This window comes from Coenobita brevimanus, chromosome 93, assembly GCF_032717465.1.
Source record: "Coenobita brevimanus isolate Jiangsu-jjx chromosome 93, ASM3271746v2, whole genome shotgun sequence".
Taxonomy (NCBI): Eukaryota; Metazoa; Arthropoda; class Malacostraca; order Decapoda; family Coenobitidae; genus Coenobita; species Coenobita brevimanus.
The window spans coordinates 50,272,991-50,345,079 of NC_137046.1; positions in this window are offsets into that span (position 1 = coordinate 50,272,991).

Sequence of the window (72,089 nt, forward strand, 5' to 3'; positions counted from 1 at the left end):
CACACACACACACACACACACACACACACACCACCTCTTTACCAGGCTTCACATGCCGGGGTTAGGAAGACATCATTCAAAGCTACTGTTAACCCTTTAGCTAGTGAGGATTTCCCACGGCTGAAGGAAATCATCTGGTGGTAGTTAGGATAAATACCTGGTCGTGTCCATATCAGTGAAAAAACTAATTAGTGTGACTAATTAGAGTGAATGAGCCTGGCAGCGTAAGATTAATTCCTTCAGTCGTGTGACGTCTTACTGAGCTCATTCTTGTTACCTCCAGGCGATTTTGTTAAGCTTTGAAGAGATCATTCGTAATGAAGAGATTAAAAACACTCTTCTTTTAGCTCATTCGGAACCTAACATCCCTCCTTTATATTTAAGAAAATCGTCTGGTAAATGCTAAAAAAAAAAAAAAAAAAGAGAATAAACACAGGACAGAAGGAGTTAAAGAGTTTCAAAATACGAGTATCTCATAAGGCTGGAAAGGATATTAAAATAAAGAGGATCTGTGGAGTTATCCTCTTCGGTATGATTTTATTTCTGCTGCCACCACACGATTTCATTCAGCGTAAGATGGAAATGTCGTAGTTAATGGGTTAACCACTGAGTTTTTTGTAATACGGTGAAAAGGTTACCAGCTGTATATCTCATTAACCTTTAATGCCATAAAACCGCAAAGCTGAATTATAATTGTCTTGATTCCACAGTGCCATGAATTGCTCAGGTAGAAGGATTACAAGTATAACACTTACTGAACATAATTTCAGTACTGCATTTTGTTTTAATTTACAGTGCCATGAACTGTTCAGGTGTAAGAATTATGCCCACATACTGGACACGATTTCAGGATGTGAGTATTATTACGGGTTGAGTATGTCGATCTTCAGAGTGTGAGTTCATTGCCGGCTTCTGCACACACCTGTGGAGGATAAGGTAACCTCTGATTATCTGCACACTTGTTGCTTCTGTCACTGATATGGGTTCAGATATTCCAAGGGCGGTATTCATGTGGAATCATACCCACATACAGTTCACAGCTTCAGTATGTGGCTATTAATCTTCCAGCTAAATTATATTGACCATAAAGTTGTGAGATTTATGTCAGCAGCAGCACACATGATATACCAAGGCAACCACTGATAATCTGAACACCTGTTGACTGTCTCAATGAACACATCCTTGGGTATTTTTTTCCAACCTACAAACTGTAGATGATTTGATTCAGCTGTTCAAGTGGAATTATAACCACATGTTGTGGTGGATTAATTTCAGTATGTTTTAATTCTGCAACTAATGAATATACTGAACGTAAGTTTGACTGATCCATGTCAGCATACCTGCAGCGCAAGATAACTCATTATTTGGGTAGCTGTTGCCTCTCTTGCTAATGTGGACGCCCTTGTGTACTTCGACCGATTAACATCAGATGATTTTGTTTGCAAGAGAGAACTCCAGGCTGTCAGAGGGTAAATAATGAGCGCGATGAACCCTTTGGCTCTTCAGTATCATACTTCAACTTTCCTACAAAATTTCCCTTCAGGCATTTCAGTCCTGCAAGGCACTGTTTCCCACTATTTTCCTGTACTACGTATTGCCAGTGGGTCGGAAGGTAGGGAGAGAGCCTTTAGTTGTGCTGTGTTTCTGCGGTTAGTGTATAATTCTTTCTTTTGGCATTAAAGCTTGGTCACATCATTATCTGTTTAAGTCTAAGTAACCAGCACCTTTTTCTTTCTCTTTTCTCTTTACATTATCATTATGCCTAGTCATCCTTCCCTTCTCGGTTTCTCTTCCCAGGATGCTTCCCTCCTCCCCTCTCCCCGGCTTCCTCCGCTGCTTACACCACCTCTCTCCTTTCTCACACCTCTTTCTCGCACGCTTCATCATGGTCCATTTAACTCTTTCTTTTTTGCTGCTGCCTTTCCCTTCTCCACTCCTCTTCCTCCTTCCCTGCACGCATTCCCAGTTTCTCTCACCATCATCATTCCTCTTCTTCACTTTCAGCTTTACTCTTTCGATCTTACTTTCATCTTTTTTTTCTCTCTCTCTTTTCGTCCCCCCTCCCCTTTCTTGCTTTCTCTTTCTTCACTCAGCATCCTACCTGTATGTACGAGTACTAGCCACCTCCACTGCCCTTCATCTTCACTTCTTTTCACTTTCATCTTTGTTCATCTACTTCGTTCCTTTTTTTCTGCTTCTCCCTTCATTCACCTACCGCTAGTTTCCTTCGCCTTCACCAATTCTCTCCTTCACTTTCATCTTTAGTCTGTTTTGTTATCTTTCTCCATTCCATTGTTTATTTTACCGTTGCCCCTTTCTTCTCCATTCCCTCCCTCCTTCCCTGGACGCACAAACCACCTCCAGTTTCCAGTATCTTTTTGCCCTCATGTTTTTTTTTTCTTCTTCTTATTTTCCATTTTTCTCGTCTCATCATTTTTGCTCCTCTCTTCATCTTTTTTCTCGTTCACCCGAAATTTATTCTCATTCACCCCTATTCTCTTCTTTCCATCGTCGCTTTCGTTCTCTTCTTTTGCCTTTCATTTCATCTACTCCTCCTCTCTTCGCTTTCTCGCGCTTACTCCCATATTTTATCTTGCTTTCACTTTTCTCTTTTCAGCTTTTCATCCTCTTCATCCGTTCACTTCTGTTCATTTTCTTATAGTCTTTTCACCACCTCTTACAGTCCCATTCCCTTTTTCCATCTTTTCCATCTCATTCTTCATCGTCTTTTTTTTCTCTTGTTTACTCAACTTTTTTTTTTTCATTTCTTATACTTTCACCTTTTCCTTCTCTCATTATCTTTCTTTTCATTTATTCTTTATCATCCTGTCCCACTCCTTTATTTTTATCTTTTATATTTTCTATCTCTTTTCTCTCTCACCTCACTCCTATCAGATTTCTTCTTGTCTTTCTGATACTGTCTACACTTATTGGCGGGCCAAAAGATTTTTGTACCAACTGGTGTTGCGTTTACGAACTGTCTTTCGAATCCTACTAGTAATTGCATTTTATTTCATAATCTATTTATCCTTTTTTAATTTATCTATTTTACATATAATTGCCACGGTACGTAGACTGCTTTGCCTGTAACTGAAAGTCTATAAGTCAGACCTTTTCCTCCTTAAATGATCTGGAATAAGGTAGCTTTGCCTCCAGCCCACCTATGCCCCTCTCTAAAACTGCTCGGTGTAATCAAAGTGTAGCCTTACTAAAGCTAAATTCTTACTGTAAATTGAGGGAACTAGCAAATCAGCTTTATAGGTAGCAGTGGAACTTTCATTGGCATTTTTTAAATCGTTGACTTCATAATTACGTAAAGAAATTAACGTCAAGAAAGGCGACTAAGCTCCTTCAAGTAGCAGGGAAAAAAATTACAAAAGACGTGACAGTAATGAAGAGGCTAAAACGATGACTTACACAGTACCCGGGGTGACCTTGGCTGTAGTGTACGACATTATCCTGAATCACGTCCTAATTATCCAGTTCGCCTCCTTTCTCCCATTTAGCTGGTGTAGGCCTATGTGTGCACCTCGCTCCTGCCCTTCTTCCCCTTATCTTACTTCCTTCACCCAACTCCTGCCTCCTGCTCCCTTCCCCCCCTCCCAATCCCTCCCTCTTGTCCACCCCCTCCTTATCCTACCCCAGCCCCTTCCCCCTCCCAGCCCCTCCCCCATGCCCACTCCACACCTTATCTTACCCCCAGACCTACCCCTTACCCAGCCCACCCTCCTGCCCACTCTTCTTTTATCATACCCCGGCCCCTCCCTCCTGCCCATTCCCCACCTTATCTTACCCATCCCCAGCCCATCCCCTACCCAACCCCTCTCTGCTGTCCACTCTCCACCTTATCTTACCCACCCCCAGTCCATCCCCTACCCAACCCCTCGCTCCCGCCCCCTCCCTCCGTTTTTTACATCCTACCCAACCCCTCTCCTTTTATCTATTTCCCCATACCGACCCCTCCTTCCTTTCCCCTTCCCCCATATAACCCCCAGCCGCTTCCCGCCCATCCATATTTCTTGGAGAATTGATCAGACTCCATTTTTTATCATTCGTTCTAGTTTCTTTTGAGGTATTCTTTTATCGTTTCTCTAAAGTTTTCTCTCTTGTTTTCTTTTCTCTTTCTTCTGTTTCTTTCCACTCTCACTTTCCCCGAAGAATGAGTTACGTCTTCATTTTATATTTATTTCGTTCTTATTTCTCTTTTCGTTACTTTTATATTGTTTCTCTGATGTCTTTTCTGCCTTTTCCTCTCTTCTCCTTTTCTTTGTACACTTGTTCTTCATCCATCTTTCTTCCAAACTTTTTTTTCTCTCGTTCCTTTTTTCCTTCCTCACGATTGATTTTTCTTAACTTACCCCTTTACCTACGTTCTCTCTCTCTCTCTCTCTCTCTCTCTCTCTCTCTCTCTCTCTCTCTCTCTCTCTCTCTCTCTCTCTCTCTCTCTCAATCATTCACCCTATCATGCATCATCTACCATCCTTTTCCACCCATCCTTGCTTTTTATCCATCATCAATCTGCCTTTCTCTTTCCCCATCTACATTTCCTCCCCTTCTGTCTCTCCTTTTCCTTCCCGCCCCTCCCCACTCCCCACAGCCACCCCTTCCTCCCTAACTAACAAAAGGACAATGACGAGGCTCATATCATGCTCTCTCCTGTACTCTTTGCCAAGCCTGTCGTTGCTTCTTATTTCATCCCATGTATTTTCTTACTAATTTTTTCCCTATTTATTATATCATTTTGTATTCTTTCTTGTATTTCTTGTCCTGTATTTTCCATCTCATATTAAAGTATTGGCTTCGATCTGTATATACTCCCATATTCTTAGGATATTTTATAACATCTCTTTCTCTGCGATTATTTTTGCCTGTGTCACTGTAATATCGTCTCATACCGTACTGTATGTTGTACACTGCAGTCCCATGTATTTGTATGTATGAGTCAAGTTCCAAAGCATGTTTGATGATAACCTGCATATTGATAATGGTGGTGATGATAATGAGGACGGGGGTAATAATAATAATACCAGAAATAATAATAATAATAATAATAATAATAATAATAATAATAGTAATAATAATAATAATTATAATAATAATAATAATAATAATAATAATAATAATAATAATTATTATTATTATTATTATTATTATTATTATAGTATGTGCTTAGGCTGATGAATACTGAATGAGTTAATGTTTTATGCAGGATGTCACATATGTTTAACGTATAGGCTGAATTAAATGTATGTTAATATTTTCACGCTTAGTGACGTACCACTGACATAATTAAGAACGATGCTTAAGTCGAATGTGCATTATAATACTGAGTATCGCACGAGACGAAATTTTATCGTAATGGTTATGAAATGTGACATGCGTGCGCTTCATTTGTTCACGTTATCCACTGAAATATATGGCTTATGAGAGTTGATACATCTTTATGTGGATGTCCTGCATTGTTATCATACCCTCCTCCTCCTCCTCCTTCTCCTCCTCCTCCTCCTTCTCCTTCTCCTCCTCCTCCTCCTCCTCCTCCTACTACTACTACTATTACTACTACTACTACTACTACTACTACTACTACTACTACTACTACTACTACTACTAATAATAATAATAATAATAATAATAATAACAACAACAACAATAATAATAATAATAATAATAATGACTGCCTTTTTTAACTACTGGTATGTAAATTCCTCGGTGTACGTCGTTCTATCAGTGTTTACTTATGTCAGGGAAAGACGGGTGAGTCTCCCTATTTACCAGTGAGTCTCCCTCTTGTTTGCTGCGACCCTGGGAGAAGAGGAGAAGAAGGGAGGGACGATAAGGACGCGGTCAATGGAAGAAGGGGAGGGAGGAAGGGAGAGAGAAGGAGAGAGTAAAAGGAGGTCAAGTAAGTGAGGAAGATTAACTCTTTAAGTGTCATGATGTCTTAGTATGATGATGTCTTTCACTTTATCCATGTTGCCTCGAGATCACTGTACTCAGCACGGGACATATTTTTATAGCTTGAGGATTTAGCTATACTTTACGCTTCCATAACCCATTCACTGCTTTGGTGATGTCCTAAACGGAATGAAATCGTTTGGTAGCGGAGAAAATATTTTAAAAATGAGTCTCCAGTACTTGGCTGAAGGAATTAATGATGAGAGAAAAGGGAGGATGGGAAAGAACAGGCGGAAATACAAGAGGATTGAGGAAGGGACAAGGTCGATTAATGATGAGAGAAAAGAAGGAAAGGAAAGAGATGGAGGAGGAAAGCGGAGGTGGTGTTGGAGATGAAGAATTATAGGGAAAGAGAGAGAGGGAGAGAGAGAGAGGGGGGGCAGGGGGAGTGAGAGGGGGGAGAAATAAATAGTTGGGTAAGTCCTTGAGAGGGTGAAGATCACTGTGCGAGTTAGGAGTGAAGAAGGGGATTAAGAGAAGGAGAGGAGTATAGAGAGGGAAGAAAGAGGTGGAAGACCGGGAGAAAGGAAAGGGAAGGAGGAGTGAGAAGAGAAAGAGAAAGGAGAGGGAAAGAGGAGGGGGAAGAGAGGGAGCAAGGAGAGAAATGGAGGAGGGGGATGGTGATGAGAAGGGAGGGACGAGCAGGGAAATTTTTAAGAGGAATGACTCGGAAAAATGAAAAGGGAAAATACTGATGAAAAGGAAGCATGAGGGGGTATTAATGAGAAAACTTGAGAGCATGACGCGGTATATAGTGCTTTTACCCTAACTTGGCCTAAAATTGCTGTCTGTCCATCTCCAAGTCTGAGATGTAACCAAAGATTAACAAAAGAGTATTATACTAGTCATGAAGAAGTGCTATGGAGAGGCTGGAGAGCCACAGCACTGTCATTTTCTCTTACTGAAATACGTGATACAAGCTGCAAAAAAATGAAAATTTTGGGCCAAGTTAAAGTAATGGGGGTATAATTGAGCTGTAGCCTTAGACAGGGGCTATTTTTTTAAAGACTTGGGCAGGATGTTGCAGTTATCCGCTTTTCCAGTGTTATTATGAGAGAGAGAGAGAGAGAGAGAGAGAGAGAGAGAGAGAGAGAGAGAGAGAGAGAGAGAGAGAGAGAGAGAGACTGGGATAATTAAACGGTTGGAAAGTAAGAACGAAAAGGACAAATTAAAAAAAAAAAAGAGTGAAAAGGGTGAAACAAGCAGCGAGAGGGAGCGGAGAGTGAGAAAGGCCAGGACGGCTGAAAGTGAATAAAAGAGACAGGAAGGGTGAAGGGTGATGAAAGTAAGTAAGAATGATGGGAGAAGGGAAGGGGTGAGAAGGAAACAGGAGGATTTTCAGGGATGAGAAGAGAAGGAGAGGAAGAGTGAAAGAGGAAGGGTAAGGTAAAGGAGAGGCACCAACGGTAAGAAAAAGGGAGGGGGAAGGTCAGGAAGGGATAAAATGTGATAGTCATCTCGGTGTGTTCTGCCCTCTTCCTGGTTCGGTGTGTGTGTGTGTGTGTGTGTGTGTGTGTGTGTGTGTGTGTGTGTGTTAGAGAGAGAGAGAGAGATTTAACCTTTTCAGTATGGGGGATATTTCCTGTTCTAAATAAAATAATTTGACAGTTTGCAAGAATAAAGTCTAAAAGAAAAAAATTATCATAGAGGAGGGGCTAATGGTGACTGTTTTAATCTCCGCAGCTCAGGATGACTTTCCAAAGCTGAATAAAAGCGCCTGGCGATAGCGAAAACAAACTAGCAAATTTATCAAAGTGGTAAAGGGGTTAACTGTGTGTGTGTGTGTGTGTGTGTGTGTGTGTGTGTGTGTGTCTCCTTCTCCTCCTCCTCATCATCATCATCATAATCGTCATCATCATCATCATTTTCTCATTAATCCATAATCGAAAAAGCAAACAAAATCGTTTGGGAAGTCAGAATAAAATGGAAGTCATGGGAGTAAAGTGGTTGGTGGAGAAAGTTCCCTTCCCCTTTAGCCGTGCAGATGTCTCTTAAGCTGAATAACATCAGATACAGTCTTTCATAATAGACGTCCCACCTAAGATGAATGCAGCGTAATATGCGGCGTCATGGAACGTAGCGCAAGCGTTGTTCTGCTTGTAAGAGGATGACTCTCTCTCTCTCTCTCTCTCTCTCTCTCATTTTTGCTACAATCAGATGTTTTTATTATGTTTACGAGAGACTTTTCGAACTTGAAAACATAAATCAAAAATATTTTTACGGTAACAAGAATATTATTATATTTACGATGTCATCGTCCGAAAAAGACTAAAGAAATATACATAAAGGACAAGGTTGCAGTATATACAGCTGAACTTCGGAGTGTATTTGATAACTTTTTATGGCTAAGTTAAGTTTGGGAGCATAATGATAGTATGGTTCAGATATCCAGACACTGTTGATTGTAATGAAGGTATAAAAGTGTGACGTAAGAGTATGTACACATTTTACTTTCAAACAGGGCAGGTAAGACCGGCGTACACCTGCTTTCATGTATTTTCTTAATCCTCACACCGCTAGAGGTTTCACAGGTTTGATTCAAATCGTCTGGCATTAGCCCGAAGCGTCAACAGAAGCTTAAGCGTTAATTGTTTTCGTAAAATTAGAAAAATTCAAGATATTTAGTTTCGAAATTTCACATTTTAACTTTAGCACAAATTTCATGATTAATCTCTTGCTCATGGTAAAGCTCTCACATTAGCTGGGATGTTGTAAACACTAGACCATTAGGCACCTATAGAGGAGAAAGAAACCCTTAAAGATAAAGTATATTGCAGCGACGTGAGAGACATAACAATGCGGGAAAGGAACCCACACGTATTCTGTGAGGTGAAGGGGTCGGCGCGGCTACACATTGAACAGGATGGCACGAGAAGAAGACCCTGATAACAGACGATCCCCCGACACACTTATCACTCCTCTTATCACCTCCAGTCACCCCCACATGACTGGAGCTGTTGTGACTTGATCTTGCATTTTTTTAGGTGGTGTTATCTACCCAGAGTCCGCTTGTTGCCATACAACCTTCACCCAAAGTTGCTAGATCGAAATTTACAAAACGATGCTATGTTTGCTCTCAAAAAGTGCCAAAACACAGTTAATGGCAAAACACCAAAAATAAAGCCTAAAATAAAGCCAAAACTTCTTCAAAATCTCTAAAATATTGCTTGATTTCGTGTCAATAGATGTTAGAAATTGTCACCGAGTGGAAAGGTAATATATAAGGGGTGTTTCGAATAACCGGGGAGCTGCAAGAACAATGGCCTCGTGGTTATTCTCACATTCTTGCTTTTTTTTTTTTCTTCATTCATTCAGCGTTTCCTTTCTTCCATCTGCCCCTCCTTCCTCCTTTCATATCTTCCTGCCGTCTCACCTTTTCTCCATCTGCTTCCCTCCGTTCTCCCTCTTTTCTTCACACATCTCTTATTACCTTCTCATCCTGCCTTTTCTCCTGCCTTTCTTCATTGCTTCCCTATTATATCCTTCTTATCCTCTTCCCTTCTTGTTTTTCCCTCCTCCCTCCTAACTTCCATTTTTACGCATTTTCGTCCTCTTCCCTTCTCCTTCTTTCCTTCCTTCCTTCCTTCCTTCTTCGCATCTTTACTTTTTCACTTATTCCTATCCTCTTCAATTTTTGCTTTCTTCTCTTCCCTCCCTTCCTTCTATTTTTTTCACTTTTATTTTTTTATTTTTTGTATTCTTTGCTATCTGAATGAAATCGCCTGACCATGACAAGAATATACTTAAAAATCATCGCTCTGAAGACTACTGTTTCTAACCTCTTCTTTAATACAAGATGTTTTTCTCAAGTTGGAAAAAAAAAAGTAGCTTTGCATCAGGATTATGGAATAAAAAACAATATAAGGAGCAGACAATACATACATACACACACACACACACACACACACACACACACACACATATATATATATATATATATATATATATATATATATATATATATATATATATATATATATATATATGAAAGAAGTATCTCTTGCCATACATTTCATGAAATTAGGCATGAGCGATGGATGGTCCTGTGTACGTTTTTGTTAAATATTAAGTCTAAATCTCTGAATGTACTCTAATACTGTATTATTATATTGCATTTGGTGAACTAATGGAAGGCAGAACCAAGTATATAGTTACTGAAATATGATATACAGTGCTGGTACATTACGGTATGCTGTTTAAAAATTTTTCACTGTTTTTCAGAAAGTAAGGCATGGCGACAATACGAAGAACAATACGTCTGTTGTTGATTGTGTAAACCCTTATCTGACTCATGACGGTTCTTAGTGTATTATTAGAACTTACCTAACAGACCTTCTTATGGTTGAAACAACTCCTATATTCTATTCCAGCTAACTCCAAAGATTGTGATAGGGACCAGAGATTGTTTATACAGGTATCAGCGTCCTTGTATACACCATGCCCTCAGGACAAAAGGAACCAGTAACACAAAAGTGTCACTGGTGATCCCTCACTTCAGACAGTCATGAAATAATGTTTTTAGACAGTTTCGAAATGGAGTGTCACCTTTGAAGCCATTAACAGTAAAAATCTGTGCTGGATGATATATCTTTCTGCGCTCAAGTAAGTCATCAACTGTATGCGCACGTACGTATATACCAGTAGAGATTGTTTTGGTGAAGAAACAAGCGCAACTCTAGTATCATTGTTTTTAGCCTAATTTTATACAATGCACTGGGTTGTTCTTGCTGTTACTGGTGACTGTATTTCTGAAGATTCCAATACTGTACAGTATATGTACTGCCATAACCTGTTTTGTCGACTCTGATAACTGTATTGCCAAAACTTGCATCAGCCGCATGGCGCTGTTAGATCAGTATATTAGACAACACGTTCCAAAAGTTACGAGGAAAAAATGATCATAGATAATACACATACTCAGAAAAGTGTCTATGCAGTGTTGTACTAGGAAGACAATCGTAGCAGTCTGAGCTTCAGGAATAGATAGAGGTATACACAGCTCACTTACCCGCGCGCGAGCGAGCAAGCGAGAGAGAGAGAGAGAGAGAGAGAGAGAGAGAGGGAGGGAGGGAGAGAGAGAGACTATTAGACGTAGAGGGAATGGGGAGAACATTGTTATACGTATAGTGGGAAATTAGTGAAATAAATTATTAATAACCGAAAAAATGTGATGGGCAGGAGTATGTAGGGGTAATGAAGAAAAGAAGTGTGGTGGAGATAGAGAAAATACAACGGAGAGGAGTGTGGTAGGGGTGAGGGAGGTGAGGAATTGTGGTGGTGGTGGTAGAGAAGATGCGATGAAGAAGTGTGGTGAAGAGCAAGGTGACGAAATGAAGTGGCGGAAAGATGGCAAGCAAGGTGGTGATGGTGATGGAACAAATGCAATGGAGAGATGATGAGGACTGTACCATGAGAAAGTGAAGAGTTGGTGTAATTGTTATGAAATGGAAGGGATTAATAATGATGGTGAAGACTGCGATGACCTGAAGCGTAGTGATGATCACTGAGAAGTGAAACTAAGATTTTGGTCATAATAAGGAAGGTGTGGTTGTGATGCTGGCTAGAGGAGTGTGATGATAATGTCAAGCGGTAGAGATGAGTGTAATGAAGCTGAACTGGTGAGAGAGTGTGGTGAATTATGAGTGTAAGGTGTTGAGTAGTGATTGAGATTTGTGATGGACAGATAGTGACAGCTGATGGGAAACCAAAATGATGGTGAAGGAATGGGAATGTAATGGAGTGATGATGTGGAAGGATTTAGATGTGAAGGTAAAATGTTGCTTGTTGATAGAGAAGCGTTGTGACGAAGGGAGTGATGGTGAGACGAAAGTAATGGGTGGCGGAAGTGGAAGTGGAGCAAATGAATGGTAGTGGCGAAGAGTTGTGACGTAGTGGAAAGCTGTTGATAAAAAGGAGAGAATGACTATGGCAGAGATGTGAAAGTGAGATGATTGTTGTTGATGAAGCAGGGATGTGACAGAGATGATATATATGAAACTGATGGGGCGTGGTAGACAATAAAGTGAAGGTATGTAGTGGTGGAGAACGGTGTGGTGAAGTGAAAAATGTGGTGAAAGTGAAAATGAGTGGAGAGAGAAGTGGAGACAGAGTAGACGAACTGTGATGAAGAAGGGTTGTGGTAAAGTGAAAATGTGGTGAAAGTGAGAGGGGCAGAGGTGAGAAAGGACAGATTACAGGATACTCCCTTGGGACATAAACACGTCTCACTTTGTGATCCCTTAACGAGGCCCGTGTGGCGAGACGTGAGAGGACATGAGAGAGAGAGAGAGAGAGAGAGAGAGAGAGAGAGAGAGAGAGAGAGAGAGAGAGAGAGAGAGACAGACAGACAGACAGACAGACAGAGACAGAGACAGACAGACAGACAGACAGAGCACAAAAAAAGACAAACATTACTTACAGGGCGGGGAGAGAAAAAAGGACAGGACAAAATCGGAAGACAGGAAAGAATCATTCCAGAGATTGTCAAGTTAACCCCTTTACTAAGATTTCGTGTTTTCTTTCTTTCTATCTATCTTTTCTTTCTTGCTTTTGTTGCATTCTTGTAGCGTCAGACTGTTTTATTCATAGTGGGAAGATCTCTCGTAGTGTGGGAGTTAGAATCTACATTAACTCCGCCAGCGCGTTTGTTTATTTCATTATTGCGAACACACGACGAGTTTACTCACCATAAGGGAGTGAACTTTCGTTGTGAAGGGCAAAAACTTAGATTAGCACCAAAATATTTTCGTTGTAGACGGAGTTAGCATTATACAGAATTTTCAAGCCCTCAAGGTGATTCTGAAGCTTAAGTAAGACGTATGGGAGGAGCAACATTAAAATGTAAGACACACACCATTGTGTTGGAGGAGTTGGAAGATGTCACTATAACTTCAAGGCATCTCTTTTAACCTGAATAAAATCGTCTGACGGTGGCAAGAGCAAATTAGAAGACATCGTACTGAAAAGGTTTAGATTATATATGTAGAAAGAAGGGCTCTGGTCGACTCCTGAAAGCGATGAAGAGTAGAAACCACGTGGCACCAGCAGTGAACAGTACCGAGGAGGAAAATTAACAACTTCACTATATCCACCTATTTTTTTAATTTATTTCATATATTTATGTCTAACTCCAGATAACTTTATTTATCCTTGGAAAGGCTTTTCGAATTAGAAGATTACTCTAGATATAATTTCATTAACTCTTTCACTACTAGAGGTTTGTCCTAAGTTGAATTAAATCGTCTGGTTATAGTAAAAATATAAAAATACTGCTTGAGACTGAAGGGACTAATCTTGGCCTTCTTGGCCCGTGTCGGCGCCGGTGTCTGTGAGGGGACTAAGATGGATTTACTGCGGTGTCTGGGGACCTTCTCTGTTCGATGGTGGCCATAATTTACTGACTTTACCCTGTACTTCACCCCAGTCGAGTGGAAAGGATCATTGCGAGCAGAAACTGTGATGAGAAGTTGTTTTAATTTGTATCATATTTCGTATATATGAACTGAACACCTCTCACTGTCCATCTCCCTTTTCCTGTAGTGTAGAAGTTTCATACGAATACACACTCGGCTGACAGGCGATTATATATGCAGAGGACTGAATAGACTGTAGTCGCGGAGCAGGACTCTGAGGTTGTCATTATCGTACCCTGGCAACCTACCATTCGAGTGTGCGTCCGATTTCGTATCATATTATACACGAATCATATTATATGCACGAATATATTATACACGAATATTATTATACACGAACATATTATACACGAATCATATTATTATGCACGAATATATTATACACGAATATTATTATACACGAACATATTATACACGAATCATATTATTGTGCACGAATATATTATACACGAATAATATGACACACGAATATAAGTATGCACGAATATATTAGACACGAATAATATTACACACGAACATAATATACACGAATCTTATTATTATGCACGGATATATTATCCACGAATATTATTATTCACGAACATATTATACACGAATATTATTATACACGAACATATTGTACACGAATCATATTGTTGTTCACGAATATATTATACACGAATAATATTCCACACGAACATATTATACACGAATCACATGCGTCTGATATTATACGCGAAATCACGCACTTTTGAATCGTAGGTTGCCAGGGCACGATAATAACAACCTCAGAGTCGCGCGCCGCGGCTATAGTAACCAAGGAGACACATTTTTAGAGCAGGAATAAAGCTGACTAAATTTCATGGAACCACAACATAATATTCAAGCTGTCAGTGGTCCACTTCCGTCAGATAAACACAAATTTACAGTAGAATTAGTGTTGTTTTTGTTAGCATTATAATGTTTAGTTTGCTTCATGTTTACGTCTGTCCGATAGCACAATAACTCTCTCTCTCTCTCTCTCTCTCTCTCTCTCTCTCTCTCTTACTTTTGTCTGCCTGTCTCGAACTTTTGTGGGAACGACCTTGCTTCTCGTTACGTTTCAGGCTAACTCCTTCTTTCCTTCCCTTTTTTCCTTAATTCCTTCCTTTCTTTGACGTCTCTTTTTTTCCCTATTTCCCCTTCCTCACTTTTTCCCATCCAGTTCCCTTTTCCCCCTCCTAATTCTTTTCACCATTTCCACTCCTTTTCCTTCCTTCTTCCTTTTCACATCCTTCCCTCTTCTCCCTCCCTGTTCTTTTCAGCATTTCCTCCCTTCCTGCCATTATCTCCTTCGCCACCTCCTTTTCTTCCCTCCTTGCCAGTCCTCGTACCCTCTCCCCCCCTCCTCTCCTCCCCCTACGACTCCCCCCTTCCTCTCCTCCCCCTACCCTTCCCCATCCTCTCTGCACAAGGGCCAATTTAAATCCCAACTCCAGTACGAACTGACGTTCAAACTCAAGTGCCAACTCAGGTCCCAACACAGTTACCAAACGCAAGTACCAACTTAGGTCTTAACACAAGTACCAACTCAAGTCATAACTCAAGCGTTAACTTAGTCCCAACTCAAGCGGAAACTTAAGTATCAGCTCAAGCGTCCCAACCCAAGCGCCAACTTAAGTCCCAATTCAAGTGCCAACGTAAATTACAACTCAAATGTCAACTTAAGTCCCAACTAATGAATCAACTTAAGTGCCAACTCAAGTGACAACGTGCCAACTCAGGTACGAACATTAATCCCAACTCAAGTGAAACCTTAAGTGCCAACTCAAGTGCCAACTTGGATCAAAACTTAAGCGCCAACGTAGGTCCCAACTCAAGTGCCAACCCATGTCTCAACTCAAGCGCCAATCTTAGTCCCAACTCAAGCACCAGCTTAATCACAACTCACGGGTCAGCATAGGTCCCAACTCAAGAGCCAACGTTAGCTCCAACTCAAGTGCCAACGTAAGTGTCAACGAAAGCTCCAACTAGTGCCAACGTAAATGCCAACTCAAGAGCTAACTTAAGTGCCAACTAAAGCGCCAACTTATGTTGCAACTCAAGCGCAAACATATCTCCCAACTCAAGTGACAACATAAGTGCCAACTCGTGACAACACAAGTGCCAACTCAAGTGACAACACAAGTGCCAACTCAAGTGACAACATAAGTGCCAACTCAAGTGACAAAATAAGTGCCAACTCAAGTGACAAAATAAGTGCCAGCTCAAACGTCAACTCAGGTCCAAACTCATGCGCCAGCTTGGGTCTTAGCTTAAGTTACAACTTAAGTCCCAACTCAAGCTCCATCATGTTTCATTTCAAGCGGAAACTCAAGTCCCAGTTCAAGCACCATCTTTAGTCCCAACGAAAGGGCGAGCTTACGTCCCAACTCAAGCATCAACTGAAGTTCCAATTCAGGCACCAGCTTAAGTCCCAACTCAAGCGCCACCTTAAGTCCAAACTTAACTGCCAACTTAAGTGCCAAATAAAGTGCTATCGTAAATGATAAGTGCAAATGTGAGTGCCAGTTCAAGTGCCAACTTAAGTGCCAACTCAAATGCAAACTTAAGAGAAAACTCAAATGCCAACTTAAATGCCAACTTAAGTGCAAACTCACGTGGTGACGTAAGTGCCAATTCAAATGTTAAGCTCCGACCAAAGTGCCAAATTAAGTCCCAAAATAAGTGCCAACTTAAATCCTAAGACAAGTGCCAACTTAAGTCCTAAAACAAATGCCAACTTAAATCCAACACAAGCGCCAATTTAAATCCCAACTCAAGTACCAACTATAGCTCAAACTCAAGTGTCAACTCAAGTCCCAACACAGGTACTACTTGGGCCCAAACACAAGTACCAACTGAAGTCCTAACACAAGTACGAGCTCAAGTCCTAACTCAAGCGTTAACTTAAGTCCCAACTCAAGTGCCAACTAAGATCCCAACTCATGCGTCAACTTGTCCCAATCCAAGCACCAACTTAAGTTCCAACTCAAGCACCAACTGAAGTCCCAACTCAAGCACCAACTGAAATCCCAACTCAAGCACCAACTGAAATCCCAACTCAAGTGCCAACGTAAGTCACAACTCAAGCACCAACTTAAGTCCCAGTTCACAAGTCAACTCAAGTCCCAACTAATGCGCCAACTTACGCTGCATCTCAAGCACCAACATTAATCCCAACACAATTGAAACCTTAAGTGCCAACTTAGGTCAAAACTCAAGCGCCAATGTAGATCCCAGCTCAAGCGCGTACTTAAGTTCCAACTCAAGCGCCAACTTATGTCCAACTCAGGCGCCAACCTAAGTCCCAACTCAAGCTCTAAAATACGTCTCAACTCAAGCGCCAACTTAAGTCCCAACTCAAGCGCCAACTTAAGTCCCAACTCAAGCGCCAACTTAAGTCCCAACTCAAGCGCCAACTTAAGTCCCAACTCAAGCGCCAACTTAAGTCCCTACTTAAGCGCCAACTTAAGTCCCTACTCAAGCGCCAACTTAAGTCCCAACTCAAGCGCCAATCTAAGTCCCAACTCAAGCGCCAACTTAATTCCCAATTCAAGCGTCAACTTAAGTCCCAACTCAAGCGCCAACTTAAGTCCCAACTCAAGCACCAACTTAAATCCCAACTCAAGCGCCAACTTAAGTCCCAACTCAAGCGCCAACTTAAGTCCCAACCCAAGCGCCAACTAAAGTTCCAAGTCAAGTGCGAACTTAGTTCAAACTTGTCCCAATTTAAGTGCCAACTTCAAGTGCCTCAAGTGGCACTCATATTGCACCTATGTGGAAGCTTTCTACTAAAGTGCCACTTAAGTTCAAGTTCCACTTAAGTGCCACTGAAGTTCCACTCAAGTTCCACTCAAGTTCCTCTTAAGTGGTTCTTAAGTGGCACTTAAGTTGCACTTAAGTGGCACTTAAGTTGCACTTAAGTGGCACTTAAGTTGCACTTAAGTGGCACTTAAGTTACACTTAAGTGGCACTTAAGTGCCACTTAAGTTCGACTTAAGTGCCACTTAAGTGGAACTTGAACTTAGTGGAACTTAAGTAGAACTCTTCCGGATAGGTGCCATCTGAGTGCCACTTTAGGCACTTAAGTTGGCACTTAAATTGGGACAAGTTGGAACTAAGTTGGCATTTGAGTTGGGACTTTAGTTGGCGCTTGAGTTGGGACTTAAGTTGGCGCTTGAGTTGAAACTTAAGTTCGCGTTTGAGTTGGAATTTAAGTTGGCGCTTGAGTTGGGACTTAAATTGGCGCTTGAGTTGGGACTTAAGTTTGGCGCTTGAGTTGGAATATCAGTTGGCGCTTCAGTTGGGACTTAAGTTGGCGCTCGAGTTGGGACTTATGTTGGCGCTTGAGTTGGGACTTAAGTTGGTGCTTGAGTTGGAAGCTACTTTGGCACTTGAGTTTGGACTTAGGTTGGCGCTTGAGTTGGGACGTAGGTTGGAGCTTGAGTTGGGACTTAAGTTGGCGCTTGAGTTGGGACTTAAATTGGCACTTGAATTGGGGCTTGAGTTGGGATCTACTTTGGTGCTTGAGTTGGGACTTAGGTTGTCGCTTGAGTTGGGACTTAAGTTGGTGCTTGAGTTGGGAATTACTTTGGCGCTTGAGTTAGGACTTAAGTTGGCGCTTGAGTTGGGACTTAAGTTTTCGCTTGAGTTGGGACTTAGGTTGGTGCTTGAGTTGGGACTTGAGTTGGCGCTTGAGTCGTGACTTAAGTTGGCGCTTGATTTGGGACCTAAGTTGGCGCTTGAGTTATGACTCAAAGTTCGCGCTTGAGTTAGGACTTAGGTTGGCGCTTGAGTTTTTACTTAAATTGGCGCTTGAGTTGGGGCTTAAGTTCGCGCTTGAGTTAGGATTTAAGTTGGCGCTTGAGTTGGGACTTAAGTTGGTGCTTCAGTTGGGACTTAAGTTGGTGCTTCAGTTGGGACTTAAGTTGGTGCTTGAGTTCGGAGCTACTTTGGCACTTGAGTTGAGACTTAGGTTGGCGCTTGAGTTGGGACTTAGGTTGACGCTTGAGTTGGGACCTAAGTTGGCGCTTGAGTTGGGACTTAGGTTGGTGCTTGTGTTAGGACTTAAGTTGGTGCTTGAGTTGGGACTTAAGTTGGCGCTTGAATTGGGGCTTAAGTTGGTGCTTGAGTTGGGACCTACTTTGGCGCTTGAGTTGGGACTTAGGTTGGGGCTTGAATTGGGACTTAGGTTGGCGCTTGAGTTGGGACTTAAGTTGGTGCTTGAGTTGGGACTTATGTTGGCTCTTAAGTTAGGACTTAAGTTGGCGCTTGAATTGGGAATTAAGTTTTCGCTTGAGTTGGGACTTAGGTTAGCGCTCGAGTTCGGACTTAAGTTGGCGCTTAATTTGGGAATTAAGTTGGCTCTTGAGTTAGGACCCAAAGTTCGCGCTTGAGTTGGGACTTACGTTGGCGCTTGAGTTGGGACTTAAGTTGGCGCTTGAGATGGGACTTACGTTGGCGCTTGACTTGGGACTTAAGGTCGCGCTTGGGTTGGGGCTTAAGTTTGCAATTGAGTTGAGACTTATGTTAGAACGCTTGAGTTGGGACTTAAGTTCGCGCTTGAGCTTGGACCTACGTTGGCGCTTGAGTTTTTACCCAAGTTGGCACTTAAGGTTTCACTTGAGTTGGGATTAATGTTGGTGCTTGAGATGCAGCATAAGTTGGCGCATGAGTTGGGACTTGAGTTGACTCGTGATTTGAGATTTATGTTGGTGCTTGAGTCGTTACATGCGTTGGCACTTGAGTTGTAACTTACGTTGGCACTTGAGTTGGGACTTTAGTTGGTGCTTGAGTTGGGACTTCAGTTGGTGCTTGAGTTGGGACTTCAGTTGGTGCTTGAGTTGGGACTAAAGTTGGTGCTTGGATTGGGACAAGTTTACGCTTGACTTGGGACTTAAGTTGGCGCTTGAGTTGAGACCTTAGTTGGCGCTTAAGTTGGGACTTAAGTTAGCGCTTGAGTTAGGACTTGATCTCGTACTTGTGTTAGGACTTAAGTTGGTACTTGTGTTTGGACCCAAGTGGTACCTGTGTTGGGACGAATTGACACTTGAGTTTGATCATTAGGTGGTACTTGAGTTGGGATTTAAATTGGCGCTTGTGTTGGATTTAAGTTGGCACTTGTTTTAGGACTTAAGTTGGCACTTGTTATAGGACTTAAGTTGCCACTTATTTTGGGACTTAATTTGGCACTTGAGTCGGAGCTTTAGTTAATATTTGAATTGGAACTTACGTCACCACGTGAGTTTGCACTTAAGTTGGGATTTGCGTTTGCACTTAAGTTGGCATTCGCGTTTGCACTTAGGGTAGCATTTGCGTTTCCAGTTAAGTTGACATTTGAGTTTTCTCTTCAGTTTGCATTTGAGTTGGCACTAAGTTGGCACTTGAATTGGCACACAAGTTTGCACTTATCATTTACGTTAGCACTTTATTTGGCATTTACGTTGGCAGTTAAGTTTGGACTTAAGTTTGCACTTGAGTTGGGACTTAAGCTGCTGCTTGAAATGGAACTTAAGTTGGTGCTTGAGTTGGGACCTATGTTCGCCCTTTAATTGGGACTAAATGTGGCGCTTGAGTTGGTACTTAAGTTTGCGCTTGAGATGAGACTTCTTGCCGCTTGAGTTGGGACTTTAGTTGTCACTTGAGCTGGGATCTAAGTTGGCGCTTGAGTTTGGACCTGAGTTAGCATTTGAGTTGGCACTTAGTTTGTCCCTTGAGTTTACGCTTATGATGTCACTCGAATTGGCTATTGTGTTGTCACGAGTTGGCACGTAAGTTATCTCTTAAATTGGCACTTACGTTGGCACGAGTTGGAGCTTACACTGGCACTTGAGTTGGAGCTTACCTTGGCACTTAAGTTGGGAACTATGCTGACCTTTGAATTGTAATTAAGCTGGTGCTTGAGTTGAAACTAAGGTTGGCGCTTGAGTTGAGACATGGGTTGGCACTTGAGTTGGGACCTACGTTGGCGCTTGAGTTTTGCCCCAAGTCGGCACTTGAGTTGGCACTTAAGGTTTCACTTGAGTCGGGATTAATGTTCGTACTTGAGTTGACACGTTGTCACTTGAGTTGGCACTTAAGTTGATTCATGAGTTGAGACTTAAGTTGGCACTTGAGTTGTAACTTACAATGGCACTTGAGTTGAGACTTAGGTTGGCGCTTGAGTTGGGACTAAGCGCTTGAGTTATGACTTGAGTTGGTACTTGTGTTAAGACTTAAGTTGGTACTTGCGTTTGGTACCTGTGCTGGGACATGAGTTGGCACTTGAGTTTGAACTTTAGTTGGAACTTGAGTTGGGATTTAAATTGGCCCCTGTGAAGAGAGGAGGGGGAGGGGTAGAGGGAGGAGAGGAAGGGGGAGTCGTAAGGGGAGGAGAGGAGAGGGTACGAGGACGGGCAAGGAGGTGAGAGAAAGAGGGGGCGAAGGAGAAAATGGAAGGAAGGGAGGAAACGCTGAAAAGAACCCCTTCGTCAGTGCTGTGATAGGAGGGATGTTTTTCCGGTCCCTCGATACCGCCCAGTTTTGACGCCTCGTATGAACTCTGGGAACCGTTGTAATATTCTTTCTCTCCTATCCACAGATATATCAACCCTTACTGCTGGGGATTTCCCTAGACTTAAAATAAAATCGTCTAGCAGTAAAGGAAGATTTAAATGCTACATGCCCTGCCTTCCACTTCAAGCTGCTATTTATAATCGTCTGGCAAGAGCCAGGATAATATCGTAAGTAGGACTTATGCCTGTGAATATGTTCATGAAGCAAGATGATAAACGGCAAGAAAGTAAACATTCTTTGTTGTCCTGTAGAACCTACCAAACCAACATACCTCTAACCAAGCCTTGTAGACTAACCCAGACTTGAAATAATCTTGTGAGTACTTTGCCTCGAGCGACTGAGAGGTGTGGGTTTTTTCAACAATTTTAATAGTTCGCGACATTGTAAAAACAAAAGACAAATAATTGTTACGCGATTAAATGCAGCTAGAAACTATGTTCGTTACTTCAGGTCCAGTGTATATAAAGAGAACGAATTTCATTATTTCATTATTATGATATTCACGATTTTTGTTGGTAGTACTGTTGTTGCTGTGGTGTATTGATCTGTACGTCTTTGATAAATTGCCGCCGCCTCGCTTTTTCCTGTTGAGCTCTTGAGGAGACAGATAAGACAAGTGCCGGCACGAAACTGCTAAGGAGGTACAGTCGGCCAAAAGTTTGCCATGTTTCACCCCATGCACTTTTCACCTTCTTCTGTTGATTAATATTTCTAAGCTATGAGGAGCTTGGTATATTCTCTGTCCATTTCATGTGATGTGTCAGAGAGGAACACAGAGGACGTGCTCCTAGTGCGAGGTAGATGTAGTGATATGGACAGCGTACTTTTGTCCCTGACTGTACACCTGCCTTGACTTGTTCTCTCTCGTTTTGTGCTGCACACCTTGGACGATTGTTGGCCAAGAAACGGATTTGAGATGACAGTCATATTCATTACTTCTCTGGATGAAGCATTAACTCTTTCAGTCCGACGGCGAATTTTCGATCTGACCAGATCAGTCCAGTGACGTCTTTTTTTCTTATCTTTCATTCTTTCTTTCTTTCCATTTATTTGATTATTTATTTAAATATTTGTTGGCCACCACACAGCAGTTTTACTTAACATACACTTTTCGTACTGGCAACGTTAGATATAGCCTTCTTTAAGCCTATTCAGTACTAAAGGTCCTGCCTTAGAATTATTAATGACCATCTCGGACTGAAGGGATTAATCAGGCCACCACCAGATGATTCTATTCAGCTTTGGAGAGACTTTTCGAAATGGAGAGATTACACACAGCACTGATTAACCCCGTGACTACTTGAGGTCCTCCTGAAGTTGAATAAAGCGTCTGGAGAAAGCAAGAATAAACTAAACTAATATGTTATGCGACTGAAGGGGGTGATCCGCCTGACTTGGAACGATAAATAAACTAGAAAGCACTCAGAGAGCACATACATCCGCCAATGCCGTTGCATAATCCGGATCCGGATCCGCCCCCAAATTTACTCAGTTCTTTCTTGGCCCATGGCCCACCTTTCCACAAAATTTCATTGGACTTCATTGAGGACTCTTGGAGATATTGCGTGGACAAACAAATAAACAGACTTCCTCCAGTTTCGTTGGCGGAGGTACTTATGAACTTTATGGCATAATCTATCTATCTGTCTATCTATTGCCAGACGCCTCAATCCCGTTTGGGGTGGCCACAAACAAATCGCCTCCAAGTCGCCCTGTCCCCCGCCATTTCACTGCCCTGCTCCCAACTCACACCCCCCTCTCTCATATACCTCTCCACCCCATCCCTCCATCTCATCCTCGGCCTCCCCCTCCCTCTTCCCCCCTCCACCTCACTCACATACACTCTCTTCGTCAGTCTTTCACCCTCCATTCTCTCCACATGGCCAAACCACCTCAGTGTGTTCCTCATAACGCTTCCTATCACATCCACATCCACACCACAACGCTCCTTTACATCCTCATTCGTCAGCCTGTCTCTCCATGTGACTCCACATGCTCCTCTTAAGTAACTCATTTCCACTGCTCTCACTCTTGACTTGTGTCCTTCCAACAACGTCCAAGCTTCACTTCCATACGTTAGAGTTGGTATCACAATACTGTCATGTAGTAACTTTTTCACTTCCATACTCACTTCCCTGTTTCTTATCACTGCTTTCAAAGAACCGGCAACCTTTCTTCCCTGCTGTACCCTTTCAAACACTTCACCCTCCAAACCTCCATCCTTACTCATCACACTACCCAAGTACTTAAACGTACTCACATTTTCCAATTCCTCACCATCCAACCTCGCTGTACATTCACTGACTTCACCTCTCTCAAAGACCATCACTTTACTCTTCCCTACATTCACCTTTAGATTCCGTTTCTTACACACTCTCCCAAACTCATCCACCAAGCCTTGCAGCTCCCCTTCGTCTTCATTCAACAACACAGTATCATCTGCAAACAACAGTACAGGGAGTTTCCAAACACTATCCTCTCTCACCAGGGCCACTCCAACATCCACTACCCTACCTTGTACCTCTTTTATTACCCCATCCATGTACAGATTGAACAACCATGGAGACATGACACATCCCTGTTTCAACCCAACTTTCAAAGAGAAAAATTCACTTAGTTCACCATCCACACGCACTGCAGCCATCGCACCATCGTACATACTCTTCACAGCATTCAACAACTTCCCATCAACTCCATATATTCTTAACACTTTCCACAATCCTTGTCTATCCACCCTGTCATATGCTTTCTCCAAATCCATGAAAGCCGCATACAACTTCTTTCTCTTCTCTAGAAACTTTTCCACTAAAGATCTGAGAATGAATATCTGATCTACACAACCTCTTCCCTTCCTAAAGCCTCCCTGTTCTTCTCCAACTAATTTCTCTGTTCTTTCTCTAACTCTGTCAATAAGTATCCTACCATACACTTTTCCTATCATACTAAGAAGACAAATGCCCCTATGATTACCACACACTTCTTTTTCCCCTTTTCCTTTGTACAAGGGAATAATTATACCTGACTTCCAATCCTCCGGGACTCTACCTTCCTCCCAGGCCAATCTGCACATCTTCCACATCCATTCTACTACTATCTCTCCCCCATGCTTCAGCATTTCACCACACACTCCATCAATTCCTGGGGCTTTCCCCGATTTAACTTTCTTCATTGCTTCCACAACTTCTATCCTACTGATTTCTTCCTGTCTTCTCACCTCCCTCCTTCTCCCAGCCATTCCCCAGCCACTTATACTCACATTACTTCCATCCTGTATGTTCAACAATTCCTTAAAGTGTTCTCTCCATCTGCTCACTTTTTCTCCCTTCTCCACCAGTAATCTACCATTTTTATCTTTCACTCCCCTGCTAACTTCACTTCCACCCTGTCTTACTCTTTTCACCTCTTTCCAGAACATTTTCTTACAGTCCCTCCACTTTACACTCAAATTCCTTCCATAATAATAATGTAATCCTGGCATAATAATAGTGTAAAAATGGGGAAATTACTGAGATGCAATAAATTTAGATGATTGGATATATAATTATGCCAAGTAGATTTAACATACAGCCATAAGATCTGATACTTTTCCCATAAATCATCATTTTTTATATAACTCAGTGACATCCTGATTCATTAACTGATGCATTTTCAGTGGAGCACAACCATAACTGGCAGAAGTTTGTAATAAAAACGTACGGCAGAAAAAAGGGGAAGGGTGATATATTTACAGTACTGTATTATATTTCAATTCGACTTGTAGATGTTATATAACCTCTGCAGTACGATGACGTCTTTTGATTTAACCTCTTGAAGCCGTTTTTTTTTTTTTTTTTTTCATTTTTTTTTTTTTTGCTCCACTGGAGACTCACCGAACGGTATCTTTTGTGTTGAGGGGACGGCTCAGTCTGTTGGTGTGGGCGTTGGTTTGTCAGAGGGAGTGCGAAAAGAATAAATGATGCATAATAGACGTTACATAACGCTGACTGAGCCGTCTCCGCAACACACGAGAAATTGCTTGGCGGAATGGGAGAGGAGCATTATATACTCGTATGGACAACATTGTATATATTTTTCAGCCAGATGATGTTTTTAGTTTGGCAGGGAGTCCTCGTACTGAAGGGATTCACACTTACCGTACATTTCATGCTCACTTTCCCCTGCGGCAGGGCTGAGACGGACCCTTTAAATTAATCCCTTCCATGCTGTCGACCAAACAGATTTAAACCGCCTTGCTGTGGACGAACTTGGGTACTTCTTTTCTGACAGCATCAGGCGCCTTTAATTCAACTGGGAATTTTTGGTCCGTTTGTTTTCACCTGATAAAACTGGCTCACTCACAACTTCAGTACGTAGTCGTGGTTGCATGGAAATCGATGAGCCTAAGTAATGAGGAAAGAATAACTCGCCTTCGTTACAAGTCAAATCACCCTTTCAGTCCGACCACACAGAGTTATCAATCAAGCTAAAGATGGTTATAGGTTCTTGTTAGGATTTAGTAATCGCTTTATAATACTACTACCGAATCATTTGCTTGTGTGGACCCGTGTTAGGCACAGTAAATCCTGGTCAGCTTCTCCCAGGGTAGCGTGTTAAAGGACTTATTCTTCCCTAACCCTCCTCTGATCCCTTGTCTTATCCCTCCTACTCCTCCTCCTCCTCCTCCTCCTCCTCCCTGCTTTCCTGCGATCAGTTACTTAATCTTTTCCTCTGCATGCTTTGTCACTGGTGTCTTCTCTTCCCTCGTCCTCCCCTACTGATCTTAACTTACACTGCTCTGATACCTTCCCTTCCCCTTCCTTCTCTCCTTCGTTTTCTCTTCCTGCTTTCTGTCCTTCTCCCTGTTTTGTCTTTCCTCTTTTCCCTCTTGATCTCTCACTTGTCTTCTTCATCTCCTTTCCATTTTATTCCTCCAATCTCTTGAGCTCTCCTCTTTTCTGTCTTTTTCTCGTCCATGGAGTTTAGATCAAGGTGAATCTTACTGCAAGCAGTTACCTACCCTGTATTCTGTAAAATTATGTAGCTATCTTACGCACCTTATCTTCTCCCTCTCCTCCATCTCCTCCCTTTCTAATTCTTCTCTTAATCTGCTTTCCATTCCTCCCATTTCTTCTTATCCTTCCATCACATTATTCTTGTATTGCTCCTTTCCTTTCTTTCTCTTTTTCTGTCTCATCTCTATATCTTTCCTCCTTTCTTCCCATCCTTCCTATCCCTTTTCTTTCGTTCTCCTTAAATCTTGTTTCCTCTAATTTCGTTTCATCTCCCCCGAACCCACCCTCCACATTTCTGTGCCCCCTCTTCTCTTTCCCTTCTCTTACTTGATTTAAACGTTCTTTCTCTCCAAGACTCTTCCATGCTTCTCTCATTTTCTGTTGTTCCCAAACCCTCCATTCTTTTCCATCTCCTCTTTCTTCTTTCCATGCAATCCTCCGTCTTCCCACTCCAATCCCATTACCTCAACTTTTCTCATCTCCCCTCCTTTTATCTCTCCATCTCTCGTCACCCGTCCCTTACCCTTCTTTCCTCTCCTTTCCCCCTACCTCTCCCTCCAGTACCCCTCCCCTATCCCTCCATCTCTTGTCTCCCCTCCCCCAAACTGTTCTTCCCTCATCTTCCCTCCCTTTAACTCTCCCTCTCTCATCACCCCTCCCTTACCCTTCCTTCCCCTCCTCCCTTTCTCCACAAAGCGTGGGCCTTTAAACCCAATAACATCGGGCATGGTTTAGGACCCTCCCCATGCTCCCCCTTCCCTGTTCCCTCGTGTTGTGAACAAAACAACTGCCCTGTCACTGTCCTTGACCCTAACACCCCACATATAATCAATTCCTCCCCCTGCCCTCACCAGCCCTTACCAATCCTCACCCCAGCCCCACAATTCTGCACCCATGTGTCTACACTCCTGCCGTCACCAGACATTACCCTTGTCCTCACCAGCCCTTATCTTTACCCTCACCGGACCTTACCCGTTTCTTCACCAACCCTCACCCCTGCCCTCACCAGCCATCACTCCATCCTCCCAGTTGTCATTAGAGAGGAGTTTCTAAACTGACTCCAGTCCTTAGTAACCTTCTCCTCAGCAATAATCTGCTCTTTACATTACCTACCCTTTTTATCAGGTATCATTCAGTGACATTGATGCTTTGTCTTCTTTTTGATATCTTGCCCTTCTTGCTGCTGGCGACTGTATAAGTGTGGTAGATCCCACCCGCCGGTTGCATTAGCTAATTCTGTTAATTCTGACTACGACAACAACGCATAGCGACTTAATTCTGGTTACCGACAGGCGATTTTATTATGGCTAATAACAAACTTCAATCAGCTGAGAGAGAACTTTCTATCTAAACTCATGGACCATCCTGTTTACTTTCCCTTATAACATCAGTTTTTACAATCTCCGCTTGTGGCATGTATCAGATTTATATTTTCTCTTAGAAAGAAGATTTTTTTTTTTTTAACAGTTTACACTGGAAGCACTTCGAATGGAAACTGATCTTGTACCACATAATACATCAAACTTGGTTCATGCATTCACTGAAATGAGTACTCGTATTTACCTTGTAGTGGAGGATATTGTGAGGATGGCCTTTGTTCCTTATGTCCTGAAGTAATTGTCCTGTAGTGTGAGGATTGCTTTTGTTCCTCGTGTTCTGAAATAATTGTCCTGTAGTGTGAAGATAGCCTTTTTTCCTTGTGTGCTTCCCTGTCATAGCCTCAGGCCCATGGCCTCAAGCCCTTTAAAGCCCTGGACCCCATCAACCCTCCCTCTCGTCCATCACCATCACCAGGGGCCGTATTCACAAAAATTCATTAGCCGAGATTGTGTATAAAACTATTTGTTTATACTCTTAGCTTTACCCATGCAGCGGCAGACTGGCTCACGCCTGACAAACCGTAATTGTTCAAGTCGTGTTTTGTGATTCCCTAAGGGCAATTGGTCAGTGAGACCGAGGAACACAAATAGATACGTGACCTTACACTTCATATCCACACTAAAGTTTTTAAATGAAAATACTTGACCAAGCAAAATGATCTCTGATGGTATATCCCGTCTGTAAAAACTTGTTTATATTATAAGTTAATAACCATTTCTCCATTGCTTCCGTCAGGCGATTCTACTCAGCTCGAGGGAAACATTTTGAAGTAGAGGTGTTAGATGGAGCCTTCATCAAACTCTTCACTACAACACGAACTGCATCGGCTTGTTTGTTCGGTATTCAAAAGAAATGCAAAAAGGCGTCACGGTACTGAATGAATTTGACAGACCCGTTTTAGCCCAAATAAAATACTAAAGTTCACGGAACCGTGAGAGGGTTAATGTTACCAGTATTAACATCTCAGGATCAGCTGACTGAAAATGCCTGGCGTTATCTGAAATAATATGTAGAGTTGTTCCTACCATGAGAGGGTTAAGTTTCTCTGAGAATGCCTTCCCATCCTTCTGGCCTCACGCCTGACAGTCCTCATCACCACCCTGGCCCTAACCAATACCCGGCCTGTGTGTTACAGAGTGCCTTTGTTCTTGCCACGCCGTCCCTTCTCATCCATACTGACGACGCCATCACGGAAGCATCTTAGAAGAGCAAGGGGTGGGGGTGAGGAGGGAGGGTGAGAGGAATGGGAGGGAGAGGGAGGACGGAGAAGTAAGTGAAAGATGGAGGGAGGAAGAATGAGAGGAACGAGAAAGGGAGAGGGGAAGAAATAAAGTATGGAGATTGAGACGAGTGCAAGAGATAATTAAGAGTCAGGAGGAAGGATGAGAGACAAGGAGGGAAGGAGGGGGATAGAATGAATGGGAGAAAGATGAAGAGCGAGGATGAATAAGAGGTTGGAAGATGGAGCGAGGGTAAAGGAGTGGGAGAGAGAGGCGAGATGAGTGGGAGATGGCGGAGCAGGAAGGAAAAGTTCAGTGAGAGAGAGAGAGAGGTACTCTGGGTCAAAAGCTGATCCTACAAGCAGATCAGAGTGGAGTATCTGACCTGACCCTCGGGTCTGTGTGCCAGAAGAGGTCACTTTTATCCCTCACACTTGATACTCGATCGCTTCCTGTGTCAACATGTGGCGGCGCATCAAAGCCAGCCTTTGTGTGTTTGTATTTCGGAACTTACATTTCCGAATGTCCCCTTCCCCCCCTCCGTTCCGAAGTTTGTCAGAGCCTTTGTGTAGTGAGGTGAAGAACACATGTGATGGATTGCCAGGGGTGAATCTTTGGTGTATATTCTTTCCTGGATAATGTAGGAGATACACACCTTGGCAATGACAGCATCAGATCTACAGAAGACTGTCTGTCTATCTGTCTATTGCCAGACGCCTTAATCCCGTAAGGGGTGGCCACAAACAAATCGCCTCCATGTCGCCCTGTCTCCCGCCATTTCACTGTCCCGCTCCCAGCTCACACTCCCCTCTCTCATATACACACCGACATAATAGTAAAGTTTTTGGTTTTATATGTTGGACATAATTTTGACAAGAAGAGTGAAGGCCATCACAAACGATGACGACTACAGTAGAGTACACCGGTTTGTCTGTAACAGACAGGTCCTGTGTAAAAGTGGCCACATTGCAAAAAAAAGGACAAGGATACAGAGCATACAGCACCTACCTCCTCCTCCTCTTCCTTCTCCTCTCCTTCCTCCTCCGTCCTACCAAACAACTGATAGATTCCTTGAACAACAGATGTATTATTCTCGTCTCCGCTCTTTGTCTTTCCTCTTTCGTCTCTTCCTGTGCCCTTTCTCTTCTCCTTCTCATTCTTATAGTCTCCCCTCCAACAGTTCCTTTCCTCCCTTCTTCCTGTCCCTTCTTCTCCCTCCTCTCGTACCCCTCTCCCCTCTGCCTGTCATCGCCACGCGTCGCTGACTGCAGTTTAAAGGTCCAGCTATCAATATTAGTCCCGGAAATTAGGGTATTTAATTCCGTGAGGTCAGGTCAGACCATCTTCACCCAGAGGACAAAATCAGTTTGCCACGTCCCCCGCAGTGCTGTCATTGTCCTTATCTCGGGTCAGCCTTTAACCCTTTGCCAGCTTCTAGGCCCGTATTTGTGTTGGCTTAGGAAACATCGCAGCACTTCTTCCCCAGCTATATATTTAGGATATTACAACATTAAATTCTCCTGCATGTTGTTGATATCTGCTTAATATCGGCACAGCCTGTAACTTGGAAAATAAATGGATGAAAATGAAAACTCACATCAGAAAGCTTTACCATGTGGAAATGAAGTAAAAGCCTAGATGGCTTATTCTCAAATGGATATATTGCTGCTGAAAACCTGTATTTGCTTGTATGGTGATGCCCACAACATTGTATCCGGTTGTTAAATGGTCAGGTGATGTGGAGTCCGGCTGAGAAATGCAAATAAATGTCATTCTCAGTGGGATTCCAAAATATATCCACCCACCTACTGCAGTAATGTTCAGATTTCGTAAGATAAAATAGATGATTGATGGATAATGTGAGAAAATAAAGAAACGCGCTTTTCGATGTACTGAGGGGGAAGTAGGAAAACATACAAGAACGCAGATATATTAACGCACTTTTGGATATACAGTATGTAAAACTGATCTGTACCATGTGTATGGGTGAGTGATCTGGCGTGCAACGTGACTCCGGCCATGACCTGACCCGTTTATGGGACACAGTAGGCCGTTCGGAAGGTCACACGGGCGTCGCATATCCCGGCTGAAGTGAGGAGCATTTAACCGTTCGGGCCTGTAAACCTTTACAGCCATATTCCCGTTCACTAAGGAGTTCCTCCTCCTTAATGGCTTAAATGGCAGGGGTTATCCATAGCTCAGAAAAGTCGAATGATGGCAATCAAAATAAGTTAAGTGAGGCCATGACCTTTAAATTGCTTGAAATCTCCCTTATGTTCTTTATGCAGTTTTGATATCAGCATGGTTTTCATAAGCAGCATCACCAGCATGCCATGGCCAGGAAAAAAAATAATAAGAAAGAAGCGTTACAAGGAGTGTCCTTTCCTTGGTAAATGATTTAGTATACCCACATGCTGAAACTGTACAGTACATAGTGTCAGTAGACAAAACATTCGATCCAAATGGAACCTTTTTCACGAACCTAAAACAATCATGTAATTGTGAAATAATACACGGTATAGCCTGGTGTAGGTCTGAATAAAGTGCTTAAGTATGTCTCGGTTTGGAAAGCGGTCAATCTGGAAAGCATTTAACTCATTAACTGCTAGGATTTATTTCAGGGGAACAAACTAATCTGATCAGCCTAAATAAACTATCGATGCTTCCCCATTATCGAAAGTGTTTTCCTCATTAAACTACTGTTATAATTGTTAGCAGGGAAAGTGTTGACCCCAGGTTGGCCGAGACCTTTAAACCATAAGGTGAACTCCAGCAGCGCCTTTGTTTATTTAGCAGACACGGGATCATCAGGTAGTTAAATGCCAGGGAAGCGGTCCTTAGGGATGACGGCAATCAGTGAGTTAAATGGACGGGGGATGACATCGTATTTATCAAGGATCTTAACTAATCAGCAATATAAGCAAATTTCCATAGAAGTTCATTCTTTTTAGAAATAGTTTTTGTATATTTACACTTTAATATTCATTCACCTTAGTTTCATTGTGAAGTGTATGGCAGCTGTAGACTGATGGCAAAAGAATAAACAAGCAATATTTTATCCAATTGAAGGTGAAGAAAATTCGCGAATATGGAACCAGATGTTTAAAGAATGAAATGGGGCGTAACACGGAAACACGGGAGTGATTGGGTAAATATAGAGTGGATGCGGATACTAAACTCTTTTAGCAAGATAAGCAGTTCTTTGCCTGTTCCGACCACCTATATATGAATTTAATCAGGTAGGAAAGACCCCACATACTGAAGGGATTAGAAATTATCTCAAACTTCATTAAGATGACGTTTGTGTGTGTGTGTGTGTGTGTGTGTGTGTGTGTGTGTGTGTGTGTGTGTGTGTGTGTGTGTGTGTACTAAGTAACACATTTTTTAGTCATTTTGTACTAAACTTGGTAGAAGGGTTAAAAGTCTTTCCATTTTTTTTTTTTTTTTTAGAACAAAAGGTCAAAGATCAAAGTCATATGTCTGAGTCAACTTAAATAGTTTTGATCCGATACGTCGTCGCAGTGAAAGGGTTTATATATATTTAAAAAAAGAAACTCTACCACTCTTCTCACTGTCTGACAAATCACATTACTGGTTCACCAAAAACACCTGCCAGTGTGTGAATTTTAATAAGGTAATGACATAAAGACCTGGATTGTTCTTCCCATAGCAAACTTCGAAGCATCGCAGTCTCAGCCATTTATTTTGCCTATTACACCTAAATATTCTCTTGTCTGGTATTTATGTGTGTAATATCCAGGCGGTTTGTATGAGTAGCATACTAGATAAAATGAATTTTTTCATTATGATGACAAGTACAAACTTTTATTATGTATTTTTTCTGTCTACCTCCGAACGAAGTATTTCAGCCCAGGAGAACTTTTTAAACTGGACGAATCGTCGTCTTGAACCCCATTACTACCTGGGGGCTCTCGCAAGTCATATAAAACTGTATCAAGGAAAGAAAAATGTCATCGTACTGATGAGATTACAAAATCTTAGAAGGCAACGAAATTACAGCCCAAAATGTTTAGACAGTCACGTTCAAAGAGATTAAATTTATTTTCAAATTTGGGTATGTTAGGATGTCTTATCTCTTTATCTTGGAAGGTCTATTACTGCCAGTTATTCTTGACGGCAGTGCGATAATACAGGGCTCTCATACTTGGCTTAGTCTGACATCATAGCACAGATTCGTAGTGTGGGTGGTTTCGCTGTGTACTCCGTCAACAGATCTTGTAGTTGTTTTCTTCTTTACAAAATTTTACGGACTCCGTGTACAGTTGCGGTCAACACTTCCGTTACACCATTGTGAAGCCTTGTCATAACCTAATGTAAGGAACAGTCGTCAGAATAGGTAGTAGATGGTTTGCTACCACTGACCGTAAGTGATACTACTGTACTACAAGAGTGAAATGTGGCTACAAACATGGTAACAAGTCATGTAGGCGAAAAATACAGCCACAAATTGATACAGTCACCTGGGCAGGAAACAATCACAAATCGGTATGGTCAGGCATAAGGAAGACTTACTCACTGTTACAGTTCCTGTTAGACATAAGTGATTTCTTTCTCAGCAGTCTTCAGGAACTATTAGGAAAAAATAGCTGGTTCTGACGCTTGGTTAACTTCCAGCCTTTAGAAAATCTTCAGCAGTGCCAGATCATTCTCCGTATGGATTCTTGTTTCTAATAGGAAGCACGACATCATATCGATTTGAATTATCTGAATAATAATCGGGTTGCATTCCTACTTCATTACTTTGATACTCCAGAAATACTTTGTATTTATAGTAAGCTGGGATAGGATGATAATCAGGGCTGGATCCAGGAATATTTTAAAGTTGTTGACCATATCACTTTACAAAGAAAGAAGCCTTCGACATCCCTTTTCTCTCAGCCAAGTAACTGACGTTTGATATTTAAATATGTATCTAAATTGCTGAACTGAAAAAGAGAAGTTGTGAACATAGACGGGAAATCTGTAGTTTGTCATGTGAGGATGGGTTGTACTCTACTTATGTGGGAGAAATACACATAACATCCATGAAAAATTGGCGTCTATATATGTTGAAGTATATTAAATTTCATGTGAAAATCCATGGATGTTGGCTGGGCAACATATGACTAGGTTCTTCTTCCCGAGAGTGACAAATAACCAGGGGATGCGGAAAAGTAGGGAAGGAAGGGTGGCTATCTGACTGTTTGTCCTCGCCCCTCACCCGTCACCGTCACCGGTTACCTAGATGTCTGGGCCAGGAAGTGTCTCAAATACACGATGGTTTGGCGGGAAGGACAGGCAAGCAGGCGGGGTAAGGCTTTGTGTGAGGGAGGGGTTGGCAGGTCTGTTATGACGTTGTTTACACGGTAGAGGTGAACCTGGGAGGGAAAGGATGCGAGGGTGAACAAACAGACTAACACGGAGACGGTGTGAGAGCGAGCGGGGTATAAGGGGTATAATGGTGGTATGGAGTGGTGGTGTTGCTTTGTGGTGCAGCCGCGGGTGTATTGTGATGGAGGGCAGAGGTGTTGTTGGATATGCGTGTGAGGCGGCGGGAAAGGGGAGAGGGATGGAATGTTGAAACAAAGTGTGTAGAAAGCGGAGAACTTTAAACCCCTTTGTTTACTGAAACCAAAGATGCAGATTTCAATATATATACCCACACCACAACCAAGTGACTCATTTTTAACCGTTGCTTGGGCAAGATTGTTCTTTGGTATTTTACTCTAGCTATCGACAGACGATTTTATTCAGATGGCGAAAGCCCCGCGCCACGAAGTCAGAAAGTATCTCAGTTAAAACTATGTGCATGGTCCCTCAGACCACAGTAATTCACTTATAATATTGATTACCGTAATACAGTAGTTTCTTTCGTTACATTATTTACAATTTCACATTCTCGTCTCTACAATTTCCAGGCATGAAATTACCTACACTTCCAGATAATGTAGGTCAAGTTGTTTGGTTCCTCAGTTTCACACATCGCTGACACACACACGGCCAATAAACACAAAATTAGCATATACCTGGCCGCCTCTTGTTTCCGTGGCGGCATTTAAATGGGCCCACAGGTATAGTTACCCTCCCTTTACCCTACCTTTAAACTCCTCCACCCCCTTCCCTTCTCTCCTACCCCATTCCCTCCGGTTCCCTCCCCTCACCCACCCTTCATCAGTTTGTTTCTACCCTCCTCCCATTCCTCCACCTTATACTGTACCTTTAAATTTCCCTTACCTCCCTCCCTCATCCTTCCTTTAAACTTTCCCTACACCATCCCTCCTGTTCTCTCCCGTCACCCTCCCTTCCGCAGTTTATCTCTCCCTATAGTTACCCTCTCTCCCTCCTACATTTAAACTCCCCCTACCCCCTTCCCTCCAGTTCCCTCTTCTCAGTCTTCCTTCATTAGCTTATTGCCACCCTCCCTTCCTCCCACGTCTTACTGTACATATGAATTCCCCATACCACCAATCTTCCCGCCCCTCCTCCCAACACCCCCTACTCCCTTCCCTTCATTTTCCTTCCTTCTTTCTCTTCATCGGTTTATCTCCATCCTGCCCTCCCTCCCTTAACTTATGTCCTTAAGTTACCTTACCTTCTTCCCTTAATGTCCTCCCCTCACCCTCATCTTCATCTGTTTATCTCCCCATTTCTCCCTCCATCCTGCATCTTTCTGTTCCCCCTAACTACCCTCCCTCTAGCATCTCTCCTCACCCTTCCTCCACCCTATTTAAATTCCCTCTACCCCTCTTCCCTCAAGCAACCCTCCCCTTTCTCAGCTTATCTCCCTCCCTCCCTCGCCCTACCACATGCCTTTAAATCCCTCCAGCTACCTTACATACCTCCCATAACCCTCTGTTCACCCATCCTTCCACCTTATACCTGTAAATTTTCCGGTACTATCTTTCAGCCTCTTCCTCACATCTTATCCCTACTTTCCTCCCATTTGATGCCGTTCATTTCCCTCTATACCTCCCCTTCGGTACTCTTTCTTTTTCTCTTACGGGTTTTCCCTTTAAATTCCCCTTTCTACCCCCCACCATCTCTCTCTCTCTCTCTCTCTCTCTCTCTCTCTTTGTCGATCACCCAATACTTTCTCTAAAATCTTTCCATCTCCTTTAACCGACTTTCACCTTCCCTTGATTGCCCTTTCACCATTTCACTCCTCTTCGATCACTTTCACCGTAGTCTTCTCTCTTTAACCCTGATTTCTCAACCGAAGTCACTTTCACCAATTCCTCTTCTCACCACCTATCATCATCGCTCTTCCTTGATTACCTTTTCAGTCACTGTCATCACCGTCTCTCACGAAAGTCACTTTCATTATTATGAAATGTTGAACTGTTGAACGTGATTGAGGGAGAATGAAAGGGTGTCATCATCACCCTTTCATCCTCCCTCAATCACGTTCAGCATTAATTCCTTTCATGTTCACCCTTTCCTCCCATGTCACTATCAGCGTTCAGCCTTCCTAGATCACTTTCATTAGTACTTCTATTACCCCTATATCCTTCCTTGATCGCGTAGTCAATCACAACCACCATTATCCCTCTTCATTTCCCCGTGCAATGATACTGAGTACCGAGGACTGATGGTGAGGTGCTTCGACTTTCTCTGACACCGCGCCACACAGTTTTTTTTTTTTTTTTTTTTTTAATCTGTCTGTTTGACTATTGTCTGTCCATCTGTCTGTCTGTTTGTCTGCTTGCCTGCCTGCCTGTGATTATCTATTGACTGACGCCACACCACGTGGGAGTGACCTCAACAAAAAGACCTCTAGGCGGTTCTGTTCTTATTTAGTAACGACTCACCTTTCAACGACACATAACTCTCCCTTATATATGATTGCACCTGATCTTTCCATCTGGTTCTCGGTCTCCCCACCACCTACCTCATTGTTTGTGCTGCTGACAGAAAGACGCCTTGGCTGACACTTCTTCATCAGCTTTAAAGATAGAATGCAGTAACAGAGACACTTTGGACATAAAGTAAATGGAAAATGCACTTTAACTTTTCCAGACGAAATATACTTGGTTTAGATCCCTGATGCCATATCACTCCCTACCGAGAGACTGACTATGCTCTGTCCACATGGATTTGGCCTAACACTGCCGTCTCTCCATCTTGAATATTGAAATATAGAAAGGCGACAACCACTAAAATATTGTAATAGTCACGAAGAATTTCTATAGAAAGGACATAGAGTAGTAGTATTGCCTTATGCTGCCACTGAGTAATGGGAAATAGTTAACTAAAGAGCGAAAATTTCCTCCAAGGTAAGGTGTATGAACTATAGGAGTGATATGAGAGAGGAGTGGTTGAAAGAGGCAGAAATTGTAGACTGAGAAGCAGGTGGAAGGACAGGCGGGATAGGTATAAGGGACGGTGCTTTGTTGTGGTAGAAGGGGTCGTTGCTGATTAGGAACAGAAACGCCTGGAGATGAGGCCCCATGTAATTTACTTGGAGTGACGGTGGGGGGCGTAAACAACAACCATCACCATAAAGACAGGGTGATGGCAGCAGATGACCAACGAGGACACGTGTTTGTCACGCTATTATCGATACACATCTTAACACCACGAGCGACTCTCTCTCTCTCTCTCTCTCTCTCTCTCTCTCTGCATAGGCCGTGTGCTCTGTGTATCTATGTAACTGTGTATCCATCTTTGTCTGTCAGTTTATTTACCTATCTGTCTTTTTATCTATATGTCTATCTGTTTTTCTTTCTCTACCTATTTCTGTACGAATATATTAATTTGTCTCTCTATCTGTCTGTCTGTCTATCTATCTATCTGTCAGTCTGTCTGTATCTATCTATCTATCTTTAAACCTGTCTACCTATATATCTATCTGTCTGTCTGTCTGTCTGTCTGTCCATTTATACCCATCTCTATACATCTTTCCGTCTAACTGTAAATTTGTCTATGTATCTAGCCTGGGGGTGTCAGGATCACATTTGATATAGGGCTACTCTGAAGCATACAGAGAAGAGATATATATGCACATGAGAATTATGGCCAACTGGAATATAATTTACTGTAAAGTAACAAGCATTTTTACTTGAAAATACTCAGGGGATTTTGGTCATACTGAACAATAGAGTTAATTTCCTTATATCAATCTTCTGAACTCAATTTTGTATCGCCGTTCAGTTGGTTTCATGCAATATTGCAAGAATAGATATTGTGCTAAACTTATTTTCGGTCTGCATTTCTCTATTCCTGCTACTTCTTGTCTGCCAAACACAATGAATCTAGGTACCTCGAAGTTAATGAGGTTATCAATGGAAAGCATAACTCTTAACACATCCAGAAAATGGTTCCTTCTTCTAATATTAAAAAAAAAAAAAAACTTTTTTCGCTTCTCACTTTGGTGGCATTCATTCTTCTCTGTCCAGCGAAAGCATATTCCTAGTAGTTCAAAAATGCATTTTTTTTTTCAACGTCTTAGAAGCTAAATACAAGAGTAATAATTCCTTACATCAGTGTAAATAAGTTTCCTGTTCCAGAAAAATAGTGAGAGGAGTGCAGTACGTGGATCATTTTTCTCGCTTGAACGGCCGGTAAATATCCATCTTCATCAGTACTCTACTAACGAGGCCTGCAGGTGCTGGGGCGATGCTGCAGCTGCCTCAGGAGACGCCAGGAAGGAAGGGCGTTTAAATCCCCTTCCTAGGCAGCTGTTTCGGGGGTCCTCAAGGTGATGGTAATGGTGGGGCATCTCTCTTCCTTCCTCTCATCTCACCACTCCTACATCCCGACACACAGCTGCTGCGGGGAAATATACTGATGAGAGAGAGAGAGAGAGAGAGAGAGAGAGAGAGAGAGAGAGATTCATATAGAAAGCAACAAAGACAGACAGACAGACAGACAGAGAGTGGGGAAGGGAAGACTTGGGACATTTAACTCTGGGAACTCTTGGCGTGTCGTGAATGGCATTTTCATTATATTCTACCTGTTGTTGTTCCTGCTGCTGTTGTCCCTTTAAACAGCGACCCACCTTCCGCCCTGGTCACTCATAATGAAACCTCAGTGCTCAGAGCGGATGCGAGGGAAGGCCACAGTATCCTTGCAACCGTAGCAGTATTATGTGGGGACACCTCACAGCTGAAATGGCAAACCACCTCACATAAAGGACTTCAAATTATCTTCCTGGAGCGACCGGATCTTGCCCTAGACTTATTTCCTCCTACAGAACCAACCAGAAAGGGAGAACATTTTTATTGGTCTGATTTCACCTTCGTTATTGTTTTTGTTTCTGTATTTGAATGGAAAGAGTAAACATTTTAAGAATACATCGGAATACGATATATACCAATAGTTACTTGATCCTACAGAACGAACCATAAGGGAGACCATTTAACCGTGGAAAACCAATAGAGGGGTACATTTTTGTTTATCAGATTTTCAACTCGATCATTTTTGGTTCCGTGTATAATGTCATTATTGGAATGGCAAGCTTAGATACTGGGAGAAAGCACCGGATCCTGGCACAGAGTTAGAGCGACACTAAGAGAAACCTGATCAGTTGAATTGCATTCACCTCAGTTAATAATTTTATTTGCGTGTTTGTTGCATTTTCTCCACTTAGATGGAAAGCCTAAGTATAAGAAGAAAAGATCAGATCTTTCTACGGATTTACTTTCTCCTGCAGAACGACACAGAGAGAAGCACATATTTGTTAGTATAGCTTCACATAGAGGGATTAGTTTGTTTTTATTTACTGACAAGGATTCTCACCCAGGGTGTAAAAATGTCAACAACAAAAAAATGGTGTTCAGTTAAAGTGAAAACAGAGATGAAGTGGTGGGAGGTGACGAATGGCATCCTGAGTGCCGTAAAAATAATCAGGAAGTATGGCAGAGAGAGCGAAAAAAATTGTGTTTAGTTAAAGTCCTGGGTATTATGAAACCTGAAAGGAAGTAGAGGAAATATTTTTGTCTTGCCGGGCAGGTGGTGTGATAAGGACAGGTGCTGCGAGGTGCCGGACCTGGGAAGTATGTCAGCCAAGGAAGTTTAAATGTCCCGCGCCACATCCGGGCAGGTGACGAGGACGGCCTTTGTTGTCCTGCCAGAACCCCTCGCTACGACTTATGGGATTAGATCTAGGGCCATAGTAGCACTCCTTCCTCAGTTATTTAAATTGCACATAATTCCTTAAAATTATCTTGTATTTATATCGTTTTCATATAGACTTAATTCACATCAATAATATACAGGTACGAAAGAATGGCGATGTGTAAAGTGCAAAGTAAACTGATATGAAAGTGGTGTTACGAAGCTCCAAGTCCACTTAAAGTACAACCCTTAAACACACAAGCAACACAGACTTCACTGTCCCGCAGGAGGTACGCTTGGCTCTAAGATGGAGCTGAGGGGAGCGAGGAGAGGAGAGGGTACGAAGAAGGGTGGGCAAGGAGAGGGGTGATAGAATAGAGAGGAAAGGAGTGACGTGAGGGGACACGGAGAGGAGAGGGGAAAGGGGGAGAAGACATGGAGAAAGGAAAAGGAGAGGAGACAGGGAGAAGGAATGAAGAGGAGAAGGGAGGCTAGGATAGGAGACGAAGAGGAGGGAAAATTTGAGGGACAGGAAAGAAGAGAAGGTAACAGGGTGTGGAGGACAGAGAAGGCAAGGATAGGGAACGGGGAGAGGAGAGGATACACGGAGAGAAGGGGGGGGGTTGAAGAGAAGGAAGGAAAGAGAAGCGAGGTGAGGGGATGATGGTGATGAGAGGGGACGGAAACTAGGAGATGGGATGGGTGGAAAGTGTTATTGATGTCTGAGGCTCCAGGTGCGAGGAAATGAGCTGTCGATGGTGCTTACAATGCATCAAAAATATGCCTCCAGTAATGACATTCAGGGTATATATAAATTACCCATAGACGCGCCACTTAATTCCTCAACTCCGGTGACCTATTTTTTGTTTTATTCATATTATCACCAGACGATTTTGTTTATATTAGGACAGACATTTCAAACTACAGGGGTAGAAACAGCCTTCATTAACCCTTTCAGTAGTAAAGTTCATCTCTGAGTTGAGCAAATTCGTCTGTAGGTAGCAAGAACAGACAAATAAAAGGACGTCACAGTATTGAAGGGGTTAACTCCTTTAGCCCGAAGATGTCCATATTATTTTATTCTTGTTAGTACAGTACCACACGATTTTATTCAGCTGACGAGAACATACCGGTGCTGAAGAGGATTAATGAAGGCTTCAACTAACTCCTACAGCTCAAAAAGTCTCTGCCAAGATGAATAAAATCGTCTAGCTATAGGAGGAAGAAAATATGAATTACGTCTTCGGGCTGAGCGGGTTAAATAACAAATCTGGAAGGCCTGACTGACGAGAGAATAAATGTGTGGCTCATTTTACTGGTCACTGGGTCGATGGTTCTTCCATTTTTGTTTTCATAGGCTACTCATCCCATTGGTAAGTGGGAAATAGATTCAGGGTAATGATGATGGTTACTTATTTATAGTCTTTTATACATTGCTAGATTTTCTTACGTCATCCATGGATAGGAAAAGAGGTCCGAATAATGATGATGATGATGATAACTACTAGATTTTAATGTATTTTCAAATTAAAATACACGTTACAAAGTACTCATTATAGAAAACTGGTTAAGACTTTAGTATGATGGTAGGTAGTAAATCAGTTTATATTGCACTACAGAATTTTCGTCCATCTTCATATTAATAAACACGTTCCAGACTAAGCTATCGAAGAATAAATACAGAACTCTAAGGTTAACTGAGAATGCTTATTTATTTTAACTTTCCTTAGCTACAGAATTTATGTGTATTTTCTAGGAAATGTACACGTCCCAATGTAATCATTTATGGAGAAGTAAATAGAGGCGTAAGGTTAATGGATAATAATTAGTGTAATTCTGAATAGCAGCATCCCACCATCTCCCTCACCCTCACCTCACCTGCCCCTCCCCGCCCACCTCATCATGGTAATTAACTCACTCTTCCCCCGGCCCGTTCTTCTTCTTTCTTCACATCTTTTCCCCCCTTCTTCCTTCCTCTCCGTTTCCTGCTCCTACTCTAACTCCTCGTTCTAATTTTCCTCCTCCTCAGCTGCTGTCTTTGTGGAATTAGACACCTGCGTCCCACTACAGCTGCATCTCGGCTTTGTTTTTGCTGGTGGACACGTGTCAGCTGTTGTTTAGGAGACTCACTTCTGTCATTTTTCATATCTTCTTCGCCCACCCTGTTCAGTTTTTTCTCTTATTGTCTTCATCTTTTTTTGTTTTTCTTGTTTTATTCATCTGCCTTTTCCTCCTGTTTTCATCAGTCGTTCTCCTCACTTTCCTCCTCCTCGATAAGGCCAAAGTGACTGGATTTACGGGGAAGGCGGTGGCTTAATCGGTAGAGAGCTGGCCTGCAGTCCTGACGGACCCAGGTTCAAATCCCCGCTGGGGCAGGGAACAGTTTAAGGATTTGAATTTCATTAAAATCAGGCTTTACTAATATACCAGAAGACCCGCCGACATGTCGTAAAAATACCCCCGCTAATACCAGTACACCAGTCCTGTATGAGACAGACCTATATAGCATGTATTCAATATGGACGATGGGTGTTAGCGCCGAAGTGGTGACATTTGGAGGTGTATGGTATGTAGGAGGACTGCTGGGCCTTGATAGCAGGCTGTGAAGCTTATGCCCAGAGTCGGACACATTAAAAAAAAAAAAAAAATTAGGATCAGTTGCCTATCAAAGGTGAGATTTTTTTTTGAAGGAAGAACCAGAGACATGGGAAGCTTCTGCCATCTTATTTTTTTGTCGTTCCTGGTAAAGCATATATTGGTTACGACAGAGAATGGATCTTAACTGTATTTGCGATTCTCAGCATAGGCAGTTGCTGTAAACTTTTCTGTTCACTTCATTCCTTTGTACTCCTTTAGTCACCGTCCTTGGCCCTCAGCAAATCTTTCCATAGCACTCGCTTCTCCCTTCATCCTTTCCCCTCTCAATAGCTTTCCTTCCATTCCATCGTCCCTCTCTTGCCCATTTACTTCATCTCTTCCTTCTTCCTTCCATATTACCTTCCCATCTCCTCCACCATTCCTCATTCTCACTTAGGTTCTCATCCATCACTGTTTCCCCCTCCCTTGAGCCTCTCTTCATTTTGACCTATCTCTTTACTCTTTAATTTCTTTCCTTCAGTCTTCTTTCTTTATCTCTCATCCTCTCTCTCTCTCTCTCTCTTCTTCCATTTGTTCTTTTCCTTCACTTCACTTTCACCTCTCTCTCATCTGTCCCTTTCCCCACAGTCTGTTCTTTCGGTCATAACCCTCTTCCTCTTTATCCTTCCCTTTTTTTCATATCTCCTCTTTCGTCCTTTATCCCGCATTTCTCTCCTTATGTTCATCTTTCTCCTTTCCCCTTGTAACTCACTCATCCTTCACCTACCCTTCACCTTTCCTCTGCCCTTAATCTCTCCCTTCCACCTCTCCTCTTCCCTCAAGTCTTTCATCTCCACCTCTCTCTCAGCATTCCTTCTCTTTCCCTCCATTCTCTCCTTTCCCTCATAACTCTCTCACCGTTCCCGCTCCCCTCCCATTCATCTTTCTCCCCTCCCCGCCTGCGTCTCCCGTGTCGTGTTGTTGTTGTTTATTTACGTGAATGTGTTTCCCACGTCAAGGCTGGGAGGTGCAAAGGCCGGAGTTATCAGGGACAGGATCAGGTGAGGGCTGGGGGGCGAGTTGGTTAGCGCTGGGTATGTAAGGTAAAATGGGTACACCACTGGCACATTTACCCACAAGGAAAGTTGTTTATTGGGGAGATACGATAGTTTGGGCCTGGCTTGGACACTTTTCAGATATGAGTACGAAGGAAATATATGTGTTGATATTTACAGAATGGGGTAGTGAGGAGGAAAAGGACAGGGTGGAAGGGAGGGGTGAGGAGAGGGATAGAATGCACTTGTTGTTGTTAAATGTCTGGCTAAGTTTATAATATGAACAATATCGTTAGGAATGCAAGGTAAACTGAATACATCTCATGTAATGTCGAGTACTAGTTTCTGTGTACAGTACCGTTGAGGCTGAAAGTGTCAGATGAAATGGATATACCAGGTGTTGTCCAGCGTCTAGTAGGAATAAATATGTACACAGCTTGCTTAGCTTCTGTTATTACGTGACGAGAAAGATATTCAAGCATACTGAGTGAAAATGTCATGCTGTTATCTGCAGATCCACCTCAGTAAAACAGTTAATTGGATGCAGAAGTACCGGTATAACTGTGGACATTTAAATGCCCTGTGACCCCAGCTGACGGCAGCACCTCAACCTGAGACATTTATGGACCCTGTGGCCCCATTTGTCTGCAGTACCTCAACCTGTGGCATTTAAATGCCTGTGACCTACTTACCCTAATCATCCTGGGACCCGCTAAAGATTCTCACTGGCATTTAAACCCCCGCATATGGAGGGACGGACCCAGGCAGAGGGGAAGAGAGACACAGTGAAGGGAAGGAAACTTGACGGGAAAAAGAGAGAAAAACAGGGAGCGTATAAAAGTTTATTGTTGTTTGTCTGCTATCAGTGTTTGTGTAACATCAGCAGTATCAATGGCCAGACACTTGATTTTGAGTACATACAGGGTTTCCGGCACGTTTCTGCTTATAAAATACTATATTGATTTTTATCACTACTCATTCACCAATCACAGCCAGTCCATCGTACACTGTGCCACATTGCCTCTCCACCTCCTTTTTATTCTGTTTGTCTCATCATATTCACTTCTGTACATTATGATGTTACTTGCATTAAAAAGAAAGAAAAAAAAAATATTCGGTCCTACATACACGACAAAAAGAACAAAAAAATGGTGAAGCTGGCTGAAAGCAGCAGCTATCCTTTCACCCTTTCACGACAACAGAATGTGTAAGGCTAGATGTTTAGGTATAGATGGATGGTTGAGCGGGCGAATATCAATGCTGGAGTGAAACAAAGATCTATCTATCTATCTATTGCCAGACGCCTCAATCCCGTTTGGGGTGGCCACAAACAAATCGCCTCCAAGTCGCCCTGTCCCCCGCCATTTCACTGCCCTGCTCCCAACTCACACCCCCCTCTCTCATATACCTCTCCACCCCTTCCCTCCATCTCATCCTCGGCCTCCCCCTCCCTCTTCCCCCCTCCACCTCACTCATATACACTCTCTTCGTCAGTCTTTCACCCTCCATCCTCTCCACATGGCCAAACCACCTCAGTGTGTTCCTCATAACGCTTCCTATCACATCCACATCCACACCACAACGCTCCTTTATATCCTCATTCGTCAGCCTGTCTCTCCACGTGACTCCACAGGCTCCTCTCAAATAACTCATTTCCACTGCTCTCACTCTTGACTTGTGTCCTTCCAACAATGTCCAAGCTTCACTTCCGTACGTTAGAGTTGGTATCACAATACTGTCATGTAGTAACTTTTTCACTTCCATGCTCACTTCCCTGTTTCTTATCATTGCTTTCAAGGAACCAGCAACCTTTCTTCCCTGCTGTACCCTTTCAAGCACTTCACCCTCCAAACCTCCATCCTTACTCATCACACTACCCAAATACTTAAACGTACTCACATTTTCCAATTCCTCACAAAGATGTTTGGTTAAATAGTATATATTTGAATGGGATCAAGAGGCAGGTCAAAGCTATAATTGTGGAGAAGGGAGTGAAGATGGTGATGAAAAGTGAAAGGTGAAATACTTTAAAACTGATATAGGCAGATAACGCTGTGCTGATTCCTAATGGTGAATGAAATCTTCATAGTCTTTTTCAGAGTATTTTGAATGTTTGTGAGCGACAAGGCTCAAGGATAAGAGTAGATAATAGTAAATTAATGGTTGCTGAGAGGTAAAGAGACTCACAGTACATGTATACTGTTGTAATGAACAGAGCAGCTGGAAGTGTTGGAAGAGTTATGCCTCTATATAGTAAATGAAAAGAGAGGTGAAGGTGAAGAGTGAAGTGGAGAGTAATGTGACTTAAGAAAGTTACGTGACTGGTTTTGAGGGATTTTATATCAAGTAACAGAAGTTGAGTATGGAGGCTACAAGAAGGCTGCATGAAGCGAAGATGATGCGTACATTAACGTGCATTAACATGTGGATATGGGACCTCTGAATTGCACAATTGCAAAATTAAGGGTGAGAGCAGTGTAAGTAGGACTGTTAAAGAATTCATTGGGTACATTGGGTTGAAGACAATAGTTATGAAAATACGTTGAAGTCTTGGATTAAAAGTATGGCGATCAAAGGAGAAAGGAGACTGTACTTCGATGATATGTTCACTTCGAGAGGATGAGTATGAATAGGGTTGTTAAAATGGTATATATGAGTGAGAGTGAGAAGAGAGGATTGTGCGGAAGGCCAAGAAGAAAGTTGATGTGCGTTTAAGCAAGAAAGCAAAGTGGTGAATGATCAACATACTGTAGATGGTTAAAGCATATAAAGAGGTGCACATGACCGGGGATAAACCTTTCTTAAACGTCGGCAACAGACGTAATGTTCTCTACTTCACAGGCATTATAAAGCGCACATTTACACAGTACTCGCGTCGTGAGAATGTTATGTTTTGAGCGGCTTTGGCCGTGCGTGCATGTGTGTAATTCACCGGGTCGGTCAGGATCACTTGATGATCGTGATCGTCAGCTTTTTACCCTCCCGGAAGGGAGCGGAGAGCTCATATAGTCCGATCTAAGGGCAAGGCTGTGACCTTCACACACGCACACACCCGTCCCCTTGCTCAAGGAGGACAGTAACCACCCACTTCGTCAGTGAAATTTTTCGCAACCTGAGCGAGGCGCAAACTCCCGTCCACCAGTTGGCAAGCGAGAACGTTACCACTGCACCAGCGAGCAGTGTGTGTGTGTGTGTGTGTGTGTGTGTGTGTGTGTGTGTGTGTGTGTGTGTGTGTGTGTGTCAACGAAATAACTCAGTTTTTATCTTATTTCAACGAAACACAGTGAAAGGTTAGGGGTCGGCCAATGAGGAAACATTGTTTTTTAGAACAGTAGATCAAAAATCAAGGTCAGGACTAGGTCAGTCGCTGGCCTGTCAAAATCAACTTGAAGCTTTAACCAAACCTGAGGGAGTATTGAGAACAAAGCAAGAATGAACTGGTTCAAGTTTGAGAACAATCAGTCGAAGGTAAAGGTCACAGTATAAGGTCAGAGTTCGACCAGATTGTGTGTTTGTTAACACCATAACTCGAGCAGTTTTGACCCTGTTTTAACCAAATTTGACAGACTGGTTGAGGATCATCGAAAGAGTAAACGTACTGTTTAAGTAAGATATTGGTAGAGGTGTTTGTGTTGGCCCCAGGTCGATTTGAATATGAATCCACTGGACAGCAGGCTGAAGCTGCCCTTCTGCAGTCCACTATCTTCCTTTGGGGGGATAAGGAGGGAGCCGAGGGACGTTTGTATGGTGCCACCACGTGAAGGCCATCCTCTCCAGCCCTCAATAAACTAGTGCACCGGATTCAAGGAGTAAGTATATAGACCAGCGAACTTAGTGCAGTTTTTCTTTTGTTATACTGAAGGGGGTGAATAAGAACTGTGTTCCCACAGTGGCGCCACAACCCCTTCCTCCCTGCGCCGCACACTGTAAACACGCTGTGGAGGTTTAAAGGGCCAACGACTGGTCCGTTACCGTTCTCACGACCCGAGCCTCAGATGTGTATCGGGGAATTACTGAACGAGATACTTACACGGGGTTAGGCTCATTCTGGCTTAGCATTCCCAGCCTGGTGGTAATTACACGCCTGTCGGCTGTGAAGGGTTGTGGGGATGGGGGAGGAAAGGAGGGAGAACTGTGACAAACATCTCTTCAGTCAGGTGTCACGCCAACCCTCAGTCAGCTATCGCAGGCAAGGATTGAGGGAGCGGGCGCTTATTATGAGCAAACTAATGGTAATATACTGTAAGTATTGTTATTAAACAAAGTACAGTATATGCAATAAATATCTTCTCGTAGGTGCATTTGCCCTTATCATTGTATTTATCCATCCTTTCATCATCCAATCATGTGTCGCCCTGTGAGGAGCGTAGGACCCCGGGGCTAGGCAAGTTGGTCCTGACATTTAAGATGAGAGTGACCAGCCTCACTCATTCCTGAGTGGCATTATTTGAGCAATAAATCCCAACCTTCCCTTGGATATAAACCTTCACCGGCTCAATCCGATTGGAGCGCCTTAATTACCCACTAAACCACCAGGCGCCATAATTTGGTTATATGGTTACCACCCAGCGTAGTTAAATGATTTCTTGGTGTACAGGAAACCATTTGGCTTGTCATTCAGTGTAAAGTCACCCGTAGGCAGAAGGAAGAGGAAAGAATGAAGGAAAGTGAGATAGAAGAGGAAGGAAGGAAGAGAGGAGAGGGCAGACAATTTATATGATTAAAACAGGTGAAATAAGAGTGAAGTTTGACATTTTGATTGTTTGAAGGCATTCAGTAGTAATTCTGCTAGGAATCATGCCCTTCCCCTTTTTTTGAAAGTGCTGGATCCGGCCCTGTAAGAGTACAAAAACTATAGTACTTTGATATCAAAGTCTCATACTCGTATGTCAATCCTTTCTTTGCGAGGACGTGTTTTCATATTGTTCTTAACCACAGACGATTAACATTTCTATTCGTATCGGTCTTGCACTCACATACTATAACTCCTCCATTCTTGTCACGTCTTTTGTATTTCTGTTAATTTCAGACACCTTTATTCACCTTTGGAGGGACATTTTTAAATGGAGAGGTTAGATAGACCCCCTCATTATTTTTTTCCCCTGTAGGGGGCTCTCGTAAGCTGTAGGATGTCATATGTTAGTCGCAAAAATAAAATAGAAACTACTTCTTCCTCATGTTACCTCCTTACAGTCTCTACACTCTGCACTCCATGTAAAATCAAGGTCCTTATCACACTAGCGATCTTTTTTCCATGAGCCACTCTACTCTTCATTTCATACACACACAACTCTTTTCTCTTACTAAGGGCTCTTGTTTGGTGAGTCACAGCTCGCAAATGTGAGTGTTTTTTACCTTCGGCGAACAAATTTTACATGCAAGTCGCTTTTTGGAGAGAAGAAAATACATCCACTTCCAAACCCAGTAAACTGCAAAAAAGTAAATCTTACTTAAATGAGCAAAAAGCATGTTGTGATCGATTAAGTCTTTCCTTGTCGTCACTGTGAATGTTTAAAAATAGAGAATGTGTAAATAAATAAATAAATATATTTATTGCTCGTAAAATATTTCGGCTCGTAGTCAGTTTGGCTACTAAATATTTATTTGGCTCGTAAATCTGAAACTTTAGGAGACAAATGGCTCGCAACCATCGGCAGTTAGCAAGAGCCCTGTTACTGCACCGAGGTATTCAGTGTCATCCACCAACTTAAGCCTCTTCCTACTCACCAACACATCACACTGTAAGGCACCTTTTCTATCAACAGTTTCTACCTTTCTGTTTTCTGCTTTACTTCCAAGCCACGCCGCTAACTAAACCTCAGACCAGTTCGCAAGATCCTGTCCACCATTAGCCAGCATCATCTGCATTCCTAAGATTTCCACCGTAAACTATTCATCACCTGCCTTACTCTCTTTCCCTTAACTATTGTCTTGACCCCTTTCATTACCCTAGCCAATGACCTCCAGTCTTTTATACGCAAGGTGCATCTCGAAATGAATGAACCTTTTGGCTCTCCTATGTTTAGTTTTTTTTAGTTCCTACACGTGTTTCACTACCATAATAAAAACTTTGAAAGATTTAGTCGTTTTTATAGTGCTGTATTCCCACTTTCACACGTCTGTCTGTGGCTCTGCTCCCTCTTCCACATCTGCATTGCCATTTCCACTCTCCCTGTAGCTTATACTACCCCTTCCACTCTTCTCCCCACCTTCAGTTCCCCCATCCACACTACTCCCTAGCCTGTATTCCCGTTTCCATTCTTCTCCCTTTAACTTGCATTCCCATTCCTATTCTTCTCCATGTAGCCTGTATTTCCATTGCCACTCTCCTTCCTATACTTTATACTCCCATTTGCATTCCTCTTCACATAGCTTGTACTCTCGTCTCAGTTCATCTCCCTGTACCTTGTATTCCCTCTTACGTTTTTCTCCCTAGCATGTAACCTCACTTCCGCGCTTCTTAGACTGTACTTCTGTTTACACGTCTCTACCTGCCTATATTCCCACTTGCACCCTTCACTGTGTCTGTTCCCATTTCCACTTTTTTTCTTTTTTTTTTAACTCTTGTACTCCCACTTCCATACTGCGCTTCAATCTGTATTCCCACTCCGGCTTTTCTCTCCCTAACATATATTTCTAATTCTTATTCCCAGTATCACGTTTCCCTCCGTCTGAATTCCCCTATCCACTTGTCAGTCCCAACTCGGAGCTCCCGGTTGTTGGTGCGTTAGGTGTTTATTTGCAAATCACCTTGACTGGGTTCGTTATTAATTGGGTGCAGTAGTGTGTTGGTATTGATTTATGTTCTCATGTTTTGGCATCCTCTCTACGTTGTCTTAATAACCGCTACTTATAAACTCTCAGACACCGTTTTTCCACTTCAACTTCTCATCCGACATTCGAGAAAGCCCCTCACACTTATACATATGAGTTTAGCTTTAGATGGGAACGGGTTACTCCTCTTGTAGCAGAAAGTGATGTCCCCAGATCCTTCGACTTCTGTAAGTTGTCGTTCACGATCCATGTAGCACGACTTGAACGTGTAGAGCCGTCCACCCATGCTAGGCGTGTGCAAGCCGGCCTCTACAGTACATACGAGTACATACATACATACAAACAAACAAATCCCCATCTCCCACCTAACCCAACTTCCCCCTATTTACGGTGACCAGTTTGCTAATATGTAGGTTATCTCTGCGCCCCAAGCTTACCCGGACCTGTTTGTTTGCTGTTTGTGTTGAGGAGACAGAAGCAGAGGGGCACTGGCCATGCAGTGTTTACTCACGATGCTATCTCACCCCACCGTAAAATTCCGCCTGACTTTCTCCACCACCGTGTAACTTGGTGGTGAGCCGAGGAGGTGAGGGGTGGGTGGGTGTCGAAATAATGCTAACAGATGGTTGGAACGAACTTAGAGGGAGTGGTATATAAAAGTAGTTATATATATATATATATATATATATATATATATATATATATATATATATATATATATATATATATATATATATATATATATATATATATTTGGTATGAATCTTTTCGTTACTTTAGATGTGTGATAGCGTGTCATGGGTGGTGGTAGTCAGTAGGTAGGATAGTGGACTGCTGTCCAAGAGGACTCCAATTCGATCTCATGCTAGAGCGGGGTGAAGTTTGTGAATTTCAGTGATGCAGCCTCGATATCATAAAAGTACCACACCAGCTCGGAAGGAGATTGGTTTAGCACTATTTATTGCAAACTTCTAATTCACCTTCAGGCAGATTACACTAAATATTGAAAATAACTTCAGTTTACCACCTACTGTCTTTCGCATTTTCAGTTTACCACCTACTGTCTTTCGCAATGCGACATGGATTCCACCAGTATTTTTGTTGCCTTCGGTTACCAGCTCTTGTGCTAAGTTTTGAACAGCCTGAAGTACGAGGAGTAGGTGGATGAACAGTGCAGAGTATGGCTGAATAACTGATTGACTAATTGGCTGGGTGTTTGATGGATGGATAATTGGATAGACACTCTCTCTCTCTCTCTCTCTCTCTCTCTTTCTCTCTCTCTCTCCCGTCTCCTCCTCCCTTCTCACCCCCCCCCCAGATGTCGGGACGATAACTACCTGGGACACGGACTTCAGTACGACAATGAATTTTAAACGGGCGTGAAAGTAGTCATATACTTACCGGCGTGAAAGTAGAGTCATATACTTACACACACACACACACACACACACACACACACACACACACACACGCAGGCGGCTGGCTGAGAGACAGGCGTCTTAATAACTCACTAAGTTACCTGTACAAACGGCAGAAGGAGGTGTGGGGGTGAGAGCAGAGTACGTTACTACGTGACAGGTGTGGCAGTACAAACAGATGAAAGATGACAGGAGAACCAGGAATAACATCTTCAGTAACATTTTTTTTTTTTTACTTTCTTCTTGCTACCTCCTGACGGGTCTGTGAAATTTAGGAAAGATATCTTGTATTAAAGGGTTTAATTAAGGCTATACGTAGCCCTTCAAGTTCGAAGTCTTTCCGAAGTTAAATAATATCGTCTGAAAATACAGTAGCACTAATAAAATGAGAGAGGTTGCGAACTGGAAAGAGTAAGTACAAGTACATTGGTTACGTACTAGATAAATGCGAAACCATCAGATCCGTAATATGGGGCCTGGATAATCTACTGTAGAGTGAAACACCGCGCTCAGGAAAAAAAAAAAAAATAACAACATGAGACTGACGGACATGGCTACTCCAAGATGTGCTCCCGAATCTAAAATAGTGGGTGCTGGAAAGAGTCGGGGTTAAAAGAGGAAGGAAGACTGAAATGGAAGGAGACAGGGATGGAGTTGCAAGAAAAACACAGGACAAGAGCGAGGCAGGATTGGAGGGATGCATGGTTAGAGGGAGGCAGGGTGAGATAGAGGCAGGGATGGAGGTGGAAGAACAAGGCGGGGAAGAGGCAGAGGTGTTTGAGGCAAGGAAGTAATATTTAAGGGATGTAGGGAGTCAGGCTCGAGGAATGGAAATGCAAGAGGAAGGCAGGGAAGAAGGGAGAAGAAAAGACTATAGGAAGAGAGGTAAAAGGAGTATCTTATGGTGTGGAGAGGCAAACACATTAGTGAGACAGAGAAATGAGAGATGCTACAGGTATATGAAAGAAGGGAGAGGGAGGGAGGGAGAATAAAAAGAAATGAAAATTTAAAGACTGCCAGCAGTAACAAAAGAATGCAGGATGATCACACAGCTACAATGCTGTAACATATGGAGGTGATTGTCCCAACCCCTCGTTGCTAAAGCTGGCACGCTACATATTCGAACTGCAGCAATATCTCACTGAATAGATGTACTTGCGTGGTTTGACCTTTGACCCCATAAATCCCTTTTAAAAACCTAAGTTCAGAAGATGAGAATGGTCTTTCAGGGTATTTGCCCCAAGAACAAAAATAGTGAAGTGCATTTGTGAGGAAATGGAGAAATAGCACCAAGCTGAAAAGTGCTTGTAAGAATGAAGAACGAGCATTATGGTCTCTTCACCATATTGCGGAGATCATAAAAAGGAAATCTAAGGGGGATGGGGAGAGAAAAGGACAAGATAGAAGTATAGAAGAGAGAGAGAGAGAGAGAGAGAGAGAGAGAGAGAGAGAGAGAGAGAGAGAGAGAGAGAGAGAGAAGAACGGTTGATGACAGGAAGAGGGAAAATGGAAGAAAGGGAGGGAGAAAAGGAAAGGGAGGAACCAAGAGGAAGTTCTGGTGAAGAGTGGCAGGAGAAAAGGTGGAAGAAAGGAGGGTTAGGAGGGAGAGGTAAAACTAAAAGAAGAAATACAAGATGATGGTGATGACGATAATGACGATAATAATGACAGTAATAATAATAAAAAAAAGAAATAATAATAATAATAATAATCCATCCATCCATCATCCAATCCTATGTTGCCCCATGAGGAGCTTATAATAATAATGATAATAATAATAATAATAATAATGATGATGATGATAATAATAATAATAATAATAAGAAGAAGAAGAAAGACGATGATAAAGACGAAGAAGAAGGAACGGAAGAAGTTGGAAGGTGAGAGAGGAAGGATGGAAAGAGGTAAAGAAAGTTAGCAAAAGAGGAAGGTGTGGGATAAGATGAGGAGAGAGGTGAGGAAAGGAGAGAAGTTGGGGAACGAGAAATATAAGAGATAGGAGGAAGAGCAGAAAGCAAAACAGACGGAGTGGAAGACGACAGGACTTCTCTCCCTCCCAATCTCCGGTACATCCTGTCTCCTTTCAATTCCTTCTTCCTCCCTCCTTACCTCCTACGTCCATCCTTGCCGTAGCTGCCCCCTCCCCCCGTGTCCCCTCGTAACATCTATCCTCCACCCTCCATTCTTTCCTACCCCCTTCCTACCCCAATCCAGCCATCCACCCTTAACATCTGCCCTCCTTCCTCCCAGTCCCATATCTCCTTTCTCCTCTCTACCTTCTACCTCTCTAAACTTGTAACATCTCCTGCCCTCCTTCCTACCGCCTACATCCCCTTCTTGCCTCTCTACCTTCTAACTCCCTCCCAACCTCCAACCTCCCTTCCTGCCTCCCCCCCCTCACCGTAACATCTCCTGCCCTCCTTCCTCCCCAGTAATAACATGCTGCACCAAAACAAACTTCTTAATTGACTTTTCAGTTACCCACCGAGACATGGGGAAGGCGAACGGTCAGTTATTCACTCAGTCGGTCGGTCTGTCGGTCAGTCACTTAGATAGTCAGTCATATTAGTCAGTTGCTCATTCATTCAGTCGCTAATACATACATCATCATCGTCATCATCATCATCACATTTTTTCCTACCTAAATACTGTATGGGGTGAGGTGTTACGGTTTGTCAAGAATTCCCTTGAGACGTTTCAAACAATTTAGAAATAAGTGCGTCGCATTTTGAGTTCATAAGTCACCCCTTCTCTGTCATGACTTTTTTTTTTTTTAATTATTGTTACGTCCAGACGATTTCATTCAGTCTTGAAAATACTAAAAACTATAAGAACCACCGTAAATATAGCCTTTACTTCGGAATGATTTCTTGAGTTGATTATAATTGCCTTGAGGTAGCAATATAAAATTCTCAGAGACGTCATTGTATAGTGAAGGGGTTAAGCACTCAGTCATTCAGTAGAACAGCTAGATCAGTGTTTCATACACTTTCGGCTGGCTTGTCATAAAGACGTATCATTACCCTCAGGCTTGACAGACTTGGATCCAAAGGATGTGTCCTCTGAAGTTTTCGGAATGTCTGGCATTTCTCTGTAGCAAAAGATTCAGGCGGCTGCCAATGATTTTACTTCATTTCGCGACAAGAGAGAAAGCATTGAATGGCTATTAAGGCAGGGCATGGATATCTTAAGGAATGACTGTATGATTTCAAGACTAGAGTAACCCCTATGTTTTCATTCCACCTAGTATCCCTTCCCTATTCATCCGTTACCTCCCACACACCACCAATCCACTCATCCATCTACCTACCTACACACTAACCTAACTACCCATATACCTACCTACCCATTCACCGAATATCCACTTGCCCATGCATCCGCCTACCCACCTACCCACTCGTCCATCTACAAGCCTATTCACTCACCTACCCACTCACTACCACAGCTACTTACGGTACTCAGTTTATTACCTCTGGCCTCCCTACCTAACCTCTCCACCCACCTCTGTACTTACTCAGTTTTATCACCCATCTTCCCAACCTCCGCTGCCCTCCCTACCTTATTCATCCTATACATCAAGTCCACCTACCAACCTCACCATTTACTAAGAATGCTATACTCACTCATCTCTCCCAATCACCACCACCACCCACTTCCTTTGCTATCTTCTCTCAAAAATCATCATCACCCACCCACCTACCCACCCACCCATCCCCTCTGTCACCTCCTCCCCGCCTATTGTCTTCAGTACCACCAACCCACCTCCCATTACTACCTCCTTTCACACTCACCTACCCACCCACTGCCACCCCTCACCCAACTCACCAACCACTACCACCCACCTACCAACCCACACACCTACCCAGCCTTCTACCCATTCATCTTTTCCTCAACCTCTAGCTCCATGTCCACCAACCCACCACCACATATCTCCACACACCCACTACCTGCACCCACCTAGCTTTATCACTGTCTTCCCCACCCATCTATACTTATCCATTCATATACCAGCCAACTTGCCTACCTACCTACCTACCTACCTACCTACCTACCTACCTACCTACCTGCCTACCTACTCACTCACTACTACCTATTTCACCCTCCCACCCACCCGTCTGCTGAGCCACAAACAGGCACACTTCTTGCTCTCATAACTCTCTAACTTTCTAAATAATGATCCTAAATGTTGGGACCCTATAACCGTCTTCCCCAACTGTTCTACCAGGGTTTGTGGTTCACCGTGGACTCGGGAAGTAAATATGTAAGAGAGAGAGAGAGAGAGAGAGAGAGAAGGGAATGTCATAATAATAACCTTGACTTTCATCGTTGTCGTCATTGTCATCATCACCATTGTCATCATTATCGTGGTGTTCTAGGATTCACATTGATCTCAGAATTCAAAAAAACAAATATCATCATCATCATCATCATAATCATCATCATATTCCATTTTTAAAAACAGACAGTTAGGATCCAGATGCAATAAAAATAAAATCACACAGACAGGAAAACTCTCATCAGAAGTGCCCAGCGACAATGGCCTCACATTCCTTCGCTCATCACTCAGGACCTTACAATTCTCGGTGGATAAATAACAGTGGCTTAATGTTCTTTGGCACAAGAAGACAGCGTGAAGGGGAATATGAAGGTCCGTGTCTCATTAGGCTGTGTTGCACTTCTTCCTTACCTGTATATTTTTGCACGGGGCCGCAAGATTTTTATTTCTTTTAATTATATTTCTGTACAGGGCAGCAAGTCTTTTTTAATGATGTCAACCAGTCGATGATAAAGAGATCTGGAAAACGTATATGGAAAATACGTCGGTACGGATGAGTAGCTTGACAGCCTCCTCTCATCACGAAAATCAGACCCGGAAAAACTTGTGATAGGACAAATAATTAAGAGGAATAGTTAATTAGGGGAGAGATGAACCGAAAAGTAGGGAATGGATATGGGTAGTGAGAGAGTAACTTGGAGCAGTTTTCTTCCGAGACCACCCTAGATGAACTACGGGATTAGATGTCTGTCAGTAAATGGATAAGCGATAGGCCTAAGGATAAATCTGTACATAAATAATTTTGCTTCTGACTGATTGTTTTCTGATGGAATTTGTCAGAAGTCTCAGGAATGTTGACGGCTAACCTGTACGTATCCACGCTTTGTTTTTGTAGGTCCAGTACTGTAGTGTCTGACAATTATACCAATCGTACATCCTCTTATCTGAAACATTTGCCTACCTTTATCATCATTAGCAACATCATCGTCATCGCTCAGTACTTTAGGTTTGGTGATAGGATGCAGAAACAACAAAAAGAAAGCACGGAAGCTACATACTGTACAGTGATCATTACCTGCTTACAGCTAACACAGTATTTGTTTACTTATTTATTTTTTACAGTGGATCTATGAAACCAAAATATAGTAGGGTACATTTTTTTTTTTTTTAGTTTTTTCACATTGACCACCCAACCGGTATTTCAACTGTGAAAGCACTTACATAGTATGCTATCGTTCACCTGGGAAAAAATCATAGCAGCTAAATGGTTATAAACTTTCTAGATTAACTTGTTTGCTGTTATAGAGTTTTTTTAAAGGCTAACATCACATGATTTATTATTTTTACTGCGAGGACGCCCATCAGTCTGAGTACCGAAGACTGTTTCAGTTAACTCTTGGTGTAGACACACGTTGATATTCTGTTTAGGACACGAATTGACGATTATCTCTAGCTGAGAGAAATGCTGTTCATCAAAGGCATGATCCATCCCGGGCATACATAAGGGACCACCATCCTAGCCTCATTAACATACCATAATGACTTACTTTCCATTCACACGGTGGGAGGTTTCTTCGTTGTGCCTATCTAGTCTTATTGTTATTGGTGTGGGTTGTACGGATTATGTGAAACTGCTTCAGATGATTATGTTTTTAATAATTTTCCTCTTGTCTCCAGACGACATACACACGCAGGGGAAACGTTAGAAACAGTCTTCATTTACTCCTTCAGTACGATCGTGTATTTTTAAATTTCATCCTGTTACCCATAGACAATGATATGCAGCTCAGGAAGGAGTTCTCCAGTCGATGACGTCTTTGTTGTATTCCCCAGCTTTAGATAAACCTCTTGTTGTGATGGTGTTATCCGTTGGATCAACAACCTTTTCAGAAAATACTGTTACACAAACAACAGCTACAAAAGCAAGAGAGAGTTACAGGAATGAGATAAACAGAGCAGATATCGATACAAGAGAAAACTTACTTACTGGAACACAAGAAACAGTTGAAACATGGTTACGAGAAGAGAAAAGAGTAACTGTGCACACACGTAGACAGGAGAAAAGTAACAGCAAGAACAAAAACAGAATAGACACAGACAAAAAGGGAAGACAATGACACAACAGACATGCGAAAAAGGAGAAAGATGAAGAGCTGACACAATATCCAATTGAAAAGAGAGTGAGAGAGAGAGAGAGAGAGAGAGAGAGAGAGAGAGAGAGAGAAAGGAGGAGGAGGAGGAGGAGAAGGCTGCATCCCTTAATGGAAACTATTCTGTACTTATGACACAAAACAGCAAACAAATAAGAGAGAAGACAGCAGGACACTGGAGAGGTAGAAATGACTGAGTACCTAATAAGGATAGATCGGCCGCACCGCACAATGAAGTCGGTAATATTAACACATCCACTTCCTATTTAAGCTGGCTCATATATTTTACTCTTACTACTTCCAGACGGTTTTATTCAGCTCAGGATAGACTTTTTGAACAGGAGGGGTTAGATATATTCTTCAGTAACCTTTTCACTACAAGAGGTCTCCCATAAATGTTTAAAATTGTCTGTTTGGTAACCACACTTAAATTAAAAAAAAAAAAATCCTCATGTTAAGGGGTCATGAGGTTTTGAGTGAAGTTAAGAATCCGGGAGGCCAAAAGGTTAGTTGGTTAGGGATGAGGGCGGTTAGGGAGGTATGGGTCAGGGAAGTGAAAGAGTACGGTAAGAGAAGGAAAGTAAAAACAATGAAGGTAAAACTATGTAAAAGATAGGAAGAGACAATAAACAGGAGGGGAAAAAATGACAGTAAGAGAAGGTGGTGGAGAGCAAGGTTGGGGGGGGGGGAATCACCTCTCACGGATAATGCTTTTATAGGCTAGGATGGAGGTCAGGAGGTCGAGAGATCAAAAAGTGAGGAGGTCAAGGAAGAGGAAGGTTAGGAAGGTATGGGTAGCAATAATGGAGAAGGTCAGGGAGGTAAGAGAATAAGGGAGAGGAAGGACTACTACAGAAAAGAGAGGAAAAAAGAGATAGGAAGACAGCAGACACGAGAAAGGAGATAAAAAAAAAAAAAAGACAGCAAACGGAATGCACACTCATGGGAAGAGGGGAGGAAAAGAAATATCTCATAAAAAACAGAAGTAATGAGACAGACGAGAGAAAAGAGAGAGAAAATTATAGCAGGCGGAATATACACGAAGGGGAAGAGGGGAGGGAAGAAATATCATAATAAACAGGAGAAAAGGAACAGAAAAGAAGGAAGACTGACATTAAGAAAAAGAAAGGAAAGAAAACAACGAACTTTGAGAAAACAGGCACGAGAAAACGAAAGACAGGAAAAAAATGAGTGTTTTGTTAGGAAAACAGAAAGGGGACGTCGACCACACCCCACACAGAAGAAATAATTATAACACTTCAGATAATAGAAAAGAGACAGGGAGAGACAAGAGACAGGAGAAATAATTGACAGTAATAAGAGAAAGAAACTAACCTGGAAGGGTTGACGGTACGCCAGTGAAGAAAACATACAGGACGAGCCAACAAACAGGAGAAATAAATGACAGTAACAAGAGAAAGAAAGGAGACTGAGAGGGTTCGATCTCCCCCCGTAGTGAAGTCAGTAGTTATAGCTCAACAGACAAGGGACAAGAGGCAGACAGAGACAACAGACAGGAGAAATATGTGTTTAACAAGAGAAAGAGAGTAGACAGAAGAGGTCCAAGACACCCCACAGTGAAGTCCATAATTATAACACTTCCACTACCTATTTACGCTGGCCGCAGGGTGGGTGGGGGCTCACCTCGCCCTGGTCAGGTGATGTTTTAATGAGTTAGGAAGGTCAAAAGGTCGAAAGTTCATAAGGTTACGAGGTCAGAAGAGAAGTGGTTTAGCGAGGCGAGGGAGCAGGAAACAGGTAGCCAAGTAAGTCTAGGATTAAGGAAATGGAGTATAGGAGATGAGAGAGAGTAAGAGAATGGGAGTGAAGGGTGGATAAAATGAAAGGAGTTAGGAAGGTGAGGGAGGATGGTGAGAGAGCAAGAGAAGATGAGGTAAGTAACAACAGAAGTTTGAAAGGTGAAGTAGTACTGGGAGGGAATCGAAGAACAAACAACAGAATAGAGTAACCGGAGAACGGAAAAGAGCAGAATAATAAACAGAAAAGAGGCAAGCAGAATATACACACGATAAAAGAGAGGAAGAGAGCAAACATACCTAACACAGAAGACAAAAGAGGTCTGCAAAGGAGAATGGCAGCAGAAGGAATATACCCAAGAGCAGAGTGGCAGAAGGGAAGTATATCAGACGTAAAAGACAAGAGAAAAAAGGACATAAGGGAGAGACAGTGCCCTAAATATACCCGCATAAAAGGAAAGGAGAAATATAACATTTCAGATGTAATAGAGAAGATGCGGGAGGACCAAAAACAAAAAACAGCAAATGGATTCACACACAAGAGAAGAGAGGAAGAAAAAGGCACGCATCAGATGCACAAGAGGAAAACAAGAGTATGCAGCACACGCAATATATACACCGAAGATGAGAGGAAGAAAACAAACATGTAAGATATAAAAGATAAAATAAAGATCAGGACACATGATACAACAGATAAGATTGAAATAAATAAAAAGAAGGGTCCGGAGAATATGACCGCTCCCCATCAAAGAAGTCGGTTATTATGACAAGTCTGTATACGCATAACGCCACCGCCTCTACACGCACGAAGATGGAGATTTACGCACATTCTGTAAAAGGTAAAGATCGGGGCAGACATTGTGAGACGTTTAGCCACGCTGCATTTAGATTTTTGAGTTTGTGACAAAATTTCACCCACTGTCCCGGCATACAAGGCCACTGCATCCAGTTTATCACAGTAGATGTTACCCAAGGTATTACCCAAGGTAATAATTTTACTCCCCAACCCACAGAGGGTGAGACACCTGAGTCGAGTTGAGTCAGCTGCCCGCATTAGGATTCTAGCCCTGGCGCTGACAGTCCGGCAACTTAGTTGCCAGGTTGGGTATGGGTGGCATATCTCTTCTTGTATTGGGAATTCATGGACATAATGCTAATTCAGCGGACCTATAAAGTGTGAAGAAATACACCCAGCTTCAACCTAACAGACTTAACCGTGAAGCGAAGTAGCTGGGACCTTACCCTAATGCGACCCATGTTTACTGTCATGTCCGTTACTTCTTTACGTTATGAAAGGTTCACGGGGAGGTAGCAATAATATTCTTTCAAACGTGTGCTTCCTGTTTAAGTGGCGGGCTGGGGGGCTTGTCTCGCCCCGTTGTGCGTTGACCCCCTTCGTTACTGGACTCCTTCCCTCATGTGTGATTTAACCTGGAAGCAGCACGTAAAAATTGTCATCACCCTGAAAGGGGAAGTGGAAATAGAGTTACTGGGGAAGATGATGGGTAAGAAAGAGTCATTAGGGAATTGGGGTTGATGGTGTGGGGAAGCGGGAGAGGGGATGCGTGGGAAGAGTAAATCAAGGAAGGTTAGCAAAATTCAGAGTGAGTTAGTGAAGTGATTCCGAGCTGAGAATGGTTATTAAAAACCTGAGATATGGAGCGGAGTAGGTATGAGACGAAAGGTTTTGGAATAGTAACAGTAAATCGAGAGAAGTAAAGGGAAGTGGGCAGATGTCTGGGTAAGTTAGTGGGGTCATGGGTTGCGGGTGTAGAGGGAGAGGGGAGAGGAGGGAAGGGAGGGGGAGGGGAGAGGGAAGAAGGGGAGGGGAGAGGGGATATGGGAAGGGAGGAGGGGAGACGAGAGGGGAGGAGGGCTTCGGGGACACTGACAGGAGAGGGGAGGGGATTTCGGGGACAGTGACACTTGGCTCGGGTGTCACACAAACTCACACCCTCGACAACAGCTCCAATAAACTCGCTCTTTGTCCCGCTAAAATATCTCCCTCCTCACCCGACATTACTCTTCCCTCTGTAAACAGCCTCGCATCCCCTGTCCAACACAATATTCAGCCTAAAAATTATGAGACCCGTGAAGTTAGTAGGGAGAATACACGAAGAATTAATGTTGTGTGCGTGTGTGTGTGTGTGTGTGTGTGTGTGTGTGTGTGTGTGAGAGAGAGAGAGAGAGAGAGGGAGTCATTCAGTTTTATTCAGCTGAGCCACAGTAACCTGATAATGTTAATATACAGGTGATGGATTCTCGTGCGACTGATCCTGGAAACATACTCATATCATTTGTATACACTTTAATCCCTGAAGGTACAGCCACAGAAGGGTGAGGAGGGCGGCAGGATAGATTAGAGGCGCAGACGAGGAAACAGAAGATACTGATAGTAGGCAGTAGAATAGTTCTCTTTTCACTTATATATTATTTAGAGTACGGTATGTGAATGTTAGGACGGACATTTCCTAGGAAATGAAAACAGTTATATTCTTAAAAAATAATAATGATGATATGGTGATAATAAAAGCATGGTGACAAAGAATAATCAGGTGAGAATCGTCCGTATGGGAATCGTCTCAGTGGAATGCACCCTTCTATTTGGGTATTGTCGAAGATGTAATGTCTGAGAACAGTGTCAACTCGTCCCAGCCACCAAGTTGCACTTTTAACCATTTCAATGCCGCGACGATTTTTTTTTTTTTTTTTTTTTTGGGGGGGAAGGAGGGAACTACTGTATATCAAGTTATATTAAACTTGAGAGATTTTCCAATCTTTAGTCATTAGGTATAACCTTCATTAATCTTTAAAAATCTCGGGAGACGACTTACCAGCTGTTTTATTCTGGCCAGCACTAAACGATTTTACTCGCCACTGGAAAACCTCCCGAGGGCTGAGGGTGATTCTTTCACTGTATGATGTCTGAGCTGAATCAAGTCGACTGTTCGTAGCAAGAACATGAGACAACGAGACATCATCGTATTCAAGGGACTGTGGGAATTTAGTTGTTTCGTGTTCGGATTTACCCAAAATATGTGATGATAGTTTTTTTCCCGATTCAGAACTGGTCGTAGACAGTATTAAAATTATGAAAAAGGTGCATATTCATTTAAATTCGCTCGCAGAAACTGGTATACTGTTTGGATGTGAATTATTCACTTTTGACAATAAACTGCTGGAAACAGGATTTTGCATTTATATTACCATTCTCAGGTTGCTAAGACGCACTCTCAGTTGAATTCACACATCTGGAGAAAGCAGGAATAAAATAGCAGAATTGTCCCGAATATTACTGTTGATTCATTTTGGATTATTACTTCCTATTTTACTTAATACTTTTTCTTTATCCTCACTCTGACAACACTAACAGCATTCCAGTAACACAGTAACGCTCTGCTGACAACGTTAAATGCTCCACATTAACAACTTTCACTCTAACAGCACCTCACTCTAACAATAACACACTCTGTCAGTACCACACTTTAGCAACACTCTTAACGCCTTGCTAGCAGTATCGTACTCTAACAACACCCTCATATTAACGTCTTATTTTAACATGTTCTCTCTAGTAGCACCCTCACTCAACACCTCATTTTGACAACATTCCGACAAGACCTCACTCATTAACAAGACCCTTTGAAGAATACCTCATTGTAACAATATTTGCAACACCTCATTCTGACAGCACTCTAAAAATCCCTCTTCACAACATCTCACTCTAACAACAGCAACATCTTAACAACACTTCACTCTAGCAACACCAGCCTCTTAACAACACCTCACCCTAACAACAGCAGCCTCCTAACAACACCTCACTCCAACAACAGCAGCCTCTTAACAACACCTCACTCTAACAACAGCACCCTCTTAACAACACCTCACACTAACTACAACAGCCTTTTAACAACACCTCACACTAACAACAGCACCCTCTTAACAACACCTCACTCTAACTACAACAGCCTCTTAACAACACCTCACACTAACAACAGCAGCCTCCTAACAACACCTCAGTCTACCTACAGCAGCCTCTTAACAACACCTCACTCCAACAACAACAGTCTCTTAACAACACCTCACTCCAACAACAGCAACCTCTTAACAACACCTCACTCCAACAACAGCAACCTCTTAACAACACCTCACTCCAACAACAGCAGCCTCTTAACAACACCTCACTCTAACAACAGCACCCTCTTAACAACACCTCACTCTAACAACAGCACCCTCTTAACAACACCTCATTCTAACAACAGCCCTCTCTCTGCTCAAGCCCCTGTACTCTCCAGCTCCGTCCAGAACCACATCGGCTCGAACAATATCCCTTTCTCCCCCGTAATCGCCTCTTGAATGATACTCCACCGTAATTCCTTCACACGCACTTGTAAAAATATGGACGAGAGGAGTGGCGGGATTAAAGGAGGGAGGGACTGTACTAGATGGCATGATTTTCCCGGGTTCTTTCCGACCGTCTCTCTCGGCACAATAGATTCTGAGTGGCTTTACCTTCGTCTTCCGTTTCGACTACCATACTTTCGTTTTAGTAGCAGTAAATGCAACAACAGAGATAGGATAGCAGAAGTAGTTGTAGTTTTTCGTCTGTTATTATTGTTGTTGCTATTATTATTATTATTATTATTATTATTATTATTATTATTATCAGACCATCTGACGGCCATCATTCAGTACTCAAAATCATTTGCATATTGCACGTAACATTACCATTTTAAGGCTTCTATTTGGTATATCAGTTAAAACCATAATTATAGGGTAAGTATTGATGTCATCAGACAGAAAAATGTTACTTGACAGACGGATATTGCCATAATTGCTATATGGGGAATACATACATACATACATATATATATATATATATATATATATATATATATATATATATATATATATATATATATATATATATATAATGTGTGTGTGTGTGTGTGTGTAAATAGATAAATAGATAGACAGATATACCCTGTATAGAGATGTAAATAGTGAATAATTTTATCACCATCTATTCATAGTTTCCAGGCTTCCAAATTATAATCTGATTAGTATGCTGCCAGGATTTTAGTCCAAATCAGATCTGTATGTGTTTTTTGTATTATTAAACAATTTGGAAAATATTTAAAATTGATTTCTTAAGCATATTAGTATGTATGGTGGATTTCTCCCATTTTCGTATGTCCCTTTTATCCTGTCATATGGTGCTGGTTATTAGTCCTGGCATTTAATCTATTTCCTGCCATCTTAATCCCATCGTATCGCCATTACCCTTCCATCAGTGTAATCCTGTTTTGACCTAGCCCACCATTCCGTTCCTCTTGGCATTGTTTCTACTTATTGCTCTGCGGGGGTTTATTGTTTCCTGCCCCAGTTGCCTCCTGTCTTCCAACAACCCCGTCATTATGATTCTCTCTCTCTCTCTCTCTCTCTCTCTCTCTCTCTCTCTCTCTCTCTCTCTCTCTCTCTCTCTCTCTCTCTCCTTGCTACCGTCCAACTGATTTGTTAAGCTTAAATATCTTTTGTAGCGAAGGGGTTAGGAACAATCTCATTTAACCCCCTTAACATGGTGTCTTTTGTTATATACTGCTGTTACTCCCAGACGAATTTGTTTTGTCTAAGAATGACCGGGCACTCAAGAGGCTAAGAATGAAGGGCGAAAAACAAAAGCCTGTATTCTAGGTGGCATAGGGGGCTTCGTACCCATCCTTTGGGATTTATTTGGCTGCCAGTCGTTCAGCTTCATATTCTGCACTCGAAAAAGCTGCAGTCGGAAAGCTCCAAATCATGCCTTAAAATCTGCCATTGCAGCACATGATTTAAAAAGTTGCAGTTACCAGAACAGCTGTGTATCATGGTTCTCACAAGTAGCAGTCGTCCGTACATCTCTGTATCATGTAACTGGGAAAAAAAAAAATGAACGCAGTAGATTACACATCACCGTATAATGTGAGTGAAGAATTGCTGTTAATCGTACACCTGTGTTGTGTGTCTCAAAAGTTGCAATCCACCGTGTAACTCCATTATCGCTTCGGGAAAGTTGCAGTAGCCCATACAGCTCCCTACTGCGTCACAAGAATTGCATTCAGATGTACTGCTCGTAAACTGTGTTAAACAGATGCAGTTAGCCATAGAGCCTAGTATTACACGAACCGTAAAACTTCATATTGCTTGATTGAATAGCTTTAGTCAAATATACCAATCTGTAGTGTGATTGACTTATTGAATGGTTTGTTGTTGTAAAAGTATACGAAGTACATATAAAGAGGAGACGGGTTTCACCACACACTTTCTTCAGCAAATATTGAAATCCATAACGCACGGGACTTAAAGCGATATATAATGATGCAACAGTGGAGTAAAAGAAGCCCTCAAAAGTTGCTGCTGATTTTACATCTCCATATCACCCTCCGGAATAGATACGTTCAACTGTACACCTCAGTATCACATAACTCAAAAGTTGCAGTCAATCGTACAGGTCAATGTCATGCCTCAAAAGTTGCAGTTAACTGTACGGCTCTGAATCGTGTCTAAAAAGTTGCAGTCGACCAAACAGGTTTGTATGGCATGTTTCAAAAGCTACAATTTCACTGTACTGTACAGTACAGCCATCTCTTCTCGAAATCTGCAACTGAACGTACATCAGTCACATCGTGTGTTTTTGAAGATGCCGTTGATCATAGATCACTGTATAGAATGCCTAAGAAGTTGTAGTCGACTGAACGGCTTCATCTCGTATGCTGGAAAATTTGTAATTAACCGCACAGCTTCATGAGCCTGAAAAGTTGCTGTCGATATTTTAGAATTATCCGCCGGATACAAACATATGTATGGACATACTACCAACAACCCCTTTACTTGTTCGCCATAGCTTGGGTTTTAATACTCTAGGCGCAAGGTACACGTAGATCGCAAATCGTACACAGTACGAATTGTCCTTGTTTTTCCCTGTGCTTCCCCAACCGCCTTTTGGGCATTATTTCTCGCGTTAACTTGTTGACCCAACCCCCTTTCCTCCCCTGTGTGACCCCGGCGGTTTAAAAGTGGTCATTGTAACCCTGGGTAACAGCGGGTGTAACCGTCACCGTGACCTGACCTCACCCACATCCACTCCCACATCATAAGCTGTTTTCACCTCATGCCAGGTCTTTACTCACGTATTTGTTTGGTGAACACATCACGGTAAGTCGAACTATCGATCCGAGACCTGCACAAGCAGTCATGACGTTTATCATTTATGGTATTAACACTGAGTTTTGTGTATGTATTTTGTTGAAAACCCTGATAACTGACGAACGTTTTTAACGAAACTTTGCAGACGCAATCATTAGAGTCAAACAGCTGACATTCAAAGAGTGGGCCAGAATGAGGTCCTGAGAGGGGTGTTTTGACCAAACTCCTGCAGCGGCATCGTCAGTGAGATGCAGATGGCACGGTGCGAATACTTTAGCATTTCATTAGTCGGTGAGTGTGTGTACGTTTGTGTTTGTGTGTGCGTGTGTGTGTGTGTGTGTGTGTGTGTGTGTGTGTGTGTGTGTGTGTGTGTGTGTGTGTGTGTGTGTGTGTGTGTGATAGAGAGAGAGAGAGAGAGAGAGAGAGAGAGAGAGCAGACGGATATTCTCGGGGGAGGTGTTTTAACACTTCTATGCCCATGTGATGGCTTATCTTTCACGTTGCCACGCCCCCAGCAAGGCAAGCGCCTTCGCGAACGAATAAACATGTTTCATTACTTGTTGGTATTTTTTAAATAAACTGGCAAAAAATAATTGTTTCGCTGACTGTAGTGTACGTAAGAATATGTATACCACACAGACAGTGAATAAACTCCTGTAAATTTGTCTGAATAGATTCTTAAGGAACATGATTACACTAACATGAACACACAGGCGGTTACTCTCAGTCAAGTCAAGCTATATCCCCTCTCTCTCTCTCTCTCTCTCTCTCTCTCTCTCTCTCACACACACACACACACACACAGTACTGTACATGTAAACAGGAACTCTGGTCCAGGAAGTGTTTTCCTACTTTTTTTTTCTTCTGTAGAAAATAGATTAGGACGATTACAGTGATGATGGTGATGATCTCCTCTAGTGCATTCATAAACCTTATTTTCATTTAAAGTGTCTTGTCAGGGTATATTAAAATTTATTAATGAAGAAGACAGATCATGGACAAGATATCTGCGACTTTGATAATCTAAGCTCCCTAAGATATTTTTTTGTTTTCAAGAAAGGGGTCTGGCTGAGAAATGTTCGTGAGTGTTTGTGAGAGTTACAGGGAGTTACCAGGGAGTTAGGAATTTCAAAATCTTTTATTCAGATCGAGGAGAGAGTCGTAAGAGATGCGCATACTGCTTACAACAAAAGTGCACACCTGTTCCGCAGTGTACAAGATCCCGTCTAGATTTCTTTTGAAATGCTCTGCTGTTAACAGTGTCCATGGGGAGTCCGATTCAGGTAGAACAGATCGTATATGAAAAGTTTTTGGAAAATACCCATAATTTTTAACTTTCATCCATGGTTGTGTATGTGATTCATACTAAGGCTAAATGCTCATATGCATTCCTTATCAGCAAACACGTTGAGAGAGAGGGAGAGAGAGAGTTATCTAAAATGGTTGAGGCGGTTCGATCAATAAAAAGTAACACCCCAACAAAAAATATAAGGGTCTATGGAAGAGACTATGAGAAAAACAGATGTGACCCGTTAATGTGTAATGGCCTGTGTATTGTGTGGTGGTGGGCGGACAAAGGAACACTTGATGGCCGGGGTGACATGGCCAGGAATTAGCGAGGTGGTGGTGGTGGCGGTGGTGGTGGTGGTGGGCCTGATAGGACTATATAGTAAAAGCCATCATCTCGCAGGCTTATGAGACTCCGTAGCACCTCTTCCTTACCAGTTTAATTCTGAACGTAGCGCATTAACCCTCAGTTAAACGACGAGAGGCCATCGACGTCAGTAGGTTATCAGACCTATTCATTTCTGTGTTCTTGAGACAACATATGATACCAAAAAAATTATAAAGGTAGAGGTGTTGGGAGTCTCCTAAAGCCACGTGAATGCAGCCTACTGTGAATGTGACAACAGACTGGAGAAGCCGCAGACAGCAGTGGGTGGTGGCGGGGGTTGAGGGAGAGGAAAACCAGCCTTGTGGGCGCATTTCCTTCGGCTAATTATCAGTCACCATATACTTACTTATTCATTTTTTTTTCATTTTATTCTTACCAATAGTACAGTATTAGCAATTCCTGTATATTTTTGCTGTTTTCTTTTATTGTTTTATTTATAGTCTTTGTTTTGGGGGAACCTCACTTGTATGAACATTTTTGCCCGGCGAAAATCGACCCATTCTGCTAGGATAACCATTTTTTTTTTTCCTTGCAGACACATCACAGCTTCCTGGTTTGTTTAAATTATCTCATTCTGTAGTTTCTTTCTTTCTTAGGACCACCACTGAATAGCCTATACAGTTCGCCTAAGGTTAACGGCTAATCATTACCTGTTTGTATTCTGATTTTGTATTTATATATTTTGCCACTTTTTCTTAGGTATTTCCTTTCTGTTACGTTCTTTGATGGGAGACGTATGCTTTTATGGTTTCTCTTCCTGTCGTTGGATGCTGCCCATTCCATTCTAAACCCTTCGGAACAATGAACCGCTCTTATTTTATTTTTTCGACTTCGTAATTTTTTATTAATTCAGTTGTTTATTTTTATTTTATTTATTCATCTGAGTCCGTCCAGGATCTCAAAATCTGGCGTTTGTGATTGCACCATATTCAATCCACTTTAACTTGTCCTAATTAGTGCCATATCTCCAGCTTGAATGACTAGATCTAACAAGTGATTAACAAGAGAATACTGTGCACAAACAGGTGCTATGAAAAGAATAGAGAGGCGTAGCATTGCCTTGTGCTGCCACTGAGCTACGGGAAATAAGCTGCAAAAGGACGAAAAATCTCCAAGATGATCTGGACGAACTGTAAAGCATTCTTCCATCTTCACACCAGAACATCACCCTAAGTGTATATATATATATATATATATATATATATATATATATATATATATATATATATATATATATATGCAATGTACTGTGAACTTACTGTAATAGTAAGGATTTTTTTTTTTTTCAAATGGTGACGTAAATCGAGGATTTATTAAGAGTTCAGTTCAAGAGAGACCTGGGGAATATTTTTAGGCCTTTTGTAGGAGTGTGGAAGAGAAACAAGGGCGGTAAGTGTCATCCTTTTTTAGCCCCTGTGGAGACAAACGGGCTTCTTGCGGTGGGGTCTTGCCGTAAATTAGGCCAGAAGGATTTTATTACTATTAGGTCATCGGGAAGAGTGGCGTGTCTTTCACACACACACACACACACACACACACACACACACACACACACACACACACACACACACACACACGGTGACAGACGACACCACCACCGTTAACAAACTCCCTGCTTCTTAACGCTTAGAAGACAGGAAGCCATTGGACCTCGTACCTGAATAAAATACAGTGTTGCAGACCAGAGATAATTATGATCATGACCAAGACTGCACCCCATTCTTATCTGGCAGTAGACGGAGTTATGCTGTTCCTTAGATATTTGTGAAGAAAAGGTAAAAAAAAGAATGTGAATGGTTATTGCTCGTGGAGTGGGGCAAGATTTCGGAGGACTGAATGATGAGTGATTGTGTGACCCAGTTCACTGGACACTGTTGAAAATTCTTCAGATTTTCTGCTTTCTCTTTCCTATTTCTGGATTTTATAAGGCCAATTTTATAATGGAAATCTGGGTTAAGGAGATGGTGATGATAATATCGATTTTAAAAAAAAATCTCACGTCTTGAAAGGATTCCTGAAAAATATTTATGATTCTATTGAAGCTTTAGCTGCATAACATTATCTGTTGGTTGTTGAAATGAGATAGCTTATGTTTCCTAGGTCCTGATATTGTTAAGTCCATCACGGTAAGCACACCATGGCGACAACCTCTCCTTTTCTTTTCCAAAACCTACATCATTATTTCGTTTGTGTCGCAGATAAAGGTCCACCGTGTCGCATTTACAAGGTACCTGGCATTGAACAGAAATTAGCGGACGATAATACATCGTGGCAGAGGTGATCTGCGGTTTGTGGTCAGCCCAAGTCCTGGGGTTCCTGAAAACTACACCAGAAATTACAACACCGCTCAGGACAGCCGACCCTCAGCCACTCCCTATAGCTCCCTCCCTTCTTCTTTCTTTCCTTCACTTACCCGCAGTTCAAGCTACGCTTTTAACTAAAATATCCAGCGTAAGAAGAGAGATGACGCTAGATTTTAAATAAAAAAACAAATTAATGAAAAATGGCAAGACAGTTTGAACCGAGTCTACTCGACTCAGATATCAACCATCCCGTGTGGAATGATAGGTATAATTAGTACCTGGGGTAACACCTTGGAGAGGAGAAGGGGGTCACTATGGTAACGTGGGTGATGCAGTGGCCTTATATCCCAGGACACTGAGTGAACAAAATGAGCACCATCGTTAAACACCAGAAGGGCGTATGCCCTTTAACCTTTCCCTAATCTACGCCAAAACAATAGCTAAGCACGAAAACAAGTGTTAATAATAATAATAATAATAATAATAATATAGACGGGGTAATGCATACATGCCGAAACATACAAGTCTAATATAGCGCGCGCGCACGCACACACACACACACACACACACACACACACACACACACACACACACACACACACACACACACACACACACACACACACAATTCTGAGCCCTCATTCATTCACTCTTTCTCACATTATTTCTTCATTCCTTCACATCTCTATTTTCTCACTTTATTGACAAAGATTATGTGAAATGTATCTTCAGTTTCATGTATAATCTCTTTCTTTATCTCATTTTTGTTATCTTTTAAACATAACTCATGTCATAATTTGACAGAAAACGAGAGAGAGAGAGAGAGGGGGGGGGGTAATACAATATTGTTATCTTAACCTATTTTTCCACTGATAAAAGAGATTCTGTTCAGCACCTTCACTGCGAGAGAGCCTCCCCAAACCGTATAAGGTGTTATCTGACTACCAAGAACATAATACAAAGGTCGTCATCGTATGTAAGGGGTTTAATATGAAAACCTAAATCATACCCTTGTTTCCTTGCAGGACTTTGGGGTTGTTTTCTAACAGTGTACTGTAGGCTTTCAGCACCTCTTCCTCTATTATTTATCTGCCATAATTATCTTAGTATTAGCCATGCAATGTTTTAATACTGATTCAGCAATATAAACATCTTAGGTGAGAATGTTGATGTTATACCAGGGTGAACTGTTTTTATTTATTCATTTTTTTTACCCTAACAGCTACTCCACTCTTCAACATCCAGACATGTCACCAATTGTTCTATCCATCGACGAGCAAAAATGTTCACCATTATGTGCAAGTAAGCTTTGTGCATAGAAGCATGTCCTGCGGCCATTCGAGAACCAAATATGT